The sequence below is a fragment of the Miscanthus floridulus genome, chromosome 17 (genome assembly GCF_019320115.1).
Source record: "Miscanthus floridulus cultivar M001 chromosome 17, ASM1932011v1, whole genome shotgun sequence".
Classification (NCBI taxonomy): Eukaryota; Viridiplantae; Streptophyta; class Magnoliopsida; order Poales; family Poaceae; genus Miscanthus; species Miscanthus floridulus.
In genome coordinates this window covers 1007491-1077915 of record NC_089596.1, presented here as the reverse complement: position 1 = coordinate 1077915, position 70425 = coordinate 1007491, and the positions used below count along the sequence as shown (strand labels likewise).

Genomic DNA, 70425 nt, shown 5'->3' with positions numbered 1-70425 from the left:
AGCCGCATGGACAAATACGTATACGAAGGGTCGGGGGTCGCGCTACGCGAATTCGTGAAAGGCCGCGCGGGATGCTCGGATGGATAGACATACAGACCTTCGATGTTCTGCACCTGAGGACACAGGACGCGAATTTTCCTATGGCTATGGGCCTTGCATGGGCTGAGCGCAGGGTGGTCCGTGGACCAACGGGACCACCCTGTAGCTCCGCCACTGGTGTAGCGTAGGAGCTAAACGACTAAGAGAAATTTTGCCTATGGTTAGACGGCTTGCCAGTTTTGCTTCGAGGGTATAAAATCCTCAATTAGGTCTTTGTTTTTGCTTGTACTTTGGCTCTTTTCTCTCCTCAATTAATATATTTTCCTGGCAAAAATCCTACTAGCAATTTTTTTAAAGAAAAACTACAAAAAAAGCCTCTATTTTCAGATCTTTACTGATTCCTTATTAGGCCAACTTACAAAAAAGTTTATAACAGTATAAGGCAGAGAAAGACTTGAAGCCAGCTGTATAATAGCCAAGACAATTTCATGAGCAAAACGACAACAAAAATAGGTATACGACATGAATTTATTCACTTTCTTCTCTAATACAATAAAGCGCAACTCTCCTGTGTTTTCAAAAAAAAAAAATTGAATTTATTCACTTCACTTACAATGTTCATCTATTCTACTTGCTTTTATGGTTATACGTATATATGAATATATAATGTATATAAGCAAAAGATGGGAACAACAAATACGACAACAGGCTTGATCATCATGGATCATGCGGCCGGCCGGCCAGTACGTTCCGCATGCATGTTCACAAAATGGACATGCATGTACTGGATCGAGTTGGATTACATGTATAACAGGTGGGTGTGCAGGATCCTAGCTACTACTAGCTGCCACCACGGCAAGCTGAGCTCCGGCTTCATTCGGATCAAGATCCGTAGGGCTCAGCCAGCATGCAGTACTCACTTCATCAAACAAAAAAAAAGAGTGACGCGATTTGGACAAAAACCTGCCACGATTTTATTTCATATATATAATAGGTGTGTTACGTTCTCTCCTTTTGATTTCTCCACTCCCATCTATCTAAAGTATTCAAGTAAACACGACGATCATCTTATCACAAATATATATAAGTTTATATATTCTGATTTGCATTGTTTGACCGACACATAAGTACTCCGATCCTAGCATGATACTACCTAAGATTTTCTGAGTGTCTTTTCTTGCCCCAGTTGGCTGACTAAGAGTTATTTTCCTCCTTCGTTATTTTTTTTTCCACGAATGGCGAAACATAGTTGTCTTTTTTTTTGTTTTAAAAACACGGTATAAATGCAGACACTCCTATGCACGTGCGTACGCACGCTAGTGAAAAATAAAGATTGTTCTCTAATAAGGGTGAAAAATTAAATTAACAACAACGTAGCTAGTAATGTGTAGCTAGTAGTAAATATATAGCAGCTGGCGGTGTGTTTTGCCATTAAAACAACTAATGAATGAAGCCATGCTCAAAACATACAGACATGCTACAGTAGTATATATACGCTGATTTAGTTTGGTTTGATCATCGATATGATGCTAGCTAGGTAGCTAGACGATAACATATATTTGCTGTAATATAATATTTTCTTAAGGAGGACGATGAACATGCATGCATGATACGTTAGCTGACGCTAAATTAAAGGCTCATAGAAAGATTGCCCTACTGACCAAAATATATACGGTTGTTGACACGCGAACCACGCCTTGCATTGTTTATCCATTCTACTAGTATATACAGTATATATATATATACATGCAACCATGGTTTGGTTTAGATTTGGGATGCGCGACGAGAAGTAAAAAAGAATACTGCCTCCGTTAAAGAACACAAGGCATGTTTTATTTTGGCATGACCTTTTCCATGCAAGAGCAATGATCGATAGACTATGACTAATGATTAATCAAGTTACTCAAGTTTTGAATCTTTTTCCCTAGAACAAAATATACTCCTACCTTGCTTATTTTTTAAACAAATGGAAGAAAATTGGTACTACAAAAACATCACTTTAAAATCCTTAATATTCAATAACCACTACTAGAAACTACTTTATTCCCGTGTGTCATTTATTTTCCTGACGGGTCTTGAAAGGCTCACAGAGAAAATTTAATTACTCTGTCGGGTCGTCTTCCTCACAGAAAAATACAGATTTTCCTGTCGGTATATAGTCCTCTCAGGATAATAAAGAATTTTTTCTGTGTGCTGACACATTATTCTGTCGGTGCACCCACAGGTTAATTGTTTGGCGCGCAAGATTTTCAGTTGCCGCGCAAGATTTTCAGTTGGCGCATAATAACCGCGCATACCACAATCCTGACCCCTAAAAAAACAAATTAAAAATAAATCCCCAACCCCATTCACACGAGTCCACGTACCCAGCATACTGAAACGGTCTCCAAGACTCTGTCCCTGCTCTGCTCTCGGTCTCCTCCCTTTCCCTCCGGCCACTCACCCAAGAAGTTAGTTCATTTATCCCTCTCCAAGAAGCTAGTTCATTTATTTATCCCTCTCCAAGAAGCTAGTTCGTTTATCCCTCTCCCTCTCCAAGAAGCTAGTTCGTTTATCCGTCTCCAAGATCCATGGGGCTGCAGCACCAGCCACCACTTCCTCTATCTGGATCTGGAGGCGCCGCCTCTAGCGCCCTCTACTGAGCTGAAGCCGCTGCGGAGGCCCCCGGCGTCGGCCGCTGCTGACGCGAAGGCGGCCAAGGTAGTGGAGGACAGCACAGCGCCTCTGCGACAACCATCTGCATCTCGTATTGAACTACAGCTTCCAGGTTCTGTGGTAAGTCTCTATTCCTCCTAACCCTCATCTTGACCAATCCCTTTTCCACAAAACTAGATCTATGTTGTGGTAGATTTGATTTTCCTACAGGGAGATTTGTTGTTTCTTAAAATAAAAAACTCGATCTATGCTGTGATATGGAAAGCCAGGTGCTGGCCTATGTATTTTGTTGAAATACTCCCATGTGTTGAGAATGAGGGGCGCACCCACCCTGTAGCAAGCTATGGCAGGCGCCCTAGCTATCAGCAGTAGCACACCAGTAACCTTGTTAGTTTATAGAGAAAAAATATAGATCTGTTTTTTTTTGTTTCATTCAGAGCACACATGATTAATGCGTGGAGTAACTCAGTGGTTCTTGGAGTAAAGGGATAGCAATGGTTCTGGAAGGGCAGAGAGAGCAGTGGTGCCATCTCGGGGCTTGTTTCATTGGTAGATTAGGGGGTTTGTAGTTTGATTCATTCATACATTGGGCTGGTTTGACGTGGATATATGTTGAGCGGCAAATTGAAGGCATCTAACAAATGCACTACTAATTTGACATATAGCTAAATAGCTGTTATTAGAATTGGTGCTTCACTATTGTCTTGATTAAGATAAGTGTTACTTTATTTTTTTATCAATAACATGATAAGTTGTTCATCAGTATTGCTTTTATATTGTATATGCTGTTCATCAGTACAACTTATGCATAGTGCACTATTTTTATTTGTTTGACACAGGTTAAAATAAGCTTCTGCGATTTGTGTAGCAGTCAAAAAATACTTCATCATCACTACAACCCATAACAAAGTGGTGTGAATTGGCTTTCTGGTTAAAGGTAAAGTTCTTACTTTTTGTTGTGTTTATGAATGTGCTCTGCTATGTTGTGATGCTCATTCTCTTTTATTACACACTGCTGTCATCGTCTTGTGATTGCCATCGGTTATCACTAGTTAATATGATTGGTATGCTTTTATTGCACACTGCTGCTATCTTGTGATTGCCACCAGTGTACATTTGTTAATTTGGTTGGTATACACGTCTTTTGTTATGGAATGATAGATATGCCACATTCCTAGATATGTTGTATGCCTATATGCATGGTCTAAAAGAGTCTGTTACGTACAGCTGGAATTGCGTATGCAGAAATTTGACTCTTGTTCCTGAACCCCAAAAGTAAATGCCTCGGTTAGGTGGGGTACTATTCTCTGATCGCGGAACTTCGTAGTTAGCTAGTTCTATTATTAACCGGGACTGGACGGGAACATCGTCTAACATCGTTCTAGAAGATTATATTTGGAACCATGTTTAAGCAGACAACTGATATGTTTTGATGTCAGAATGACAACACGCAGTGCAGCAGTGAGGGAGTGGCCTCATGTTGATGGTTACCGTAGTTTCCAACTTTCCATCTTAGTTTTTACCTCATGGTAAGCTGTACTTCTAGCTGTACTGAAACTGTGCTTCATGTATGGTGCTGGTGTAAAAGGAAATCATGTATAAGACAATTAATTAATGTTTATTAGTCCTAAAATCCAATTGATATTTACATGGTATTATCATTTTGCAGCTGCCCACTAGTTCATCCCATGTTGGTGAGGACTTGGATGGTGAGGACATGGATGGAGAGGACGAAGAGGACATGGATGGCAGCTACATGGAAGGAGAGGACACTGAGGAGGACATGAATAAAGAGGACATGTATGAAGAGGACGAAGGGGACGAAGAGGACGAAGAGGACAGGGATGAAGAGGACATTGACGACAACAATGGGGGCAGCAATGCTGGATCATACATCGATGACTTCTGTGATTTGGGATATATATGGTAAGGTTGCTATTGGCAGAAATAGCACATGGGTTGTCAAAGTGACTATTGTCTATTGAACAACATAAGCTGGTGGCTGGTGGCTGTCTTTTGTCTTTTGAACATGTATGGCCGTGGATGATTAACTTAGTAGTAATTGAATGTTAGATGGACTCGGCTAAAACTAGGATGTCGTGGTAGGTGACATGGTTGTACATGTATAAATTAGGAGCAGCAAATGCTGGTGGTAGTAGTAGAATGTTAGATGTAATTTGTGAGGGTAGAACCTTTGGTATGTTGGCCCGTGTTGAATGCTTTGTAAGCTCTTATGGAACTTCTAATATATATGCTTTAATATTGTGATATGCATATAACGTGTTGTTTGGTGAATCAGTAACAGATGTAATTGTAATATTTTTGTGCCACCTACTAATTTCTCTGGTGGTAATTTGAGAAAAAATTGTGATTTCCTTGACGGGAAGCCATCAGGAAAATTAGGTTGAACTGACAGAAATATGTTTACTTCCTTGAGGGTTGACTGACAGAAAAATTACTATAGCCCACAAAGAAATTAGCAATATCCCTGACGGTGACCCTACAGGGAAATCAGTTAACCTGACGGTTCCTGGCGCCGCACTAAACCTCCGGACGTTACAATATTTTTGTCGGACATCCGTCAAAAAATTACCGTCAGAAAAAAAAATTTCTGTCGGTAAGCTCACAGACAAATCTGATTTCCTTGTCAGCCTATCCTTGACGGTATATGCCTGTCGGGCTCCCGACAGAATTATTTTTTCTGACGGCTTTTCACGTTTTCTTGACGGTTTTTTGGCACACAGGAATAATGTAGTTTCCAGTAGTGAACTAACTTTGTTCTTCTTTTTTTTCTTTTTCTTTTTTTGCGGTGGTGCTTGTTTAATTCATTAGTCATCATCCATCATACGGGCAGTGGATCGAGGCAACAAGTAGGATGTATAGGTGTAAGCAATACGGGTTCAATGTCATATTTCTATTTGGGCTTTGGTGATTGTAATGACAATCAATCAATAGGACTAACATATATGTGATAAGATGTGTTAGACCAGTATACATAGGTCCTATGAATGCCAATGCAAGGAACCAAGTTGGAAGAAGAACAAACAAGATCAGGAAAGAAACGGAGCTAAAACAGGCACCAAATCAAGTCCGCATCTATCTAATAATATGGTGAAGGAATAGAAGACCATCGGATCATACAGTGATGACTAAAGAAGTGGCAGTGAAGAAAACCCAAGTATAATATTCAGCTAAAATACATTTTGACTGAAAATTCAGCTAAAATACATTGAACCCTGTATCTAGAGTGACGACTTACATAATTCTTTGTCATGGAGCATTACTGTGATTAACAAGGATTGCTATTGGAATTGGTAAATGACTCATTTAAGGAAACATCTTTGCTAAACCTTGGAAATCCCTCGTGGCCTACATGCAAGCATATGTGGTTTGCATGGTGGTAGGATAATGGAAGTTTATTTTGAGCTACTTTATACATATAAACAATGGACAAGGTGATGAGTAATTTGGAAGCATGTATAGTGCACACTTTGAGCTACTTTTCATAATGGAAGAACGAAGTAGGAAATTTATCTACAGATTTTTTAGCTTACTTTATTTAGGGTAATTTAAATAATGGTAAATATGCAGATTTAGGTGATTAATTTAAGTTGTTATATATAATTGGAGAGACATAATTTTGAAGCAAATTAAACCCAATAATTGTTATGATCGATGATGGAGTCTGCAAACCAATGACTAGATTCTTATTTTTAATAGGATAATGTGAGGCTCTAAAAAATAGTCTCTAACTAGTACGTAGTAATAAGACTGTCCTTTTAGAGCAAAGATAAATGAATACTGTAGTATCTATAATAATACTAGTAGTACTTGTTAGTTACACATACGTCACAATTGGCTAACTGAACAATGCAACACGTGTATGCTTAGCACATCTAGCAAACATCGATCATCATCCCACGGCCAATTGTAAATACAGATACTACTACTACTATCACTATGCATGCATTACCCTGTGATGAATAGCTCAACTAGGAACAAATATTACTTCTCTAATGACCTCTTGTTGGTTTAATCTTAACAGAGTTGTGAACTTGTGATAGTAGTGATGATCATTAACAAGCCAAAAAGGAAAGAAAAAGTGTGCCTTAATTACACTGATCGATGAGAGGCAACAAATAAAACAACTCGTCGCTTGCACTTGTTCGTTCTTGCTAGATTCTGACCTAATATTCGAGAGCCCTAAACTCCAAATCATTTGCTGTCACGCGACAAGCATTCTTAGCTTGCGCGCGTGATTACAAAAACCCTAGCATATATAACCCGTCCTTTCGATGCATGTTATTGAGGGCCACATGCATAACGTCAAAGAGCGTATATATATCTGTTGGGCTAGCTAGCTGTTGTGATCGAGTTTCTCTTTTTCTTTATTTGGGTGCTCTGCGTAATGTGTCCTCATTTGATAGAAGGATGCAGTAGTTCTTCTGACGATATCATGTTAAATTCAAGGTTGAAGTAGATGACAAATTAAACTAACGCCATGATGAGTTATGCATGACACGACAGATGTTGCTAAAAAAAAGTTCTCTGTGCATGACAGATCAACATGAATGGATCGGAGCTGCTTCTAGCTGTCTGTCTGTGTTTTGTGCTGGTAATTAATCATCAAGAAGCTAATTGAGTTAATAATAATAACCATCAAGAATAATTCTCAGATGCATGGTTTTTACACTATTTTGCGTGTTGTTGTTCTTTGGATTCCTTTTAACACTAGATGCTAGCTAGGAGATTAACACTGTGGGTTGTATATATATGAAAAGGAGTACTATACTTGTGTGGGTTGTGTGTGTGTGTGTGTGTATATATATATACACACATACTAGGTAGCTAGCTAGCTAGCTGCAGTCTTTTGTTCATTGTTAGTTAATCCAAGCAGAGTAGTTGTTGATCAATCAAATGAACAGTCACTAGGAGTGGGAGACCGCATGGTATGTATCTGCCCACCATTATATATAGTTTGTGATCCTATATATGTATATATATTCAAGCACTACTACTGACGACGATGGAGCAGCAGATGAGGTAGCTAAGCTAGCTAGTTTAAGACCCAATTGGAGGCTGGCTGGCTTATTAGCTTCCGACAGATCACAGCATGTAATTGAAATAAGCGGCGGCGATGCCCCAAGGACCATGCAAGGTTACCACATTTAGTACGTAGGTACTCGCCTAGTAGGCAATACATATATATACCAAATTAGCACGCCATGCAAGCTGGCTGGTTATCCTAAGCAGCAGGCTGTCCATCTGGACATATATATGCACAATCGACGTATATACTACTAGCTCATTAATACGTACTACTGATCTCTATATATGCAAGCAGCACACCTGGTCACATCTCATGCATGCGTGTTCCACACTGGCCTCCACTTGATCGATGATGCACACTAGCTAGCCAGTAATCCACCAGATTACCCTGCTATATATTGCATTGCATGATCCAGGATTTGTCTATATTGTGCATGCATATATTTGTATATGCGTGGCTGTGTCTCTTCGATCTCTTGATGAGAGACCCTTTGGTCTTCTTTAGTCTCTACACACACACACACACACACACACACACACACCCTCCCTAGCTAGCTAGTAATGATGTACTAGCTAGCAGTATAAGTGATCGATCGAGCCATGCATGCAAGACAACAACGAATAAGACAAGGGGTACTCGAAGGATTCAGTACCAGTTGTTTAGCTTATTAGCAAGCATATGAGAGGCCTATGTTATACAAATGTATACCAGCAGCAATATAATGGAGTTTGTTTTGATGCATAGAGTTCCATCTCATCTTCTACTGGACTCTGTTGGATCTTCTTCCCCTGCTAATAATTGCAACAAGGAGAGGAAGGATGGGACAAACAAACAGATGCTGCATTGGGATGCATGACATTCATCTTATGTTAGGAGCACATGACGCGTACGTAGGGCATGCATATAGCTAGGACACTTTGTTTGCTTCTATCTTGCATTGGCCATCCATGTGCCTACCTGGCATCATGCATATATGCATGCATATCATATATCATCCCTGGCCTCCCTCTAGCTCCTCTCTTCCCTCCCTTGTAAAATAAAAACAACTAATAACTTGATGGGTACTTGGATTGTTGGAGGCACCCCTTCCCCTTGTGTGTTGCCTCCTCCATGCAGGTCTTGAGAGGGAGAGGTTGCATTGGGATTGGGTAGGTAGTGATCTCGATCGATATTGGATGAGTTTTGTTTCTTTGCGCCGCAAACTACTACACCACGATATGCATGATGCGTGTGGCCAGATGATGAGTTACCAATGCAAGCAACATGCATATATATGAGTTAGAAGAGTTACCAGCGAATCAAATAAAGACGACGATGACAAATGTGACGTGCAACCACAATCGTGGACGTGTCATCTAGCTATCGCTCATATATAATTAATATGCTTATTCCTTGCTTAGAAGCTGTGACGATTGGCGCGCGGTAGCCAATGCAATGCAAAGACCGGTACGGTCGACACCTGGTCGGCAGGCAACAAGCGTCTACTGTATTATACACTACGTCACAATACCACGTCACTGTCGGTTCAAAATACCCCATCACTGTCGGATTTTGAGCCGGCACAACCATACCAGCAGTGATGAGGGTAAGCTATCACTGTCGGTTCCTACAAAACGGCAGTGTTCTTCAACTTCACTGCCGGTTCTTTACACAACCGGCAGTGTTCATTTCAACCAACACTACCGGTTCATAAGACCACCCGGTAGAGCTCAGTTTCAACAACACTGTCGGTTTGTGTTTCAACCGACAGTGTTGTAGTAAGAATCACTGCCGGTTTGTGACAAGAACCGGCAGTGATGGCTAAGCCAACACTGCCGGTTTGTGGTTCGAGCCGGCAGTGCCATCACTACCGGTTTTGTTGCTAACCGACAGTGATGTTTACGACAACACTGTCGGTTTTCTGATAACCAGCAGTGATGTCACGTTCGTAATTTATTGTTTTATAATTGATTTTAATTTATATTTTTTATGGAATCGGGTTTCACTTTATATACGCTACGTAGACGACAGGTACATCAATATTAAACATTACAAATGTTACTGTTACAATTCAAATGTTCTTATCCACATCTCGATCCCTCAAAATAAAAAAGAAATATTCTTGGACTTCACACATGCTTCTCGGACTTCTTACAATAATCTGGCGAGCCACTCTGGGCCATACTGGTCCTTATACTTCATGGATTGTGCAATGAAAAATACTCTATCTTTTTTCAATACCTCGGCTAAGATGAATTTTGTCAGCTCCGATTGCAATGCGATGATCTCCATGTCTAACAGTCTTTCGTGGTTATATTTCTTGCGCTGTCGTTCAAAAAAGATGATATCCAAAGAGGAACAGTAAATCATTTTGTTGAATTATTAACAGACATAAATGAAATGGGGATTATACACACCAACTTATCAGCTTCTCCCGATTTTCCGCCGATGTAGCGAAGCATTGCCCACATTATATAAAACCCGCATTCATTGTTTCCCGCCGGCTGTGATAGGTACTTCCCCTCCATTTCGACAACCTTGAATGGGACCGACGTCCCACCGATATGTCTTCTTCGGACACTGAGCAACATTAAAAAGAGAAACATTAGAAAGCGGTATGTGTGATTAGAAAATAATATGTTATTAGGATCGCTTACTAATTCAGCACTGCCACCCGTGCATCCAGATGATGAAATGGTTTTCTTCGAGTCCCACACCTCGAGCAGATTTTTGATAAGATTAACACAAATAAAGACGAAATGGTTGCTGCAATCACAGAATCCTAATTATCGAATAATCTTAACAAAAAAAGAAGCATAAAATTAAAAGCCGAGAACACATACTCGCAGTTGTAGGCTAGAAGTACGTGTGTGTTTTTCTTCATCGTGAATTCGTCGAAAACAGCAATCAATCTCTGTTTAAGGATTCATCCCATCTGTGCTCAAAGCAAACCAAAGGTGCCTTACCTCTCCACCGATGTCCTTATAGAACATATTATTGACAATCCTCCAGTCATGCCCATCGGCGAGGTGCCTCATCATTGTATCTTCCTTACGCTCTTCGCCATGCCAGCGCAACAGGTTGGCTGACTTTGCACATGCAAACAGTCTATGCACCCTGGAAGCTATAGGAAAATATCAAACGACCTTTACGGGACCTCCTCTGGTCTTGGTACCCTCATCTGATGGCCCTTCCTTGTATCGTGCAGCTTCACACTTGGGGCACTTGTCCAAGTCTTTATATTTTTCTCCACGGTACAATATGCAATCATTGGAACACGCATGGATTTTTTCAACCTCGAGGCCGATGGGGCAGATCATTTGTTTGGCCAAGTATGTCTTTTCTGGTAACTTGTTTTTTTTCTGGGAGCATTTTCCTTATTATACCTAACAACTGATCGAAGCCTTTATCGCTCATTCCGTTTGTCGATTTGAACTCTAACAGCATGATGTCGGCTTTCAGATTGCTCATTGGACAATTCCTATACAATGGTGTTTTGCCATCTTTTCTCATTTTCTCTAGCTTTCTCAGCTGTCTTTTACTTAGACATCCGGTCTCTACATTACGTAGCAGCTGAGAAATGCCATCGTTATCTTCGATGTCGTCAGCTAGCGTGTTCCTAAACACATTATTAACTGTGGACATAGGTTCCATGTTGACACTGGTTTCCTCGTCAACATCGTGGATGGCTACGTCAGGCATATCCACATCATCATCATTTCCCTGCAGAACATTCACACCAACCTCGCCATGCATAGTCCATATCGTATAGTTTGGCATGAACCCCCTGGTAATCAAGTGCGATCGTATAGACTCAATTTGACAAAAGTTCCTATGATTCTTACAATCTTTGCATGGGCAGAAGACAGGGTTCCCATTCCCAGCATGGGTTTTGGCATCGGTGATAAACTGGCTGACTCCATGCATGTACCGCTTGTCCGTTCAGGACAGATGCAACCACTCTCGATCCATCTCTGTATAAAAAAATACTGAGACAGTAATTACAAAGAATTAATAAGAAATCGAGCTTCATGAACAACAATTGTAGCTCGAAAGTACCATTTTAGAAAACATTATTGTACACTAATTATTAAAAAATTGAAATTGGCAGCCCCAGCCCTGTAAATTGAAAATCGTAGTAAAAAATAATTATTGCACAATATTAAAGAACAATTATTCTACTCTACTTCTAAGAACTAATTATAGCATCACATACTAATAATAATGATCTTGACCACCATGGAATAATTAGCTAGAAATTTAAATGTGTTCATAGACACCAACCTTTTAAATGATGGATTCACCACAATTTGAGTCTTGCACAAATATCCAATTAGAAAAGTGCTCTCTAAAATGGAGAATGAACTAGAATGAGAATCAAACAATGTAGCCATCAAAACGAAGCTAATTAAGTAACAAAATTAAAGGAGTGGATGTTTGTTACTAACCTTAAAGAAAAAGATCAAGCCATTCTTTAAAATTCAAGCACTAGCTTCATGGTGAAGAGCAGCCGCAGCAATGGAGGGAAGGGTCCAAACGTGCGCCTCTGTTCTCGAGATGGAAGAGAGGAGGAATGAGAGGACGGCTGCAGTTTTTTTTGTGTTGTAGGCTTATCACCATCGGTTCTTGGCTAGAACCGACAGTGATAGTGACCAATCACTGTCTGTCGGCTCTTGGCTTAAACCCGCAGTGATGAGTGCCCGCCAAAACACTGCTGGTTCAAGTCAAAAACCGACAGTGATGTGGTCCTTCACTGCTGGTTTTAGCCCAGCACCAATTATTTTTTCATTTTTAAGCTCATAACCGGCAGTAAAGGTACATCACTGTCGGTTTCATAAATCCGGCATTGATGTGTAAATCTGGCGTAGTGATATATGATAAATATCCATCCATGGAAGAATCATCTACTAGCTATGACGACGTTACGGCATCAAAAACAACCGATCGATCGAATCAGCTGTGTAAGCAAGGGAAAATTTTCAGTGTTAAAAGGATCAGGTAGCTAGAAAACAGCATGCATTCGGGCATTCATGCGGTAACTGCAAGCATAATATCTTGCAGGTTTTCAGATGGCATCATGCATCCAAATAAACTGGCACTCGATCGGCTCATGCATGTGGTGTGTGTGTGTGTATGCACCCAGCAGCTAGCTCTACCTACCTAAGATCTGCATACCTCAACCACCTGCAAATTGCAATTTGCAAAGGTCCCGGCTGTACGGTCCTACATACGTACTGCGCTACATAATAACCTAGCCTAGCTAGCCTGAAAAGTGAAAACACAAGAAGTGCAATGAAGAAGAGTTCCTCTGTCCGTCTTTTTCTTTACTTTCCACAATGCCCTGTACACCTCGATCTCTTTGTCTCCTATGTGACCTAGACTCATGTTCGTATTTATACGAGTTAGAACAATTCATGAACGGCAACTGTATGGAAATCTGGTTCCAAGACGCGTCAAGCGACAGTATAAAGTTTGATTCCAAAATGTATTATTGAAACAAATAAAAGACAACCGTTAAGTAAAACTGCAAGCCACAGATCATCTGAGACCGCACAACAGGTTGGATATATATTTCTATTATTATAACGCCCATGCGTTATATTTGCTAGACCGGTCCGAGTCCATAGCAAGCATCATGATGATCATTTCGTTGCTCATGCTTGCACTCTCTCTATATATGCACGCTGACTCTGAATATTTCCACGAGTATGTTGAGGGTGGCATGCGGATCCACTACTACACAAACATATTCACCGCCGGTTGAAACACCCTCATCACCGCCAATTTTGTCCCTTGGTGATGAAAGTGGGCGATGTTATTACCAACGATGGTGATAATAGTTTTTCAAAACAAAAAAGTCGGTCAGTCATGATGCTAAGTCCATCGCCGTCGATAAGCTTTGATCTATATAGGGAGGAGTGCCATGCCGGGTTTCACATATGTCGAGACGCCATGCCATTGGCGGAGTGACCCCTCCACAGGAGAGAGGAAGAGAGAGGGAGGAGTAAAGGGGAAAGAAGTAGAGAGAGTACTGGCCGGTGTGGTGAGAAAAATATGCACACGGGGACGGTGGGTCCATTGATCGACCTCCCCCCACTGGCGTCAATCGCAAGGTGACACACGGTCAAGTGGGCCCTATCTCTCGGTCACCCTAAGGTAGCGTACATGGAAGAGGGAGTCACATGTGTTTACCTATGGTTTGGTGTGATAATGATTTTTACCGATTGCGAACCACCCTAAGGGCTTGTTCGTTTTGGTTTAATCCTGGTCGGAGTTGTTCCTACTGCTGCTTGCCTGTATAAAATACAGCTGTGTTCCTGGCCGGATCAATTCCTGGGCTCTATTCCATGCTATCCGAACGTGCCCTAAGGAAGCATACGTGGGGAGAGGGAGTCACATAATTTTACCGACGGTTCGGTGAAAATGATTTCTACTGATTGTAAACCGTCGGTGAAATTTTAGTTATCACACCGACGGTTTTTATAAAACCAGCAATGGAAATATTGACTGTTTATGTAGTAAGTGATCGGGATTGGTGCTGTGATGAAAAAAAATGGCAGGATATATCAAAATAGCCACACGGCATGCGTGCAGAGAAATGAAAAGGGCAAACAAACGCACGCAGCAGGTCGGCGACTGGGTTATATCTGTACGCATCATGTGTTTTGCTTAAAGTTGAAGACAACTGTAGCTAGCTAGAGGTTTTATATATATATACAGTATATATTGGCAGTGATGGATATATATGACGGTTCCTTATTTTCCGGAGAACGAGAAAGAACACATGACATTACCTACACCTACCAAGGGCTACAGGATCGGAGTAGAGAGAAAGCAGGAGCAACATGCTACCTGGATTTGTTTCAAGCACATGCTGCTGCAAAAGTTAGCACCTGCATGGATGTTTCGTTTCAAGCTCACCGTATACCTGTTGGCTGTTTTGTTTCAAGCACATGCTGCTGCAGGGATGCAAAAGTTAGCAAAAGCTGTGTATGCGTCACCTCATGTATGTAACCTAACATTTAGGCGACCGAATTTTTGTTTGGTGGAGCAATGCAAAATGCCTGCTAATTCTGTTCATCAATCTGGAATGGTATTAATTCTCTGCTTGCAGCTTGCTTGAGGAACAAATTAAAGTTATTCAAACACGAAAGATTTTCTTAAATAGTGCATTACCGATGTTAATTAGACTAGTCAAACACTTCAGTTGACACGGTATTTTCGTATTGTATTATTGATATTCTTTCTAGAAATATGTATTTATATGTTGGATCTCCCTTTGTTGCCTTACTTTTAAACAACATCATATATATTGTTTCAAACCGAACGCTTGGTTGAGAGAAATGCACATTTGGACATTTCTCACAGTATGTGCAATCAGTTGGGAATTCGGGACATGGGCCGTGTGCCGGGCTTGGGCTCATCAGTCATCCTGGCCAGGCCGGTCAATAGACTTGGGCTTTGCATGCATGTATATACATGCGTTATTCTGCATCCTAGGTATAGAATAGTTGTTATACTGAACAAAATTTAGTACTATTCAGTAGTCGTGTTTCAGTATTTTTCATTATTTCGTGGTACTAGGTGTATTACTGATTGATACTGAACGTGGTTTAGTACTACTCAGTATTTTTTTCAGGTCAGTTTTGGCTTGTGGTGTAGAATAATATTCTACACTTGTTGTAGAATAGCGCTGCCTTGTGTGTGGGGTGTGTGTGTGTGTGTGTGTGTGTGTGTGTATATATATATATATATATATATATATATATATATATAGATAGATAGATAGATAGAGAGAGAGAGAGATAGAGAGAGCTTGTTCATTCATTGCCAAAATCATTCAAATCAAAGCCCAGACTTGAGATATTCGCATACGTGATAATACCAACGTACTGTGACTGTACAATGGGCAGGCGGCAGCTATACCTAAGCTTTTCCTCCTTATACACACACAGTACTCTGCAAACTCATCCACACCATGGATGATAACCAACCATCCATGCTCTGCTACAAACCAACTCTAGTAGTTGCAGGCTTCGCAGTTTGTTATACTGTGCGGACAGCCACCTTTATTCTATAGAATTCACAAGCTCTGGAGCTCCCTGTTCCTGAAAAAAGAAACTAAAATAAAATGCCAGATTTTATATTGTCGGAACTGTCACTTTTCAGGCTGCACACAGTATATCTTGCATGCGCTTGACCACCTTTTGATTTTATATCAACATAGGTGAGCTCTTTAGCACCATATGTGACAGACACTTCATTGTAGTTACTTTGATGTCATATGTCCCCACTAAAATGCAGTCTATGTATCATACATTTTAGGAACAACAAATAAACAGGTAACTCTATTTGTACTTGGCCAGCATATTTACTGGATTGACTACAAAGCAACAGCTAAACATCATTGGTATAAGGTTGTGCATTTTTTTTTCCATACCCAGCTGCAAACAGAGACCAGAGTTGTCGCAACAAAATGTGTGGGCCAAATCCTAGTTATTATTAGCTTTGTTCATACTTTTTTTAGGGGTGTTCATACTAATTTGAAAGTCAGCAGTACAAAAAAGTTTCACTCATTTATCTATGCTGCAGAGTGTAGACTCGTACCTTTGTTTATGCACTTTATGCTTCTGGAAGTGTGATCACCCGAGATTTTGAGTCATATTCCAGCTCAGTACTGCAACTGGAAATAGAACATTGCAACGATGCTTCTTAGAAATAAGCACATCAAGAGTGTAGACACGAATCTATGATAAAGGGACATACTTTGCACATTTCACTTTGTTTGTTGTACCACCACTAGAGACTGACAGTATAGTCCCAAAGAAGGAAAGGTTCTCAGTACCACAATTTGGACATGGCCCCTAGATCCCGAGAAAAATAAAATCATCAGTTTCCTTTCTACTCCAATATATATACTCTGACATAAAGAATAATGGATAGTGCGACGGACAAATACCTTGAGGATTAGAAAGTCCTGGACTATAGCCTTAGTCAATAACTGTGCTAAGAACAATATTAGGGGCAAAGCAGCAAACCATGTGAAAATGAATCCGAAAGGCTCTGGCAGCTGCATTATTCAAGAAGAATGCAGAGTTAACAGAAGAAGGATGTGGACCTTGACCAATGACTTAAGCATGGATAATTTTTTTATCCTCGAACCGGCAGAGAGCAAAGAATGCGTATTAATAAGCAAATTGTGGCCATTCTTCAAAACTATAATTTCATACGTACAGCTTTATTATATAAAAAAATATAAATACCAAGAAATATTTATTCTTTCAACATTTCTTGGACTAAGTAGTGGAGCTTTAGAGTGGGGGTGTGTCAGAGGGGCAATGGTCAGGATGTATCGCATATTTGGTCATAGCTTAGTAAGGAATTGGATAAGAAATAAGGTACTTGAATCAGGTGGACACTGACCTGGAACACATTGATCTCAAAACCAGTCAATTCATCAATGAAAAAGAACCTAAATGTAAGGAAAGTAATGTTAGATATTCATCAAGAGGGTGAACAAACACAACAAATTAGAGCCTACTAGCTTAAGTAAGTAAAAGAATAACTGGAACAGTCATAGATATATAATAAAATAAGATTTAAGTATAAGGATGAAAGATCCAAGAATGAGGATGAACTCACAGTCCCAGAGCTACAGTGGTGGCTGGAACATTTAGCAGGAACATCTTTAGGTAGTCAACATTCAAGTCACTGTACACCTGTACCATATAGGATGCATATCAGAATACTTACTTGCACAGAGTAAAAGGTAATCAACCATTGGAATACATAACTCCAATTCTAATAGATTTTAAAACAATTATTTACCTTATGACTCCTTAGACTGCACCTGGGACCCTCCATCACAATGACACTGCCGTCTGTCTAACGAAGGTGATCGAACAGCATAGCAGAGAACTTGATCAGAGAACATGGACATGAAGTGTGTGTGTGTGTGTCCTTGCAAGTACACAGGAAGGAAGGAGAGGCCAAACCTTTAATTTGAGTTTCAGTTCGTCGAATTCAGCATCAGACATGATGGGGCTGCCAGCGGCATAGGCCACGGAAGCTTCCAAAAGCTTTTGCTCATCTTCGCCTGGAAACAGCACACAGGAAAGTAGTAATTTGTATCGACGCCACACCTATTTTTTGCGCAAAGACTTGAGCACAGGCTGTTAGTAGTGGAGCAAATAAACATATATGCTTACTTAGCATGACGACGCTGCTCCCCTCCCACATGAGCTCCTCCTTGAGGTTGTCAAACTCCTCGTTGGACATGATGGCCTTCTGGTCAAAGTAAAAGGCCTGGTTCGTTGGAGGGAACGCTCAATGATGAGACGTCAAGCGAAATTATATCAAAGAATTATGTATGTATGTATGTATGTATGTATGTGTAGGGTAAATTAAACCTGACAGGCTTGCAGGAACTCCTGCTCCATCTCTCCGAGCGTCTTCTTCTGCTTCCTGTCGATGTTGCAGTAGGGGAGGATGTTGCTGTCCACCACCTCGTCCTCTTGTTCCTGAACCTGGCCTGTCGAATCAAAGCGACAGCCACAGCAAGCAAACCAGTTATAAATGAGTGTGTATTATTATATATATACTTTGCTAGAGTAGATGGATATATAACCGAACTTGTGCGTGATTAAGTCGAACAGGTGGACTGCACCTGTTGAAGGATACCTTGCTGCTCGGTGGCGCGAAGACAGCGGCGGCGGCGGCGGACGCGCAGCACAGGCAGGGCGCCGCGAGCAGGGCGGGGGCAGGAAGAGAACAAAGAGGCGGTTGTGGTGGCAGCTGGCTTGGAGCGGAAGCGAGGTGGTGCGTTGGAGAGGGATGGGAGGCGAGACGCCGGCGATAGCCACACCTCGGACGCCATGCCAAGGGCGTTGCGATCGAGGCGGTGACTGGCAAGCAAGCGACAGTGATCAGTACTAGGCGAGCGAGCTGGAGGGGAGAGAGAGAGAGAGAGAGAGAGAGAGAGAGACTGTGTGGTGAGAGGTGTGGAGCAGCTGGGATAATAATGGAGTTATGATTGGTGGGAAGGAGCTCCCCCACTCCTGCCTGGGCCTGGGAAGTAGGAATGGGGATGTGTGGAGGAGGAGGGAAGAAGAAGAAAGCAGAGCATCCATCCGTTGTCCATTCCTCCTGCTCCTGCTCCTGCTCCTGCATGCGCGGCTTCGTTAGATTTCTCGACGCTTGTCGTGTGGTGGGAGCTCACTGCTGATCCTATGGATTTTTCCTTCTCTGTAGCTTTGGCCATCCGACGCTGACGTTTACATTTGTGCCACGTGAGCGGCTAGCTGCCAAGATGTAGTGTAGCTGACGTAATATTTCTCTACCTAGTTTTAGTCACGAATGATACGACGGGTTATGTTGGATTTATTATGGGCTAGGCCTATTTATATATTTAATAAATTAATAACTCTATGGCTGGTAACTGTGGGTATTATTATTTGTATCGGATTGGAAGTTAAAAGGACGTTGACCTAACTTAAATGATTGGAATTAATCCGTTTAATTTGAGAAGTTGAGAAACAGACAAAGGCGTGCCACGCGCGCGCGCGCCGCCGCCGCCGGCCGGGCCGGGCTCGGGGCGTGGCGAGGCAGGCAGCATTCCAGAAGATTGATTTCAGTTGCTTGATGGCTTTACTCATCTCGTAACTCTACGCGCACGGAGGAGCGAGAGGGCAGGTGCCTCTGAAGCCCTTGTCGTTCGAGACCTTGCACGGGGATCGGCAATTAGGTTTTTGGGGAGCGTCTACGCGACTGCCCGAAGAGCTGCCGTCACCATACGTCGTCTTCTTCCCGATCGCTGACGGAGGGAACACCTTCTTCTCCTACGGCATGTCGAGGGAAGTTGTTGGAACTTCGGAATTGCGGATGGGAGGGTATGATCGTTTCATCTTCTCTCTGTTTTACGTTCTACATGTTTCAGTAGTTCATCAGTTTGTTTCATATGTTCAGTCATGTCAGTTCATAAGATATCTTATGTCTGTTCCTGCTAGATATATGCTCTACGTATGTGTTTCCCGTTTACAGTCCTGTTGTTTCGTATGTAGCTTTATGCTTGTTGCAGATATGAAATATATATCATTCCATGTGTTTCTCTTTGTTATGTTTCATGATCTTCATATGTTTCACATGATATATGATCTAGCATGTAGTTTTATCATGGATATAATCGATATCATGATTTCAATGATTAATAATTCTTTATATGTCATCATCATGCTGTTAATTTATGAAATTAAAATGACATGGAAATTACCTATTATCCTAACAATCTAAAAACCTAATTTTAGGCATTTTTCTGTCAGAGGTTTTGCTACTGTGTTAAAGCCTGATCCTTTTGATGGTAAAAACTTCTTGATTTGGAGAGCTAAGATAGAATTGTGGCTCACTGCAATGTCATGTTATCATATCTCTGAGGGCAAACCTGCTAACTTGCCTCCTGAGGATGAGGCTAAGTTTAAGGCTGATGACAACCTCTTTCGAGGTGCAGTGATTAGCGCACTTGATCCAAAATTCCAGAAAAGCTATATCATCCTTTCCTACAGGGAAAGAGCTGTGGGATGCACTTGTGGGAAAGTTTGGAGTTACCGATGCTGGTAGCGAGCTATACCTCATGGAGCAGCTGTATGACTACAAGATGGTTGAGAAACCGATCTGTAGTGGAACAGGCTCATGAGATTCAGGCACTAGCTAAGGAACTTGAGCTCTTTCCATGTGTCTTACCTGACAAGTTTGTGGCTGGCGGTATAATCGCCAAGTTACCACCTTCTTGGAAGGACTTTGCTACCTCACTCAAACATAAGAGACAGGAGTTCAATGTTGAAGAGCTCATTGGTACTCTTGATGTTGAGGAGAGAGCGAGAGCAAAAGACAATGGAAAGAGTGTTGAGACCTCTACTGCTAATGTGGTACAGAAGAGAAACTCTGGATTCTGCAAGTATAAAAAGAAGAAAAACCAGAACAAGCAAGAGAACACAACTAAGCCTGTTCAAACAGCACCATTTAAAAAGAAGAACAACAACAAGAGAGATGGAGGCTGCTTTGTTTGTGGCAGTGAACAGCACTGGGCAAGTGAGTGCCCTGAGCGCAAGTTCAAGCAGGAAAAGAAATCAGCAAATGTTGTCACTACTGATACTAGAGAAGGAGCATCTGGGTATGGTAATTCTTTACCATTTGTTCTTTTAGTATGTAATTCACCTGAGTGGTGGATGGATAGTGGTGCAAATATTCATGTGTGTACTGATGTTTCTCTGTTTTCTTCCTACCAGGTCGAGAGGTCTGGCGTCTTGTTGATGGGAAATAGGTCGTGTGCTCATGTTCTTGGTGTTGGTACGGTCATTCTGAAGTTTACTTCGGGAAAGACGGTGCCATTGAAGAGCGTGCAGCATGTGCCCTTCATCAAGAAGAATCTTGTTAGTGCGTCTATGCTATGTCGAGATGGCTACAAAATTGTTCTAGAGTCGAATAAATGTGTTGTGTCGAAACATGGTTCTTTTGTTGGTAAAGGATGTGATTGCGGAGGCTTGTTCCGCTTATCACTGCATGATGTGTGTAATAAAATGGTGAATTATGTTAATATTTCTGATGAGTCGGATTTATGGCATTCACGTTTCTGTCATGCAAGTTTTGGTTGTCTTATGCGGTTAGCAAATCTAAATTTAATTCCTAAATTCAATTTGGTCAAAAAGTCTAAGTGCCATGTATGTGTTGAATCAAAACAACCCCGCAAGCCTCACAAGGCTGCTGAGGCGAGGAATTTAGCACCTCTAGAACTTGTCCATTCTGATTTGTGCGAAATGAATGGAATTTTGACTAAAGGCAGTAAAAGATACTTCCTCACGTTTATAGATGACTCCACCAGGTTTTGCTATGTGTATCTTTTAAAAACAAAAGATGAAGCGTTTAATTATTTTAAGACCTATAAAGCTAAAGTTGAGAACCAACTTGAGAGGAAAATAAAGCAGTTAAGGTCTAATCGAGGTGGAAAATATTTCTCTAATGTTTTCGATGAGTTCTGTGTGGAACATGGTATTGTTCATGAGAGGACACCGCTATTCTCACCACAATCCAATGGGATTGCTGAAAGGAAAAACCGCACTCTAACAGAGTTAGTGAATGCCATGTTGAGTACAGCGGGATTATCCAAGGAATGGTGGGGTGAGGCGATTTTGACAGCATGTCATGTCCTGAACAGAGTTCCAACAAAGAACAAAGAGATCACACCATTTGAGGAATGGGAAAAGAGAAGATTAAATCTCTCGTATTTGCGCACTTGGGGTTGCTTGGCTAAAGTAAATGTGCCAATCAACAAAAAGCGTAAACTTAGGCCCAAAACTATTGATTGTATTTTCCTTGGCTATGCCTTTCACAGCATTGGGTATAGGTTCTTAATTATAAAATCTGAAGTTCCTGATATGTATGTTGATACAATCATAGAATCTAGAGACGCTACATTCTTTGAGAATGAATTCCCAATGAAGAATACACCTAGTGAAACAAGTCATGAGACTATAATTCCCCATGAACATGAACTGTCTATTCCAATAGATCATGCTGAAGAATCTCATGTACACATCCCTGAGGAGGATGACACTATAGTCACTCGAAAGAGCAAGAGACAGAGGGTTGCAAAATTCTTTGGTGATAACTATTTAGTGTACCTTGTGGAAGACAAACCAACCACCATTAGAGAGGCATATTCTTCTCCTGATGCTGACTTGTGGAAGGAAGCAGTAAGGAGTGAGATGGATTCTATTATGTCTAATGGAACTTGGGAGGTCGTTGACCGTCCTTATGGGTGTCAACCTATAGGTTGCAAATGGATTTTCAAGAAAAAGCTTAGGTCTGATGGTACAATTGAGAGGTACAAGGCAAGGCTTGTGGCCAAAGGATATACCCAAAAAGAGGGTGAAGATTTCTTTGACACCTATTCACCTAGTTGCTCGATTGACTACAATTCGCACCTTAATTGCCGTGGCTGCCTCTTATGGTCTTATCATTCATCAGATGGATGTTAAGACAGCTTTCCTAAATGGAGAGTTAGAAGAGGAGATCTATATGGATCAGCCAGAAGGGTTCATTGCGGATGGTCAAGAGAACAAGGTGTGCAGGTTGTTAAAATCATTATATGGCCTAAAACAAACACCTAAGCAATGGCATGAAAGGTTTGATAATACTTTAACATCTAACGATTTCTCTGTGAATGAAGCTGACACGTGTGTGTATTATCGATATGGTGGGGGTGAAGCTGTTATGCTATGCCTATATGTTGATGACATCCTGATCTTTGGATCAAATCTCAATGTGATTAAGGAAGTAAAGAAACTTTTGTCGAGCAATTTTGAAATGAAAGATTTGGGAGAAGTTAATGTTATTTTAAACATCAAGCTTATTAGAGAAGGTGATGGTGGGGTAACTCTGTTACAATCCCACTATGTGGAAAAGGTATTAAGTCACTTTGGTTTTAGTGACTGTGATCCTGCTCCCACGCCTTATGATCCTAGCGTGCTATTAAGGAAAAATCGAAGAATAGCAAGGGATCAACTGACATACTCCCAGATCATTGGCTCACTCATGTACCTTGCGAGTGCGACAAGGCCTGACATCTCATATGCTGTGAGCAAGCTGAGCCGGTTTGTGTCAAACCCGGGAGATGATCACTGGCGTGCTCTTGAGAGAGTGTTACGTTATCTGAAAGGTACTATGACTTATGGTATTCATTATACTAGACATCCAAAAGTGCTGGAAGGCTATTGTGATGCCAACTAGATTTCTGATGCTGATGAGCTTTATGCCATGAGCGGATATGTATTTCTGCTTGGAGGTGGCGCTGTTTCCTGAAAGTCTTGTAAGCAGACTATCTTAACGAAGTCTACAATGGAAGCAGAACTCGCTGCATTGGACACTGCTGGAGCTGAGGTCGAGTGGCTTCATGATTTCCTGTTGGATTTACCGGTAGTTGAAAAACCGATACCGACTATTTCAATGAACTGTGACAACCAGACTGTGATCACAAAGGTCAACAGTTCTAGGAATAACATGAAGTCCACAAGGCATGTTAAAAGAAGATTAAAGACTGTCAGAAAGTTGAAAACCTCCAGAGTTATAACGTTGGACTATGTTCACACGTTGAATAATCCGGCAGATCAATTCACTAAGGGACTGTCACGAAATGTGATAGAAAATGCATCGAGAGAGATGGGTATGAGACCCACGTGAAAGTCTACTGTAGTAGTAACCTGCTCTATGTGATCGGAGATCCCGTGAAGTAGAGTGGTGAAACAAGCTATAAGTAGGTTGAGAGGAAAGTTCCCTACGAACCTATCTCTGATGCATATCTTTCTTTCTATAAGGCAGGATGGTATTTACCTTAATGTATTTCGAGAGTCTTATAAAGATGAGATGTTGTCCTACAGAACATCTTTTGAGAAGTACACCTATATGAGTCAGACTGCTGGTCACAGTTTATGGGACCTGGGTAATTCCTAAACACTCATGAAAGGCATAGAAGTGTGACTTATATGCTTCAAACAGCAGGGATGCTTGTTGCAACCTAGTACCAGTGAAGGATTTGAGTGAATCTCATCTCACACAAAACTATCAATTCAAGGCATAGTCCATTGTTCAGTTGTGACTGAGTGAAACTCTTATTCTAGGTGGATGTTCAACTTAACAGTCTCCATCGAAACACTAGTATATCAAAGAATTATGATTCTGGAACTATACAGTTACAAACCCTAGAGTTTGGTGGGGATTGTTGGATTTATTATGGGCTAGGCCCATTTATATATTTAATAAATCAATAACTCTATGGCTTGTAATTGTGGGTATTATTATTTGTACCGGATTGGAAGTTAAAAGGACGTTGACTCAACTTAAATGATTGGAATTAATCCGTTTAATTTGAGAAGTTGAGAAATGGACAAAGGCGTGCCACACGCGCGCGCGCGTCGCCGCCGCCGCCGGCTAGGCCAGGCTCGAGCTCGGGCTCGGGGCGTGGCGTGGCGAGGCAGGCAGGCGTGCGTGGCGTGTTAACTTTTTAGCACCCACTAACCACGAGAGTTTTCAACAATAAGCCGGCCTGACTCCTGATCTCCCGGGGTCTCTCTGTCTTCCCTGCGCATGCCTCTCCGTTTTCCCTGCGAGTCTTCCAACTCCAGTTAAAGAGAGAACACACGCATTCTAGAAGATTGATTTCAGTTGCTTGATGGCTTTCCTCATCTCGTAACTCTGCGCGCACGGAGGAGCGAGAGGGCAGGTGCCTCCGAAGCCCTTGTCGTTCGAGACCTTGCACGGGGGATCGGCAATTAGGTTTTTGGGGAGCGTCTACGCGACTACCCGAAGAGCTGCCGTCACCATACGTCGTCTTCTTCCCGATCACTGACGGAGGGAACACCTTCTTCTCCTACGGCATGTCGAGGGAAGTTGCTGGAACTTCGGAATTGCGGATGGGAGGGTATGATCGTTTCATCTTCTCTCTGTTTTACGTTCTACATGTTTTAGTAGTTCATCAGTTTGTTTCATATGTTTAGTCATGTCAGTTCATAAGATATCTTATGTCTGTTCCTGCTAGATATATGCTCTACATATGTGTTTCCCGTTTACAGTCCTGTTGTTTCGTATGTAGCTTTATGCTTGTTGCAGATATGAAATATATATCATTCCATGTGTTTCTCTTTGTTATGTTTCATGATCTTCATATGTTTCACATGATATATGATCTAGCATGTAGTTTTATCATGGATATAATTGATATCATGATTTCAATGATTAATAATTCTTTATATGTCATCATCATGCTATTAATTTATGGAATTAAAATGACATGGAAATTGCCTATTATCCTAACAGGTTATTGGATTCTCTGTGCCCCTCGAATATCCAGGTTATAAATTTTCTGGTGGTTCATGTGACTATTTTTATGGTTTTTTTGTTGTTGTTGTTGCTGCTGCTGCTGTTGTTGTTTCGACACATGTAGCGTGGCTTTCTTGGTGGTCTGCGACCTTGTATAATTTCAGTGGCCTCTGATGCTGATTTTTACGTACCCCGCCCCACCCACCCAAACCTCCAAAGGCCCCTAGAATGCCTTGAGAGTCATACCAAACGTGTTGGAACAACCAGAAGGTGTAGGCACAACATTTGAATCATTCGACTCCCGATGCCCTAGTAACCCCCAAAAACACCTGAGAACATATCATTCGTGACCACCAAGGTGCAACGAAACACATTCCTCTAGTGACTTAAACTTCACACATGGACTCTTAACAAAGTGGCCAACCAAGGCATTCGGTTCGGAAACACCATAAATCCATGAACCTATGTCTAGAGGCCTCGAGGGTCTATAACACCAGAGCAATGCATCATCTGGATCTCGAAACTGGCTCAAAAAAACATTCCATGGGTCACTAGACATCTAGGATGAGTGAACGATACATCCAAGCTACCCGGTAGTCGTCAGTACCCAAAATTGTTAGAAATTCATGAGCTATAGCACACGAAATGTGGCAGAAATGTGAAATTGACCCAAGAAGCAACACAAGCCTCAAAAAAGCCTCAAAACTCCTTCAGGTCACAGAGTGATTAGAAATTTGTGTCATACTTGCTTGAGTGACTAGAAGGCATGGAAGTATATCCTTCATATCCTAGGTCTTCCTGATGCCCTGTTATGCCAAAAACACCTATGCCCCGTTTGGACGTAGATATTCGAGCCTAGACATTGGAATTGGAAACATATTTCCTCAATGTTGTTGTTTGGATGCACATGGAATTGAGATTTGGCATTGGAAATCCAATTCCTTGGTATTGAACTATAACTGGAAGGGGCATGTCCCAATACAGAGCTGCACCCCTCCGTATTTAGTGGAATTGGGGCCTCTTCTCCGTGACTAGCCACGCGAGCGCTAGCGCCCTCTTCATCGCATTCGTCAGTCAACCTCCCTCTCCTTCTTCCCCAGGTCCGGCCTCCTCGCCTTCTTCCCCAGGTCCAACCTCCCTCGCCTTCTTCCCTAGGTCCGGCCTCCCTAGCCTTCTTCCTTAGGTCCAACCTCCCTCGCCTTCTTCCCTAGGTCTGGCATGCGTGGGGGAGGGCTCAATCCATGCAGATTAGAGCTTGGTCGCGCGGACATGGCAGAGGGGAGCAGAGACCGGAGGGGGGCTCGGTCTGCGAGGCGCGGGGGACGCGGAAGGGGGCTCGGTCAGCCGACTTGGTCTCATGGCGGGCTCGGTCGCTCAGCCACGGTGGATTGGGATGGGGAGGTGACTGCGGCGCAAGGTCGTGCCACTTCGACTCTGGCAACGCCCCTTCCCCTTCGACTCCGGCAGCGCCCCACTCTCCATCGGCATGCCACGCCGCCCCCATCCCCCGTCCTTCCTCCACCAATGAGGCGCGCCAGCCCCCGTCCTCCTCCACCGGCCACCATCCTCCCTCCGTGGCCACCATCCTCCCTCTGGCGGTGAGTTGTGCCGCTCCCCTCCTCCCTCCGCCGGCGTGCCATGCAGCTCCCACGCCTCGCGCCGCTCCAGTGCCCATTCGGCGAGGCGCGGGCGGCGTGGGGGAGCTCCTCCCGTGACCGACGAGTCGTGGGTGGCGCAAGAAAGCGCCGCCGCTAGTGTGGTCCGGTGTGGAGAGGAGGAGAAGATGGTCAATTCTCAAATGCCATGGTATGAACATCCAAACACGAATCGGTATTCACTAGCTCCTTACGATTCCATCTAGCAATTTCATCTGCATCCAAACAATGGTTTTGGTATTGTAACCCAATACCAATACTACTATGATTTGGTATCGAAGCCAATTCAATGCGAATGCCTCCAATACCGACATCCAAACGGAGCCCTAGAGAACATGTCATTCGCGGTCAGCAAAGGGAAAGAAACAAATGTCACTAGCCACTTGACCTCTGGAGCACTTGAATGCAGCCTCTAGGCTGCCTAACAGTCGACCAGTCTGGGGTCTGTGCATGACACCTTGATCTTCAAGATGCCTAGGGACTCTAGAATAATACTATTGGAGCTATTTGTAGCGAGATTTTTCATATCAATTTCTCCTGATATCTATGATTAATTTGTATGCTATATGCCACTGACCAACCCCAGGAAACTAACATTTTTTGCAAGGTACTTCTATTTTATCCGTGTTGCAAAATAAGGTATATATATATGGTGTAAAGATGCACTTTGCAAAGATCCAGAAGATCAAACAAGATTTAGAATGCCGTGGGCCTACGAGGGCCCAACATTCGCTAGAATGGGCCACACGTCATCCAACGCCATCTTCAAGAAGCTTTCTAATCAACCCGTTACGCTGAAGTAATCTCGATTTGGCGCGCAGTAGATGGCACTGCAGATTTTGGACACCGTAGCAACCAGAGGGGCGTGAGGAAACCCGAGGGATCTGCCGATGCCACCCTAGGCGGGTGCCAAGGCCGCGGAGGTGCTGCTCCCGTCGAGGCGCCCAGCATCCTCTCCCAACGTTATGGCGCCATCCCAGAGCCTGATGCCGAGCGTGCCGCCGTGGCCCTCGAGGCCGAGGCTCTCGAGGCCGTCTCCAAGTCTGTCGCCGCCGAGTCCCCGGCCTCCGCCGAGGAGGGGGCTACCGTAGTTTCCAGGTAGGTCGTGGCCGCCGGTTAAGTGTTTTGGATGTTTTTAGACATGTTATGAGTCTATATTTAAGTTGTTTTAGATGTATATTTCAAGTAGTATGCTGCAAGCAGTTTCTTCCCAATGTTTTCATCTGTTTTTTCAGTCGTATGTTGTAAGTGTTTTTTTATCTGGATATTGCATATATTTACACATATACTGTTGCAAGTGTTTTATCTGTATATTACGAATGTTTGCAATGGTTTTCAAGTATTTTTCAGATGCTTTTACAAGTGTCGTATGTTTCAAGTGTTTTATCTGTTTTTTTTTGTATTCTGTAAGTGTTATATCTGGATGTTTTAAAAGTAGATTGGGTGTTGTATATGGGATGCGCGTGGAGGTGCGCGACCGGTCCTCGCGCGCGGTCTGGCAGCACGGGCAATGTCCGGCACGAGTCTGCTCTGGGGCGCTCGCTTGCAGGTCCAACGCTGCTGCTGGGCACTCGCTAGCTCGCTGCGTGGGCACCTTCCGACGCTAGCATCCCGGTTTGAACTTACGGGTGCTAAGCAACGCTTCATATATGCATGAGGATTCATCTTACCGGTCGACCTCCCAGCGTAGTCAATCGTATGGGGTTCCAAGGAAGTTATATTATGAGATCGTATGGGGTACGTGCATGTACAAAGCTCTAACCAAAAGCAAAAGCAAGAAGAAAAATGTGAAAGCAAATCTCTTTCGAAAGAAATTCAACTGCACTGTACTGGAGTACGTAGTAGTTTCTCACGCAGCAAGCAGTTATATATTATAGGCGGGATACTTAGCAAGCAATACTTACTGTAGTAATAAGTAAGCAATGCGATTGCAATGTCTTGTGGTTTCGAAGACGACAACTACTTCACCTCATCATCTCTTTCCCTCGATCGCCTCACCTCGACGACTTATACTACAAATAAATAAATTATCCGCGCGCGATAGACACGAGCAGGCATTGCACCCTCCGCCCTTGCGCTGTACTACATCTCGCCTCGCTCGATCGGTGCCGGCCGGCAGAGACGACGATCGACGATGGGGCTCGTCTCCGGGATGGTGACGGGGCTGCTGCTGGGCGTGGCGCTCATGGCCGCCTGGAGCAGGATGATGCGCCGCCGCACCACCAAGCGCGTCGCCAAGGTACCTACTGTTTATTTGTTGGCAATCTATCTGGGAATTGAAGTAGTATTCATTCATTTGATTTCATACCCAACCCACTAGCATATCTGTACACATGCTTCAAAACGGTTATTTGCTCTTTGGGTGCCCTTCGTTGTCAATCCAAATTTTATGTCGCGCTAATTTCATGCTGCTTTGAATTTTTTTTTTTTGAAACAATGATAGGAGCTCTGCCTTTCAATTAAGACGAATGAAGTTTATATACAAGCAAAGGTAACCAAACGTGGTGCCAAACACCGTGAAAGGTTAGCCCACCCACACAACGCGGTAGGGTACACACTACCATGATTCATCGTTGCCAAGCGTGGTTGCAAAGCAGCCAGGAGCTCCGACTTCCCATAGCAAAACATCGACGACCCATCCTAAAATGTCAGACCAACGGGCCCGAAGCAGGAGGCTGCGACAGGTCATCGTTGCCGAGCTCAACGGCTCCGCGAAGAGCAGCTCCGACTTCCTGCCTTGATCCCACGCCCCGCCCGCGACGATTGCCGAGCCTCTAAAGCTGAACCCCAGTCGTCGGAGAAGGAGGGTTCGACCCGTGTCATCGTTGTCGAGCTACATCCCCTGATGCAGCAGCTCCGACTTCCCGATGCAGAACTCGCCGTCTCGCGACAACCGGGCGCCGAAGAGGCAGAGGACATCCGCCGGAGGAGACATCACGGCCGAGACGAATTTCCACAGCGACGCCTTCAGGAAGGGTACGACGCAGATAGCGCCGCCGTCGCTTGTCTAGGAATGGACCGGGTTTCCACCTGTGGAAGACATGGCTGGGGGCACAAAGAACACGACGCCCCCAACAAGGAAAACGGCGCCCACAGGCGTCGTCGTCGCCAAGGCTTTCGCCCGAGGTGCCCCTAGCACAAACGTCGAGCCAAGATGTCGTACCGTAGCCTGTCGCCACCATCGTCGTCACCGCCATCCCGCAGAAGCCCCACCAGAGGGGCATCGACGCGCCGGCTGCACACAGCAGCCGCACAACTGCGTCGGCCGCCACCCCCTCCGACCGGGCAACATGCAGAGGTGGACTTATCCTGCCACGCGCGTCACCCTGCCGCACGCCGAAGCCGTCGACGCTGCCGACCTCCCCCAGCCACCGACAGGTGCATGCCCCACCTCGGGCGCCGCCCCCTGCCCTAGGGGCACCGGATCTGGCCATCAGGGCGCCAGACCCAGTGACCTCGGCTGGCGCCGCCGCCTCTACGCCAAGGCCGAGGAGGAAAGGGGGAAGCGGAGGAGGAAGAAAGGGCCCCCGCCACCGCCCGGCGCCTGCACGGGCACTGGTCAGCGCCACAGCCGCAGTAGGCGGCCCCGCCGAGCTCCACGCGGCTCGCGCGAGGGCACGCCCCACATAGTGCTTTGAAAATTTAGCAATATATAACCCGGTATATGTTCACATGTCTCCTCAACAGGCAGCTGACATCAAGATCCTTGGCTCACTCTCAAGAGACGATCTGAAAAAACTATGTGGTGACAATTTTCCTGAATGGGTGTCATTTCAACAGTTTGAGCAGGTGACAAGCAACTGCACCTATCTTCTTTCTTATGAAAAAAATATTTAATAAACTTATGTCCTGAGATTAAAAAAAATAAGAAGAGTTTGCTTCAATCCTTTGCATCCTTGATGGTGGCTACTTTATTATATATTTTTTTAAGTACGCCTTTGGTTGATCTATCTGTCATGGATCCATCCATTGAAACTGTTTGACTTTGTTGCTATTTTCATGTTGATTCATCAAAGAGGTTTGTCTGTAGAGTGTGGACAAAATTTTGTGGGGCTAATGCAATTCTCTTTGAAGTAAAACAGTTTTAAAAATCTTGTCTTCTGCTATAACTGCAATTATAAACCTTCTTTTTTCGAAAGATGGCAAAAGCTTTGCCGGATTTTTATTAGACGAGGAAAAAAGGAAAAAAAAAGGGAGATTACACAATTACAAGAACAAGACTACACTCGCCACTACTCTGGCACACAGGCCAGCCCCCCAACTCTGTACAGCACCTGCAGCACGAAAAACAAATTATAAACCTTCTGTTCATATGCGCAAAGGTCAAAGCCTGAAATAATATGTGTTACTACATATGTTTCATAACTTATTGGACATGAATTTTGTTGCTCTACAGGTAAAGTGGCTGAACAAACACCTAAGCAAACTCTGGCCTTTTATAGCACAGGTATAAAAAAAGGAACTCGGTACAAAATAATTTCATTCATTTTATTTACATCGATTCACCAAGCGGCCAAATTTCCAATTCATTTCGCACTTGGGACTGTTGAACCTAGCTTTATGACAATTTATCTCTTCTACTTCGTAGTTGTCAAGGAATCTGTTGAACCACTACTCGATGATTACCGCCCTCCGGGAATAAAATCACTCAAGTTTAGCAGATTTTTCCTTGGAAATGTGCCACCAAAGATAGAAGGTTGCTCTGTAACCTAAACATATGAAGCAATTCATAGCATTCTCATCATGCTCATCTTGTCTACATAGATTAGGTCAATAATTCAAAATGACATTCATTTGTTACAAGATGTTTACATATGCAGGATCCTTTCTTGAATCTTGAACCTATGTAAGTGCAATCAAGTAACTAAACAACTATAACTTACTGAGAGAAAAATATGATTAGAGCATTGCCTTAATGTCATTAGATTACTGGTTTGAGCACAGCTCCTATCCTCCCATCATGTTAAGAAATCGACTAGATCCAAATACATAGGGATATTACCTATCATGCCATCCGGGAAATGCGACACAATAATCAATTTCGGATAAGGAGAATGTTTTTTGTTTTCCTCAAATACAGATAAGCACAGTGTTGTGTAGCACTCTACTTTGTGATGCAATATAGAATTGGAGGAGTTTAAATTTACTTTTATCTTTTATTTATGAAGGTATTCGTATCCAAAACCTCCAGCCAGGCCAGATCATCATGGACATTGATTTTCGGTGGGGTGGAGATCCAAGCATAATCCTGGCTGTTGATTCCATTTTTGCTTCATTGCCCATTCAGGTTTCACATGATACTAGTTTGTTCAGCCATACATTGTTTGGAGCACCGCGACCGTTCCGATGTACTATTGAGTAATGTTAACTTTTACATGAACCTACATATTTTCAGCTCAAGGATCTCCAGGTATTCACGGTCGTACGTACTATAGTTCAGCTTTCTGAAGAGGTCCCCTGCATCTCTGTCGTTGTGGTGGCTCTCCTTGCAGAGGCATGTAATCCTTGTGGATTCCTGGAATTTTTACCCTATGGCATCATCATCTTATGGTCTCTGTTGTATTCATTTTGTGCCCTTTATATTGCTTCAGCCAAAGCCGAAAATAGAGTACACCCTCAAGGCTGCGGGAGGAAGCCTTACTGCCCTTTATAAGATTTAAAGATTTTTATTGGTTGGTGTTGTGAATTTACCATGACAACTTTTCTATCTCCAAATCCAGGATACTGTGAATTCAATTGTTGCTGACATGCTTCAGTGGCCACACAGGCTTGTGGTTCCACTTGGAGTCAATGTTGATACAAGGTTAGTTTGTAACCCTGGGTTTACTGAGCTAAGGATCTGATAACATACAAGTAGCAATGAAAAAAAAATTAGAGCCAGCGGGTGGCACTATTGGATTCGGATCTGAGTGAAGTATTTGTTTGCATTTTTCTTCAGTGAGATGGAGCTGAAACCTCAGGGCAGACTTGCAGTGACAGTAGTAAAAGCAACTTGTATATCCGTCCCATGTTGAAGGTGAAAACGAAGGTCGTCGATCATAACCTTAATCCTGAATGGAACGAGACATTTCATCTGATTGTTGAAGACAAGGAAACATAGGAGGTTATATTTGAGGTCTTCATCTTCTACCTTTTGCTTCAACTTCAAGAGTTTGTGACTTTGTAGTATTTGTTAAGCAGCAAAACAAAACAGAAACAAAAGAATGTCCTGACGCCGGTGGTGAGTTTTTTTTTTCAGATTTACGATGAGGACACTCTTCAGCAAGACAAGAAAATGGGTGTGGCTAAACTGGCAGTGAACAGCCTTGAACCTGAGAGCCCAACGGAGATCACCCTGAATGTGCTGCAGTCACTAGATTCACTCAAAGTGAAGGACAACAAGGGTAGAGGGACACTGCATCTCAAGGTTGGTCAGCTGTTGGTGTCTCCTGACATAACAAGCTGCGTCTGATTCTGATCCAAACCTGCTCTGCTCATCACTTCATCAGGTCGTGTACCACCCGTTGACGAGAGAGGAGCAGGTGCAGGCCATGGAGATGGAGAAAAAAGCCATGGAGGAGAGGAAGCGGCTCAAGGAGGCCGGGCTGATCGGCAGCACCATGGACGCGCTGGGCGACGCCGCCTCGCTGGTGGGCTCCAGCGTGGGCCTCGTGGGCTCCGGAATCGGCGCCGGAGTGGGCCTCGTGGGCACGAGGATCGGCGCCGGAGTGGGCCTGGTGGGCTCCAGAATCGGCGCCGTGGGAAGTGGGCTTGGCAAAGCGGGAAAGTTCATGGGCCGAACCGTCACCGAGAGCTTCAGTATGCATCGGAAGCGCGACCAGCAGCAGGTCATGTCACGCTCACATTCACAGACAACCTGAAGCTGAAGCTAATTGACGGACTCAGGCAATGTCTTCCAAACCTTTTTCATTTTTCCCCTGAGCTTGCATACTCCCCTGTCCCCTCGGAAAACAAGAGAGAGAGAGAGAGAGAGAGAGAGAGAGAGGAGAGAGAGAGAGAGAGAGAGAGAGAGAGAGAGAGAACAAGCTTTCAGACACGCCCGAACCAACTCCAACTTTAGGCAGTCAGCCAAATTTAAAAAGTTTATCAAGACTGTCGACTGCCGTCTCTGTTCCTTTACAGGGTAGAGTATACTAGTAACTAGTCAGACAATTGGACTTAAAAAAAATCTTGTATTTATATACCATCTGCCTGATACTGAGAATAAGTCTTCTAGCGGCATCACATCACATGCCTGTGTGTTGGTATAAAACTATGTTATATGCACAAAGTCCTCTGGGTTTCTTCTTCATCTCACCTGTTTTTCATACGAACAAGATACATGTTTCCGATGTGCATGCTCCTTTCAAATAGAAATGAAGCAAAATACCAAAATGATTTGCAGCCACCATGGTTTAGGGGTTCGAGAGTGTGCATGTCCTATCACCCCACAAAAAGAAAAGCGCAAATAAATGTGATGCTAAATTTGATTGACCATAGAATAAAGCTTAACAGACTGCTCTAAAAGTAACTGCTTTAACTAGAACATGGCTACACTCGACTCACATGCAGAGTGTTCTCGAAAGCAGTACATCAGAGACGAGGCAAGGACCCCCATTCTCGCAGCAAATTCAGAAAGACAAGCTACAATGGTCCGAAACTTCCTACAGCTTTGCCGCCACCTATCAAAAGGTGTCTCCGGTACACTGAGGACAGAGTACTCGGTTCCTCATATTCAAATTAAAGCTCAAGACCTAATAATTTCTCGATTATTCCAATTCTAACCATTTGATTGGCTTTGTAATCTTGTTTTACACCATTTTACCAGGCCATTCCAGTCCCCTCAGCTAATATCGCTCTAGAAGTAATGCCACTCTTATCTAATCCAGCACTCAACTTCAATGATACAGTTCCCAATTCAGTTCCATGAACTATATTATTTTCCAGAGCATAATGATTATCATGGTATCATTACCAAGAACTAAAGGAAGACAAAAAGTCTAAGACAATGATGGTTCTGAGTTGTGATGATGAAGATATTGCACTGAGCTAGCTGTGTAAGTCTATAACAATTTGATTTGATACAATAATAATTATAAGAATGTGTTCTCAATGAATCGTCCAAATAGGGAATTAATTGACTAGAGGTGGGAGCAAAAGTTCCGGAGCTTCTATCTTATTTTCTGAAGAAAGAAGTAGATAGAGAACTAGAGTTGGGATGTACCATAATTTAAATAGGATTGAGCCAACATATGTCCAAGCTGGACTTGAGCTTGGGTGCTTAGATGCAGATGGCCGTCTTGCAACGGCAACCCCATTGCATCAACGAATCTGACGTTGCGAAGTTTAATCCCTTTCTGAGCATCCCGTACGACTTGAGTATAGTGTCCTAGGCCTGATGCTAACCCTACCTGAAACATGTGGAGAACACAGGGGAAAAAAGGAATTAGTGCTGTGCGGGGATGCTGTTTCTGTTCATAATTAGTCGTTGGGTCTACCAAAACCACGGTTGGTTGGTTGGTAGAGCATTCAGTTCTAGTGCAAGGTTCAGAAAGCGTGGTAGGTTAAGGTATTGGAGCAAAATGGTTAATTCCAGTACAGAAACAAGGTGGTGTGAAGTGTGAACGCGGGCATGTGCTTCTTTGTCAAATGATGAACACCCAACAATACTCGAGGCTAATGATGACGGTGACGAAAGATGTCGGAATGCTGCATTTGTAGGCTAACAACAACCTTTTTGTAAGCTTCGTGGTGTATACTTGCAATAATGCAGCAACCAGGTACAGTGGCTTGGTCCAGTACGTGGCTTTGTGTAGGTAGGTGCTGTACGCTTGATGCTGAATGTCGTTGAGGTGCTGTGTGGTCGGTGGTCCGGTGATGGAATGGAATGTGAAGTCACCGGCTCCGGCGGGTACTTGCTTTGCTTGTGAGAACGGGAATGAGATCGATAGAGTAGCATGTACCAACCGTGCTTGTAGTCAGTGGTGGGGTGCTGAGACGAATCCAATTGTGTTGTTGCAATCGTCACCAACCATAACCAAATGACTGAGAGCAGAGCAGGTAGGCAAATACCAGAGTAGGTAGTGGCAGCAGCAAGCTGCTAGCAATCTACCTAGGTACTCCTACCATCCGAGGCAAATTAAGCCATGGATGGATCATGGATCACATATATTACTGTACTAATAACTGATGCAATGGAATGCAAGTTTATTTATTTATTACCTGGATGACGAGGAGGTGCGGGATGCCGAGGTCGGCGCGGAGGTCGCGGACGAGCATGCCCATCCGCCGCCCGTGCTCGGTGGCGTCGGACCACCTGACGGTGTCGCTCTCCCCTTGGTACCACAGCAGCGCCCCGATGCGTCCCCCGGTCTCGACGGCGACCCTGGCCCGGCGCAGCATCTCGGCGTAGAGCTCGGTGCCCTTGCCCCACTCGGCCATCCGCGTGCCCCCCACGGCGCAGGGGACGAGCCCCACCACGGGGCTCCCCGCGTGGCCCGACCGCAGCAGCGCGTTGGCGAACGCCATCCCGGGGCCGACCCCGACGGCGTGGTGGTCGGCGTCGATGCCGGCGTGCAGCGGCTCGTGGGCCTCCTCCCACCGCAGGTCGGGCGAGAGGCGGAGCACCGCGGGGGACGGCGCGCAGTCCCCCGGCACCACGCCGTCCCAGCGGTCCGCCACCACCCCGCCGCGCCCGGCCATGTTGGACTGCCCCGCCAGGATGAAGATCAGCTTGTTGGACGGCGGCACGTCCGTGCCGGCGACGACGACGCCCTCCTGGGATAGGGAGGAGGAGGCGACGGCGACAAGCAGCAGGAGGAGGAGCAGCATTGTCTCGGTTTGGGTTGGTGATCTTCTACCCCGAATGCCGACACAGATTTTGAATCCTCTTCTCTCTCTTGAGGCGCCTTGTTTGCGTTGACCGAGGTTTGCGAGCGACCGAGGTCCCACCCACTGACTGACATTCTCACAGGGATGGGGATGCCCCTGCCCCTGTCCGGAAAAAAAATCGATTCATGCCTCCGCACGTGCTCCTTCCGCCGATTCAGACTTTTTTAAGCAAAGATCCTCCATGTGAACACGTCCTTCGTTCCATTACTGTAATCAATCGCCAAGTGCCTTCATCTACCCCCTCTATAATATATATATATATATATATATATATATATATATATATATATATATATATATATATTGCAATTCTCGATTCGCGAATCAATCAGTAATTAAATCTATACAAAAAAAAAAGAAAGTACGAGTAAAATATAAGATTCCAAAATTATATAAAATATTTAGAGATCAAGAAGCTGTCTTTGAAGGCTTTCAAGAATAAGAAAAAAAAATCCCAAAAAGAATCTATTTGATGTCAAGATAAATTTGAAAATTTTCATGTAACACAAACATGATAGAATATTTGATCAAGAGTAAGATCAATGCCTCGCAAAAACAACATGATATCCAACCAGCATACTCTTAAACTTATGTTGCATGTTTGCTGATTGCATATCATATTTTTTTTTGCGAGGCATTGATCTTACTCTTGACCATACAGTGTTGTTATCAGAGAAAGAGCACTGCACACATGGAACATTATGTAGCTTTCCATCAGTTGACATTTGAGTGATTGCACCGCTACAACCAGTTTGGATATTGGGTAACTAGCTTCTCATACCCTCAAAGGATGTTTACCCTATCTATGATCACATCCTTTATGAAAAGTTGTGCTCAAGCCACTTTTGTAGAGAACTGTTTTTCAAACCTTGGGAACAAATATAGCACCGTTGCAAGGAATATCCGTCAACAGGCTGCGGTCTAGTGCAAAGTCCATATGGTCTGTGCTATATCCACTTGGGAAGTAGGTGCTGCAAGTATTTAATCTATGTTTGTATCGCTCTTCGTACATCAAGGACAAAGTACGTAGGACATTGCTATCTTGGATTCCTCCCAAAGTAACAATACTTCATGAAGGCCAACGAAGGAAATTCTTCAGACAAAACTTACTACAAAGGACAAGTATCAAAAAGTGTCTTGACCAAATTAGCCTCTCTTATGCTTGAAGCTATGTAGCCTAAAGCTATCGCTGATATTAGAAACTGGTAGCATGTCTCTCTTCCATAAAAGTCTTTCGTCCTGAATCTCGGGACGTGATTCTTTTAAGGGGGGAGGGCTGTAACACCCCAGGTGTTTGCCACCAGTTAAGCAATGGGTTTGAGCTCAAACATGGCATGTTAAGTGATGATGAAGATGGCAAGGTCAAACCTATGGAAATGAGCCCCAACCTAAACTTGGATATTGCACCTTTGCTCACCTATAGACCCCTTTTCAAGATATATGCTTGGGTGGTGTGATTGGGATATATTCATATGTCTCACATCAATACCCATCTATATTGGGCACTCGAAAAGTTTCATGAAGTTTGGAATCAAGAAGTCACATGAAATGACGAGTTATGTCCTTGCTTGAATTATTTTATAAAGTGAATGGAATTCTCGATCGTCAACCAAATCTTGCAACCATGCCCAAATGACTCTAGGTAAACTCTACAACAAAAGTCATGAAAGGTTCATGTTGGGCAAATGCCAAGAAAATGCTCCAATGGATCAAAAAGGATAATTTAAGCTTCATCGTGATCCTACTTTGGTCAAAGTAGAACAGCAGGATCTATACCAGTTTTGAGATTGGACATTAAATGAAAGTTGTAGTCCATATCATGTAGAACAAACTTTGTTTTTGGACTAAGAGCTAGATCAGCTTGGAAGTAAGTCAAATCGAGGTCACAAGATCGAATTTGCTGTTGTTTTCAGCACTTAGAATTATTCCAAGTCTGGAATTCATTGTCATTAGGTTGGCATTCCGCGTTCTCAAGTTTTTATTAAGCATCATGCTTTGACCCAAAAATAGAAGTTGGAGATATTTCATTAGAGAAGAGCATGTAAAAAGTTGGGTCAAGTTTGATCATGTTTTGACCAACAAATTGGAGTCCTAACCGAGCAAGGCTTAATCCTTATTAAGTTGTTGACAGTGTTAACTTTGGACTTGATTAACCACTAATCTACAACTCTAATGACTGTACACTTTAAATAGAAAATGTAGAGCAGTTCGCGGGCTTCAAACTTCGTTTTGGGCCCGAGGTCTAAATCGGCCCAGATCTGGCCCAATTTGGCGCCCACCTTGCCCTCACCGACGCTCGCCACGTGCTCGACGTTTTGCCTGCGTGGCCGCCATGCACCAGAGCTCGCCCCCATGGCCGACGCGCGCCCGAACTCCACGCCACGCGCCGCCCTGCTCCCTGCGCCTCCAAATACGAACGCCCGAGCATCACCACACATCCCGCACTCGCTCTCGCCCTTCCTAGAGCTCTCCCTCTGCGCACGCACGCCAGAACGGAGCCACCATGGCCGCGTCCGCCATGGCCGAGCTGGCCGCCGTCGCGTCCCCACCGTTTCGGGCTTCCCCGCGTCCTATCGTGTGCGCCACCACATTCTCCGTCGTGCGCCGCCCCTCCTGCGCCCCTTTTCCAGTCACTTCGACCGCCGTGACGCCATCGCCATCGAGCAGTCGCCGGTGCTCTGCCTGCTCGCGTGGCCAGCAGGCCACAGGCCACCTCCGTCCATGTCGCGGCCACCTGGAGGCTCACCTGGATCCTCCTCTGCCGGAGCCTGCAGCTGCACATCGTCGGCGCCGCCTCAGCCGGTCGGAGCCGCGAGTCCGGCCATCCTCTGCTCTGTTTTCCGACCAGGGACCTCGCGCAAGAATTCGACAAAGGGAAGGGGTCCAACTAAAAAGTCTGTGACTTAAATGAATAGTGCCGATAAGGACCTATTAGCAGTAAATTTGCTGAATCTTTAGAAATTCATAGTAATTCATAGGAAATTCGTAAAATAGCAAATGAGGACTTTTTGGAATCCTTGTGAAATTCTCTATGCATTAGATCTATAATATGGCATGTTCTAGTTTAAATATTTTGCGGTAAAAATAGATTTGTGCAGTAAGGTTGTAATGCTAGTTGAATTTGTTATTTTCCATAACTATAGATCTAGGGCTCCAAATGAAGTGAAATTTTTGTGGCATGCTACTCATGTGATGTTTGATGTGTGATAAAAATTTCATGGTCATTGGTTGCTGCATGAGTGAGTTATTGGTTTATCTTGCTCTCACATGATTTCTTGCTTTATCAACTTGTCCTTTTCATAGAGGTTGCTATACATATTCAAATGGAGTAAAATTTGTACATTAGACTATTGAGAATATATGTGAGCCACTGTAATTTTTGTAAAAGTTATTGTGCACTTTTGGTATATGTTCATTAAGTCACCTTGTTATCTAAAATAAATTAAGAAATGCATTAAAAGAATTTATTTGGTCATGGACACTAGGTTTTCTGGTGTTCTTTAATCATGTGTGACATTTTAATAAAGTTGGTTTTGCCCGATTATGTGTTTGCAACATAAGTTAATAATTATTTTCTTGCAAATGTGGTTTATGGACAGATTTAGGAACTTAACAAAGTTCTTCATGATAATGTGCTTTGTTGTGAAACTTGTTTATACAAAAGTTGTAGATAATTTATGTATCTAGCTGCTGTTAAAATTTGGTATCATTTGGCTAAGTAGTGTTTGAGTTACAACTGTTTAAAGTTAGAATATAGGATTTGTTGCTCTCTGTTTTGTATGAACCAGTTTCTGTAAAGGTATAATTTCGACCTACTTAACTTGGGAATCATGCTGTGATGGTTATAGATGAAATGTAGATAATTTCATAAGCTTTCCAAAATGTCTTCTTGCAAGTCATTTAGATTTGTGTAACTCCAGTTATAGCTAAATCTTGTAGCTATTGTTTGCATATCCAGAAATTGGCAGATTCCAATTATAGTGTTTGCTTGTATATTGTTAAGTGTGACTTATGCCTTGAATGATGACTGAGTTAGAGCACCTGAGATCTTGGGAAACTTGTGCCATGCTTGATGTGCTTGCTCTCTATAGTTAGTGGTGTGAGGTTAGTTAAATAGCTATTGGTGTCTATGTCTTGCATAATCTTGTGTTTGTCTTGAATGCTTATGTGATGCATCTTGTGTTACAATTCATCACATTCATACACATGCATCTTGCATCTCATTTAGGTATGCTAGATGAACCATGTGAAGAATGGGATGTTGGAGCCGAACCCGGAGACGGTGCTAGCTAACTAAACTGACTTGTGTCGGATCCCAGGCAAGCCCGGGAGCATTCTAAGTCTCCTACTTTATAAAAGCAATTCTTTCTATATATGAGTTATATATATTGTTGCATTAAGTTGTAGGAGTTGATTGAAACCGTTGATGCATTTATTACTATCCTTGCCTGCCTTATTACCTTATTACCCTATTAGGTCGGGATCGAATAACTGCTTAGCCTTGGTTAGACCGGTAGCGATCGGTGATATCCGGTCACCTACATTATAGGTGGTTACTGGAAGAATTTAGCTATGGAAAGAATGATATCCTAGAATTAACCATGTGTGATGGATAATTGGAGACCGGACGGAAAAAGTTGGAGGCAACCAAACAGGGTTCTCGGGTGCTGTTAGTTTCTGTCTGTGTCGATTAAGGACCGACCGTTGTTGGGCCTCGAGTCATGTTGAATGCATGCCTTACATTTAGCTGGCCAAATAAAGTACCTTTCAACCGCAAAGCTGGGAGATTATTCGGGCCAAGTAGATTGCCCGCAGCGCACTGTGCCGGAGCAGGTGTGGTAGGACACGGGGACGCGAAGATAAGACCAAAGAGCAGTCGGTTGGCCCCCGAGTACATGTGGTTCCTGACAAACTCGAGATTCCTGGATAGTTGACTCGGTGACCGATACCTCACTTTAGCGGGTGAGTGAGGTTTGTGTAAGGAATAAATCACCAGCTGGTTAGGAATCGATTCGAATCGCCATCGCTCCTGGATAGTGAGCACTTGACTCGAGTTACGGCATCGTAGTAATTATTATGGAACAATGATGGTTATCTGGATGGTATGAGATATGCTAAATCTAAATTTGTAACTGGATGTTATTGGTTAATCAAGTGATTGGTATAGTACAGGTGCTTACCTAGATGGATAGGTCATAATAAAGATGATGCAAAGTACTTAAAATGGTTTCTTCATGATAGCTTATGCTTTTTGCAAACAAGTCAGCTAGCCCACTAAAGAAAGCCTTGCATAATCCTTGGTGTCGCTTTATTTTGGTTTAAGACGGGTAAGTCTGGCTGAGTATATTCGAGTACTCAGGGTTTATCCCACCTTGTTGCAGGTGATGTTCTCGACCTGTTGATGATGGTGGCTAACCACCTGTGGGCTCGGTAATTCTATACTTACTTCTCACCTATATGCTTTTGTCGGATGATGTCACTATGCTAGCAATATATTTGGAACTTATATTAATGTAATCATTTGAAAGCTATGTTGTTTTCACTAAGCGGTTTTGAAACCCAAACTTGTACTATTATTTGTTAACCCCTTTATAATATTATTTCCGCTACAACTCGATGTATGTGATATGTATTTGCTTAATCACGCGATCTTGGTTGTGATGTTGATTTACCGAGGTCTTTCGGGACACTCGGCAGACTACCGGGTTTATATGAGTGAAAGTATGGGTGTGTCAACGTGTTAGCAGGGACAACCGTACTTGATCTTGTATAAATTGGGCGATTCTGTTACAGCTGGTATCAGAGCAAGATTAAGCATAATACTATCATGTACTTAGTTTTCAAAACAAAATTTTGTTTTAAAAAGTCTATTTTGAACTATAACTTTAGCTACAGGCAAATTTGTCAAAACTAAATTGCAAAACTATGCTAGCGGCATCCTCCTTTATGCCCAGTTAAGGACTATTAGGTGGCTATCTAAGTACTAACTCTGGGGATGTACTTTATTGCAATTTTTCTTTCGTCGTCCATACGACGTGCTATTGTATGGATGCCATTCGCTTGAATGGTAATGTATGGATCAATTGCCTCTACACCCAGGTAAGTGTGAGTTGTGAGAGCATGACCATCCAACTAGCAGTCTAGGGGAGAGTTAGTTGTGGTTACTGGAATATTTACATGTTACACACATGTATATATGAAGGTACTTAATTATGGGTATATCTACCGGGTAGCTATGGATATCGAAGTATATACATCTGGGGATGTATATATGGAGAATATCTTAGTTTACTGCTTTCATTGTGTGCTTATTTATCTCTTTGTTGGGATGGGCTGCAATGAATTTGCCTACAGGTACACCAACCACAAATGCGTAGATTGAATGTAGCTGACGACTAGCTATATATCGAGAGAGTACGTGTTATGCCACCGACATAGAACGTGATTGCCACCTTAGGCTGGCAATTTCATGAGGATGAATAGGACGAGCATGCATCATGATTGTGCTTGTGCATCAATATGCTTCCCTTCCTTTGTTCTAGTACTAAGTAACTTGTGATCGATGTGTTGCACTATCTTCCTTGTGTGGAGTTAAACAAGAATGCCTTGTTCCATGTTGCTTGAATAGGAAGTGCTTGAGAAAAGTGTGTGCTTAGCCTTGCTAGAAATAATTATGGTTACATGCTTAACCTATAATGTCCTCTAGTTTAGCCAAGTGGTGGGTATGTATGCTTGTTATCTAATTAGTGCCATAGTTATCACCCCTTTTATCCTCGGTAAGCATACGAGTGTTGAGGAGCGCTATCCTAGGACCATGTCTAAGTTTTGGTAATCTCATGGTTGTCATTTTCAATTAAGTTCTCTCTTAGGAGCCTGAGCCTATACATGTGGTTGCTAGCCCTTGAACGTTGCGCTACAAAGACCTTTATCCCTGCCTTTGCTTGACCTTCGACCCAAGCTTAGCCTCCTTCTTTGCTCGCATGTTTTGTGGTTGTCCCGCTCCTGTGTGGGAGGACCTTGCTCAAAAATCCTTGTTAGATCTCATTGCTCCTTCTTCTACTGATGATCTGGTGCAACGCTAATCGCTATCTACCCTGCTTTGGAACCTTTTCCTCGTAGATCATGTCGTTGCCTTATCAACTGAATCCTTAGTCAGTGCCTGTCCCTTGAATCTTGTTTATTTTGTCTCCAACCTTCCCACGTCTTGGGATGTCTATCAGTCTTGGTCTCATGTTGTTGCTCAACATGACCAGATCTTATGATAATCTTTCATCTGGTAATCACCTTGGTAGATGCGAGGCGTACATGGAATTTAAACAAGAATCTCATACTTAGTTGTCTTTGGCAATTAAGCTATGTTCTCTTGCGCTGTGTTTTGATCTTCAGATCGCCTCCTTATTGATTCCTAACCTTGTGACTATCCTTGTTTGTTATCCTTCTTTTGCACAATGCTTGTTCTTACAATCTAATTGGTGCCACTGGAAATTTCACTTTGGTTGTCAGTTCAGTAATGGTGTTACGATTAACATTCTATGGTGCCGCGACGAAATCGAGAGCCTCCTGTGGGCGTGCACACAAGGTTGTGCTGCTCAGCACGCGCTGGTATCGAGGTTCCTAGTCATGATCCATTGCCGAACTGCACCGATGTGTTATTTTCACGTGAGCTCTTCCTTGGTTATCTCTCCTTATTATGTCAAGCGATCTATATGTCGAACTAGATGCAATAGGACTCCCTTGTGAAGTCATCCAACGGTTAACCTTTGAAGAACAGGTCACTAACAGGAACATAAACAGACTGCAAGAGGGTAGACAAGTAACTCTACTCGACATGACTATCCCTGTAATGACGCCGGTCATCCAGTGAGCAACTTATGTCATTTTTGTTGGATCAGAAAGGTGCACCACACTTAAGGTTAAACAAGTTATCAGTCAAATGATAATTGGACTGAGATATTATGTGCATGCGGATCGCATAGTCGAGATCAACCATCCCTAGTGTGACCCCTTGCCTACTGACTTCGATGGCGACCATCTGTTATGCGTCAATCACAACTATTGTTGGCAAGAGTGCAGATTTAGAACTTTTAGTGTTGAGAAACAACTGATTTGTTACCAGTAGGAAAGTTAGTCTTCAGTTAGGTAACGACTATTTGGTAACTATGAAGGCCAGATCTCACAGAACAATGTTGATCAAGGAAACAGCAAACTTGGCCCCGCAATGCAAGTGCTACTTCTTCTCCAAATGTGCTATCAAGTCAATTCCATCTTGGACAATCACGTATATAGTACAAGACGTTGTATCGGCTAGGTAGGAGCTAGCGAAAGCACGTCCCTAGTTTTAGTCAGCATCTTTATGCCCCAAGGTGCCACTAACACATGTGTCCGGACTCTATTGGATGAAGTGCCAAAGGATATATAGGAATGGTTCCTTCTCAATGTAGAAATGACCTACATGTGGAATAATGTTTTGTGCCCTGCGAAAACAGCCCATAAGTCCAATGCTTGTGTATAGTCAAGTTGGTGTCTAGAACGATGGTTGAAGTGTTACCAGAGAAGCATGTGAGGAAAACTCTAGCCTCCATCCTCAGCTAGAGAAAGACTGCTGCTGCTATGAGAAAGGTTAGAGAGTGCCAAACACACACCTCAACGTGTGGAGCAAAAAAAAAGGGAGGACACGAAATCTATCCGGATTTTATGGCACTAAACCGGTTATCTTCAAGCCGGCGGTTAGTGACTCAAACGAAGTTGGATTGACCCCAAACTTGGTGATCTCATTCCTTGCTTAGGGCCCTTCAATGTCTTAAGTTGGTTTGAGTATTGGTTGAGTAAAACATCAGATTTGAGAGATATCTTGTCGGCTCGGTTTGCTGCCATTTCAGAACACAACAGTTTTGGTAGATGAATTGTTTGGATGGTCAACGGTGTCCGGTTGAGTTGATTTTTGGTTAGTATTTAGAAGACCCATGGATCTACATGCCCACCAAATTTTGTGCATATTGGAGCAGTAGTTTGTGAGATATTAATAGAAAACAAAAGGGTACAGAATCTGTAATTTCATTGTGACTGCGATCATCATTTGCATTAGACGGTTGTGTTTGTCATTCCTGCCAAGAAATTACAACTTGTAGGTGTATTATTGTTAGACAACCCTCCATACCCTTGAGAAGACTAATTGCACCCCTATGTGCCTTGCCTTTGCCCTCTTAGATCAGCAATGCGTGAGCAGTCAAGGTGTTCTACAAGTCAAAATTATGCCCTTGCAATTCGAAAGCAATTGGAAAGGTGTCAAACCGCTGATTTTTGGATTATGGTTTTTGAGATATTGATTGGCCTAAGAATGGAAGCCTTGATGTCAAATATAGTTTAAGAAAGCTGGTTTCGCTACAATGCAAGTCAACCCAACTTGCTGTGCAACTGCACCACGAAGGCAAATTGTATTCAACCTGCTTGGTAGTGAACTAGTCCCTAGTTTTGTGATTACTTGCAACTTGTGTTGTCCTCCAAGCCTCGCTAACATCCTTCCGTGTCAATGGTTCTCCAATGCTGACATGCCTTTGGTACCTTATATGTGTTTTTACCCAAGAGGTTGCATCAGATTCAACCCAGATCACTATTGCAACTTGGATCCAAAGGCTCTCTAAGGAATGATCATCGAGAATGTTGAGCCGACAGAGTCAGCTATTACGTTACCACTCACTCAGCAGACTCAGACCATACAGTGTTGTTATCAGAGAAAGAGCACTGCACACATGGAACATTATGTAGCTTTCCATCAGTTGACATTTGAGTGATTGCACCGCTACAACCAGTTTGGATATTGGGTAACTAGCTTCTCATACCCTCAAAGGATGTTTACCCTATCTATGATCACATCCTTTATGAAAAATTATGCTCAAGCCACTTTTGTAGAGAATTGCTTTTCAAACCTTGGGAACAAATATAGCACCGTTGTAAGGAATATTCGTCAACAGGCTGCGGTCTAGTACAAAGTCCATATGGTCTGTGCTATATCCACTTGGGAAGTAGGTGCTATAAGTATTTAGTCTATGTTTGTATCGCTCTTCGTACATCAAAGATGAAGTACGTAGGACATTGCTATCTTGGATTCCTCCCAAAGTAAGAATACTTCATGAAGGCCAACGAAGGAAATTCTTTAGACAAAACTTACTACAAAGGACAAGTATCAAAAAGTGTCTTGACCAAATTAGCCTCCCTTATGCTTGAAGCTATGTAGCCTAAAGCTATCGCTGATATTGGAAACTGGTAGCATGTCTCTCTTCCATAAAAGTCTTTTGTCCTGAATCTCGAGACGCGATTCTTTTAAGGGGGAGGGCTGTAACACCCCAGGTGTTTGCCACCAGTTAAGCAATGGGTTTGAGCTCAAACATGGCATGTTAAGTGATGATGAAGATGGCAAGGTCAAACCTATGGAAATGAGTCCCAACCTAAACTTGGATATTGCACCTTTGCTCGCCTATAGACCCCTTTTCAAGATATATGCTTGGGTGGTGTGATTGGGATATCTTCATATGTCTCACATCAATACCCATCTATATTGGGCACTCGAAAAGTTTCATGAAGTTTGGAATCAAGAAGTCACATGAAATGGCGAGTTATGTCCTTGCTTGAATTATTTTATAAAGTGAATGGAATTCTCGATCGTCAACCAAATCTTGCAACCATGCCCAAATGACTCTAGGTGAACTCTACAACAAAAGTCATAAAAGGTTCATATTGGGCAAATGTCAAGAAAATGCTCCAATGGATCAAAAAGGATAATTTAAGTTTCATCGTGATCCTACTTTGGTCAAAGTAGAACAACAGGATCTATACCAGTTTTGAGGTTGGACATTAAATGAAAGTTGTAGTCCATATCATGTAGAACAAACTTTGTTTTTGGACTAAGAGCTAGACCAGCTTGGAAGTAAGTCAAATCGAGGTCACAAGATCTAATTTGCTGTTGTTTTTAGCACTTAGAATTATTCCAAGTCTAGAATTCATTGTCATTAGGTTGGCATTCCGCGTTCTCAAGTTTTTATTAAGCATCATGCTTTGATCCTAAAAATAGAAGTTGGAGATATTTCATTAGAGAAGAGCATGTAAAAAGTTGGGTCAAGTTTGATCATGTTTTGACCAACAAATTAGAGTCCTGGCCGAGCAAGGCTTAATCCTTATTAAGTTGTTGATAGTGTCAACTTTGGACTTGATTAACCGCTAATCTACAACTCTAATGACTGTACACTTTAAATAGAAAATGTAGAGCAGTTCGCGGGCTTCAAACTTCGTTTTGGGCCCGAGGTCTAAATCGGCCCAGATCTGGCCCAATTTAGCGCCCACCTTGACCTCACCGACGCTCGCCACGTGCTCGACGTTTTGCCTGCGTGGCCGCCATGCACCAGAGCTCGCCCCCCATGGCCGACGCGCGTCCAAACTCCATGCCACGCGTCGCCCCGCTCCCTGCGCCTCCAAATACGAACGCCCGAGCATCACCACGCATCCCGTACTCGCTCTCACCCTTCCTAGAGCTCTCCCTCTGCGCACGCACGCTAGAACGGAGCTGGCCGCCGTCGCGTCCCCACCGTTTCGGGCTTCCCCGCGTCCTACCGTGTGCGCCACCACATTCTCCGTCGTGCGCCGCCCCTCCTGCGCCCCTTTTCTAGTCACTTCGACCGCCGTGACGCCGTCGCCATCGAGCAGTCGCTGGTGCTCTACCTGCTCGCGCGGCCAGCAGGCCACATGCCGCCTCCGTCCATGTCGCGGCCACCTAGAGGCTCACCTGCATCCTCCTCTGCCGGAGCCTGCAGCTGCACGTCGTCGGCGCCGCCTCAGCTGGTCAGAGCCGCGAGTCCGGCCATCCTCTGCTCTGTTTTCCGACCAGGGACCTCGCGCAAGAATTCGACAAAGGGAAGGGGTCCAACTAAAAAGTCTGACTTAAATGAATAGTGCCGATAAGGACCTATTTGCAGTAAATTTGCTGAATCTTTGGAAATTCATAGTAATTCATAGGAAATTCGTAAAATAGCAAATGAGGACTTTTTGGAATCCTTGTGAAATTATCTATGCATTAGATCTATAATATGGCATGTTCTAGTTTAAATATTTTGCGGTAAAAATAGATTTATGCAGTAAGGTTGTAATGCTAGTTGAATTTGTTATTTTCCATAACTACAGATCTAGGGCTCCAAATGAAGTGAAATTTTTGTGGCATGCTACTCATGTGATGTTTGATGTGTGATAAAAATTTCATGGTCATTGGTTGCTGCATGAGTGAGTTATTGGTTTATCTTGCTCTCACATGATTTCTTGCTTTATCAACTTGTCCTTTTCATAGAGGTTGCTATACATATTCAAATGGAGTAAAATTTGTACATTAGACTATTGAGAATATATGTGAGCCACTGTAATTTTTGTAAAAGTTATTGTGCACTTTTGGTATATGTTCATTAAGTCACCTTGTTATCTAAAATAAATTAAGAAATGCATTAAAAGAATTTATTTGGTCATGGACACTAGGTTTTCTGGTGTTCTTTAATCATGTGTGACATTTTAATAAAGTTGGTTTTGCCCGATTATGTGTTTGCAACATAAGTTAATAATTATTTTCTTGCAAATGTGGTTTATGGACAGATTTAGGAACTTAGCAAAGTTCTTCATGATAATGTGCTTTGTTGTGAAACTTGTTTATACAAAAGTTGTAGATAATTTATGTATCTAGCTGCTGTTAAAATTTGGTATCATTTGGCTAAGTAGTGTTTGAGTTACAACTGTTTAAAGTTAGAATATAGGATTTGTTGCTCTCTGTTTTGTATGAACCAGTTTCTGTAAAGGTATAATTTTGACCTACTTAACTTGGGAATCATGCTGTGATGGTTATAGATGAAATGTAGATAATTTCATAAGCTTTCCAAAATGTCTTCTTGCAAGTCATTTAGATTTGTGTAACTCCAGTTATAGCTAAATCTTGTAGCTATTGTTTGCATATCCAGAAATTGGCAGATTCCAATTATAGTGTTTGCTTGTATATTGTTAAGTGTGACTTATGCCTTGAATGATGACTGAGTTAGAGCACCTGAGATCTTGGGAAACTTGTGCCATGCTTAATGTGCTTGCTCTCTATAGTTAGTGGTGTGAGGTTAGTTAAATAGCTATTGGTGTCTATGTCTTGCATAATCTTGTGTTTGTCTTGAATGCTTATGTGATGCATCTTGTGTTATAATTCATCACATTCATACACATGCATCTTGCATCTCATTTAGGTACGCTAGATGAACCACGTGAAGGACGGGATGTTGGAGCCGAACCCGGAGACGGTGCAAGCTAACTGAACTGACTTGTGTCGGATCCCAGGCAAGCCCCGGAGCATTCTAAGTATCCTACTTTATAAAAGCAATTCTTTCTATATATGAGTTATATATATTGTTGCATTAAGTTGTAGGAGTTGATTGAAACCGTTGATCCATTTATTACTATCCTTACCTACCTTATTACCTTATTACCCTGTTAGGTCGGGATCGAATAACTGCTTAGCCTTGCTTAGACCGGTAGCTGGCCGAATAAAGTACCTTTCGACCACGAAGCTGGGAGATTATTCGGGCCGAGTAGATTGCCCGCAGCGCACTGTGCCGGAGCAGGTGTGGTAGGATACGGGGGCGCGAAGATAAGACCAAAGAGCAGTCGGTCGGCCCCCGGGTACATGTGGTTCCTGGCAAACTCGAGATTCCTGGATAGTTGACTCGGTGACCGATACCTCACTTTAGCGGGTGAGTGAGGTTTGTGTAAGGAATAAATCACCAGCTGGTTAGGAATCGATTCGAATCGCGATCGCTCCTGGATAGTGAGCACTTGACTCGAGTTACGGCATCGTAGTAATTATTATGAAACAATGATGGTTATCTGGATAGTATGAGATATGCTAAATCTAAATTTGTAACTGGATGTTATTGGTTAATCAAGTGATTGCTATAGTACAGGTGCTTACCTAGATGGATAGGTCATAATAAAGATGATGCAAAGTACTTAAAATAGTTTCTTCATGATAGCTTATGCTTTTCGCAAACAAGTCAGCTAGTCCACTAAAGAAAGTCTTGCATAATCCTTGGTGTCGCTTTATTTTGGTTTAAGACGGGTAAGTCTGGCTGAGTACATTCGAGTACTCAGGGTTTATCCCACCTTGTTGCAGGTGATGTTCTCGACCTGTTGATGATGGTGGCTAACCGCCGGTGGGCTCGGTGATTCTATACTTACTTCTCACCTATATGCTTTTGTCGGATGATGTCACTATGCTAGCAATATATTTGGAACTTATATTAATGTAATCATTTGAAAGCTATGTTGTTTTCACTAAGCGGTTTTGAAACCCAAACTTGTACTATTATTTGTTAACCCCTTTGTAATATTATTTCCGCTGCAACTCGATGTATGTGATGTGTATTTGCTTAATCACGCGATCTTGGTTGTGATGTTGATTTACCAAGGTCTTTCGGGACACTCGGCGGACTACCGGGTTTATATGAGTGAAAGTATGAGCGTGTCAACATGTTAGCGGGGACAACCGTATTTGATCTTGTATAAATTTGGCGGTTCTGTCACATCGGCTTTCCACATAAGCGAGAATCGGTGGAAATAAGCAAAGCGTTTGGCGAGATTCTCGCTTATTTCCACCGATAAGCCGCTTATAAGCTGAAACAAACAGGGCCTGGCTTTGTAGAATCGGCTCGCTTCTAGCAATTACTATCACTACTGTGGTCTGAGTCCGATGACCTAGATGGATGGGTCGTGGATGTGAATCTGGAAAGGGCAAGAAGGTTTAGTTCCAACACCTGACAAAATGTTTATATATGACAGAAAAAATGGTGGACGAACTGCATGTAACTCAACCGGTTTCCTATCTATTCATCTGGGTTTAAGCAAAGCCCCTCTAAACTTAAAGTTGAGAGACGACAAACCAAACCAAGGAGATCCATGCACTGGATGCGTGGGAATGCATGCGGTGCGATGCGCGCGTGAGCGACCAGTGACCGTGACCAGGGCGAACCTGGTGGCGATATATGGCAGAGACAAAGGATATCCGTGACCCACGCACGTTGCCGGTGCTGCCGTGGCGCCCCACTGCATACTGAATTCCATGGCTGCTTGATGGCCTATGCTGCAATGGCAATGCAAGAGGATGACTGGATGAGGTGAAATAATTAATTCAGCCTGTACTATGCTGTAGCGTCGGCGCCTCCTTTCCCTACCACCGCCACCGCGACCGGTTGCCCTTCCTTCCTGTCCTTCCCTACTTAGAGAGCGAGCGAGCACCGACTGGTACGTCCCTTCACGTGAGTGGAGCGAGAGTGACAGCGCCAATGGCCCGTGTGCTCGTGCTGCTGCCGCCTTTCATCTCCCTCTTCCTCCTCCTGGCCGCACCAGGTGCAGAGACCGCCACCGCCTCCAGCCCGACGCTGGTGTTCCTCCTGGCGGGGCAGTCCAACATGGGCGGGCGCGGCGGCGCCACCAACGGCACCTGGGACGGCGTGGTGCCGCCCGACTGCGCGCCCTCCCCGCGCATCCTCCGCCTTTCCCCGCTGCTGCGCTGGGAGGAGGCCCGGGAGCCGCTGCACGCCGGCATCGACCTGCACAACGTGCTCGGGGTCGGCCCCGGGATGCCCTTCGCGCACGCGCTCCTGCGCTCCGGCCGCCGCCGCCGCCCCGCCGGCGTCCCGCCGCACGCTGTCCTCGGGCTCGTCCCCTGCGCGCAGGGCGCCACGCCCATCGCCAACTGGTCCCGCGGCACGCCGCTGTACGACCGCATGCTCGCGCGCGCAAGGGCCGCCGTCGCCAATGGATCCAGCAGGCTCGCCGCGCTGCTCTGGTACCAGGGCGAGGCCGACACCATCAGGCGCCAGGACGCCGACGTCTACACGTCCCGCATGGAGGCCTTCGTCCGCGACGTCCGCCGGGACCTCGGCATGCCGGACCTGCTCGTCATCCAGGTCGGGCTGGCCACGGGGCAGGGCAAGTTCGTCGACATCGTCAGGGAGGCGCAGAGGAGGGTCAGCCTCCCCAACGTCAAGTACGTGGAAGCCAAGGGCCTGCCCGTCGCCAGCGACTACACGCATCTCACTACGCCGGCGCAGGTGCAGCTGGGGAAGATGCTCGCCGCCTCCTACCTGGCAGCCACCCTCTGAGTCTCACTCCTGCTTCTTCATTCTCATTGCCATTCCATTTCCTTCCTTGTTGTATTAGATTACAATTGCTACCAAATTACACCCATCAGGCTCAGGCACACCGCTTCCTGATGGTGAAAATTTGAAAATGAAATGGTCATTCCTGGGGTTGCCGTAACAGAAATGTTATGTTACAGCACCCATTAACCGCATTGTACTGTGTACGGGATTATTAATCAAGTCAGTATTAACTGCTCATTTCTGGCCAACCAATCGATGCTCGCAGTTCATGCTCTTCATTCACAGTACTAGCACCAGGTTAAACTTGTACGGAACACGCCACGCTGTTCAGCTACCAAGTAATTGCCCACTAACTGCTCTGAGAGGCAATTCAGTTTTAACAGCATGTTTCAGGTCCAAAGAGAGAGCTCTACAAAAGCCGGCGACTTCAAAATTGTGACTCTGAACCCAACATTCGGAGTATCTGTTAGCCTGTGATGTTACTACCTGACACGGCAACATCATACATCAGTTGTAGTTTACATGTAAACCTAGCTACTGAATAGTTTTTTTTTTAGAAACGAATGCTGGAGCTGCCGATTATATTAAAAAAAAGGTCCGGATCAAAAACAACAAAGTTACAAAAAAAAAAGAAGCCCCAACGGTCAAGAATACTCCTACTTTCATATCTGCGCCTCAGAATGTCTGGGAGATTGCTCAGAATATGCCTACTTGCCAGTTGCCTCAAAAGAAGCTGGGCTGCAACTTTCAGGCAACTGATGACTTCTTTTCATAACGCTAGTGGAGGACTGTCCTGCTTGGTGTCAATATGTACTGTACTATCTCTTGTGTGCTACTGCTATAGTTTCCTTGTCAGCTTTCACTTTCAGTAAACTAGCACCGTTCAACTTTGTTGGACTTCTGAAACTGACATTCCTAAATGAATTGGAAAGGGGAAAGTTTCAGTAGGCAACATCTGTATTAGTATATTCTCTACCTACATATCAGTTTAGGGAGAAGGTAAGTCAGCTCACTGAAGCTGGTAAATCGTTGTGGAGCAAGGAAACAGCTTTCCTAACAACCAATACTATGGAGTACCTCCAAAGTCTGTCCAAGCCAAGCATCTGAAAATACCCCAAGTCGGGAAAAAAAAAACATGCTGCCCTATTGTCAATGCCAGCAATGCCATTCATATAAAGGTAGCAATGCACTTACTGAAAGAAAGGAAGTTTTTTTTCCCCTTCACCAACGCCACATGAGAGACAGGGCTTAGCTGAACCGTTCCCTAGCTAGTAATGTTCACTGCTAAAGCTAATTTAGAAGCTATAAGGAAACAGGGGGTTCAATGATATCAGACAGCAAGGTTATGATGTTTGTGCATACCATAATCATTTTTCATCGCACAGCTACGGAGGCACAAATGGAGCGTGCCTGATGAGCTCATTATGCATCATTTCATTGCTATGGATTATGGAGCGTGCTTGATGAGCTCATTATGCATCATTTCATTGCTAGGGCTTAGTGGCACGCTGTTTGAGCATATTTGACTACACTCAGACCACCACGTGACCATGAAGGGAAGAAATTTGCAACCTAAATCACAAGCGCTGGCACTCTGCCAACAATTTGTAAGATAAGAGGGTTTATAAAAAAATTAGGTCCGCTAATGCAAGTTGAACAGATTTGGGGCATCTGGAGGTTCATGTACTCATGAAAATTGGATGCTTCCTCTTGACCCAGAGTAAGTAAGCAGTATACAAGAGCACAGATTTGCTGTGTGGGCAAAACATGCCATGTTGATGATGCGTGAATTCAGGATTCAGAAATGGCATGCCATCTGTATTCTCCTATATATGCTCTGAATGAAACCAACCAGGTTTCTTACTTAAGGCATGGCATATATATATGTGCACACAAGAGCAGATGGTAATGACGCTAGATACCACCAAGTCGGCAAGTCCCAAATCAAACAGATGGATTCGATTCCATCGAAATTTATGGTTAATTAGATTATATTAGATGGATGAATTCAAGGCAACCACGGGTTATTTTGCAACTTTATTTATTGTACATATAGATGGTTTAATTTGATGGCTGCAGCAGCTGCTCTCCAGATCTCCTCCTCTACAGACTACGGAGGATGAGGATGGGAGGGGAGGCAAGAGCAAACCGTAGATGAGATTAAGATGAGGCCTGTGGTGAGTGTGGAAGTGGAACCAAAAGCAAAGTGTAAGGGGAGGGAGGGAGGGTTGCTAGCTAGTCTTGGGCGTCGTCGTAGGAACGGTGCAGGTCTGTGGTGCATCCGGGAGCGTCGGGGTCCTCGGCGCCGCAGCAGTCGTAGAACTTGGCGGCGTAGGGAGGGTCGCCGTCGCGGAGCTCGTAATACCTGTACTACCTAGATGAATCAGATCATAGGAGGGCAGAGTGTAGGGCAGCGTAGAGTAGGGTAAGCAGGCACCTCTTCTGGTCGTCGTGTCGGCGGCAGACGAAGAAGGAAGGGTGGAACCTGCAGGAGAGGCGCGTGTTGGCCGAGGGGTCGTAGCTCGCCTTGCACCGCCGGCACAGCTTGTCTTTGGCCGCGGGCGCGGCGGCCGGGGCAGGGGCAGGGGCAGGCACGCCGGAATCCATGGCCGTGGCCGTGCGAATGCGAATTCGGGAACGGAGGAGGCCTCGGCGGAGATGGAGGAGGAATTGGAATCGAATCTGGTCAGGTTTGTTCTCTGCTGGTGGGCCGGGCCGTTGAAACTTGCCTCAAGCTGTTGGTTGGCCTTGGCCCACCGCGCCGCGGCTTTGTCTCCCCGCTCGCTCCCTCCCTGTGGGCTGTCGTCCTGTCTAAACGCAAATGGAATCGCAATAAATGAACTGCTGTTTTTATGAGAGTTGTTGTTACTGTATCAAAAAAACTTCTACCCTTCACACACACAAAAAAAAAACTTCTACTAGAAGGTGGAGGTGGAGTCATCGAGCTTAAAGCAACACGACATGGCATTCAAGATCATGCACTCTTTTTTTTAGAACAGAAGGATCATTCAGCTAACAGCACATGCCATTCGAGATCATTCACTTTTTTTTTCAGAACAGAAGGATCACTCAGTTAGCAGCACATGTCATTCAAGATCATTCAGTTAGCAGCACATGTCATTCAAGATCATTCAGTTAGCAGCACATGTCATTCAAGATCATTCAGTTAACAGCAAGAGCCCTGCAGCCTTCCCAGATTGTCCAGGCGCCAAACAAGCAAAACACGACGAGCCTAGAATACATGTATGATGATATGGTACTTCACATAAAGCACAGGTGCAGTGATATCCCAGAAACATAACAGCTGGAACAAGGTTCTTCGGTTCATGCCGCCATACCAGGGCAGTCCTACCAACTACATTATTACACACAAATGGCCAGGGAGCTCTCCGCTGCCTCGTAGGCTGGCAGGTGTGCAGTAACATACCAGAATCATATGCTCCTGGCATAAGGCTCATCAGCAGCTGAGTCCCCATACCCATCAAGGCAGCCCTACAAACTACTTACACAAAATGTCTTAAGAGTTCTCCACTTACTGAACACAGATGCAGTGACATCCCAGAATCATAACGAGCATAAGTTTCGCCAGTTTCGGCAAAGTACACCAAAAGGCAGCCCTAGTTAGCACTAAGCATGTGCACTGCACGGCCGACTGGTTCACCACACCGCAGGTGGTGCGCCTCACCACGGGGATGCGGTGGCGCTGCTGAAGTACTGATCGAGCTTACTAACTTCTGCTTTCAGCCTCGAGATCTCCGAGGCATCACTTATCTCCTGTGAAAGAGCAGACTGCATCATGCGGCGGAAGAGACAAGCCTGCAGTTCAAGCTGACGGACAGTCATATTTAGCACACCCATCTGTGCGCGCCTCTGAGTCTCTTCGTGAGAAAACTTCAGCTCCAGATCTTTAATTGCGCCCTGCAGTTTGGCACGCCCCTTCTTTATGCGCAGCAATGTTTCCAGGCGTGATCGCAGGTGCTCCACGTCGAACCCATCAGCTTCCAGCAGAGAAACGCCCTTCATCTTCTCTTCGAACACTGCATCGTCATCCTCAATGCATAGCCTCTTTACGCTCTCTGCCAGGTTGGCGAAAGAGAGCATCAGACCCAATGCCATTCCTTCACGGAGCTCTGGAACGTGCTGCTGCCACTTATGAAAGTTTGGTCGTTGCAACACCTTACGGAAAACTTCCATTGCCTCGATCTGTGCCCACAACGGGGAGGTCTTCACGAATGGAATTTCCTCAACATCCGAGGATCCTGAAGGCTGTTCAGCTACGATGCTCTCCTGGACATCACGAGATCCCTGCAGCAAGGAGTGGCTAGAGCCGTGTGTTCTGCTTGGAACAAACTTGGACATTGGCGTACCCTCAGAACCTTTTGGTGCAATCAATGTATCACCAGGTTGCGCTTCAGTAGAGTTGCTCGTACCAATAGAAGACAACTGTGTTATTTCTGAATTCTCGGTGGACTGGCCACCTTCAGCTGCATACCTCACCATGTCACCTTTTGGTGCAATCAATGTATCATCAGGTTGTGCTTCAGTAGAGTTGCTTGTACCAACAGAAGTCAACTGTGTCATTTCTGAATTCTCGATGGATTTGCTACCTTCAGCTGCATACCTCACCATGGCACCTTTTGGTGCAATCAATGTATCATCAGGTCGTGCTTCAGTAGAGTTGCTCGTACTAATAGAAAACAATTGTACTATTTCTGAATTCTCGATGGATTGGATACCTTCAGCTGCATACCTTACCATGGCTGAAGTATGATCCTGTTTCGGCGTTCCATGTTCCTCATGAGCTGCAACATTCTTGAATGCAGAAAATGGCCCAAAATTAGTGCTCTGGTTAACGCCAGCCATACCATCACAACATCCATCAGTTGATTGCTTTTCCTGATAAGCTAGTGCTTTGTTTGATCCTACAACGCTGCCAAATTCTATGGTATGTGATGGTATTATAAAAGATGGGGTCAGTGGGAGAGGAAGAGGCCTTAATGTCCCAAATGATCCAAACAACGAAGCTTGCAGCTGTCCAGTCTGTGGAGCAGAGGGCTTGGCCACCATCTGAGAAGAGGATCGTTCAAGTTGATCACTTAGAGAAAGTTTAGGATCATATTTGAAATTGCCAAACCCTGTCGCTGATGATTGTGAAGGAAGTGCCAAGTGGGACTCGAATGACAACATTGTACCTTGTTGCTTCACCACTTTTTCAGGATAACTGCTTGTCTTACGCTTGGTAGGCAAGTGGGACTTAAATGACAATATTGTACCTTGTTGCTTCACCACTTTTTCTGGACAAGTGCTTGCCTTATGCTTGGTAGGATCATTTTCATTGGACACCAAGTCAGGCCAAAATGGTTCCGATACTACATCTTTATTTACCTTTTCCATAAGATGTGAGCCAGATTCATAGCTGATGCTGTCATTGTCAACACATGGTGCCATGCTAGCAATATCAACACTATCGTTACATGATGCCATTGCCAAGACAGCAGAAGCTGGCCTTTTTCGAGATGTTGATTCAGGCCCCCTGTTAACAGGTTTCTGAAATGGGAAAGGCAACACATCATTATGGTGATAAATTATAATCTTGATCAAAATGTTGATAAGCATAGCTTTTGGAATCAGAACGTCCATAATATTTTATATATGTTGGTTTGACTAGAATTTATAAATGAATGAAGAAAATAATAAAGTACAATAACCATGACTCAAAGAATAAAATAATCTAACAATTGAGTTAAAGAGGTCTTTTTTATTCTTGTAACCATGAAAACCTGGAATGCTAATATCATGTTCATTGCTAAACTGAACCAATTAATGAGAATAATCAATATGAATTGGTCATGTCCAAAACAGTGCACGAAGATGAACAAATTTTGAGCAAACAATAACGTTCCAAGGAATCTAATATTGAGATAGATTTTTTTTAGGGAACAATATTGAGATAGTCACATAGTGAAAGTACAGACTTTGGCAAAACTAACCACATTCAACAACAAACCCTTTTTTTTTAGAAAGGACGGCAAAAGCTTTGTCGCTGTTTTATTAGACGATAAAAAGTAAAACAGAACTGTACAAGAAATTACAAGAGAGCAGTCATGCAAAAGCCTGCCTGACCTCTCCACCCCCGAGCAACTAACAACAGAGGAACCACTGAACTGACACCGAGTACAGTGAAAACAAAAAAACTACCACCTGACTGGGAAAACCTAAAACTAGGCACGACAACAACTGAGGGAGAACTACTTAAGGTCCCTAGGTCTTCAATTACAAACCCTTTTTTTGTGAAGGAAAATAATGTCATTACAAACATTCCAGTAGTTAAATAAAGAAAGGACACCATACATGTGCAAAAGAATTTAAACCAGAGCTTATGAACACCCAAAAAACAGAAAATTTAAATTTTGTGTACCTCTGACATGCTGCGCACCCATTTTCCATGGTACCAGTCATACCGCGGCCTCAGTTGTGTATGGTCAACAGTCAACAAATCAGTACATTTGGCATCATCCTTGTCTGCCTCGTGGCTCTTGATTTTCACGACATACTTCTTGGTTGATTCAATATCCAAAACCTCCAAAATAACACCAGGCCACCAGCTACCTTCACGAAAGACTTCTGCGGGAGAAGATGGGGAAAATCTATACTTTGAGTCCATGCGAACCATGTCTCTTGTTGGCCGGATATATTGAGAATCTAGAATCTCAGTAACAAGTTCACCATCCTCTTTGACATCTCTGTATTGTACCAAGAAACTCGACGCACCAATTAGTTTGAGAACAGTAGCTGGACTCCAGTATTTGCCGAACGTTTTCGTGGAGCGACTCACTTCAACTTGGCTTCCCTCTCTGAATAGTGGTGTTCCATTCTTCTGCACAAAGCAAGAGCATTAGAATGCACAGTTCATAGTTACTTGAACTTGCAATCTATGATTATAACCCACTATCCATTAATTTTAATTCATCTCTTTGATGCATCCATTTCAAGCATTCAATTAACAAGTCCATTCCATATAGGCTCAAATGGTTCAGTATAACATCAAACAATTGTAAAGAAGTGGCATTTTTATTCTCTGGAGTGCATTATGAAATTTACATCTAGTAGCACTTATAAATACAACCCATGCTCATATACAAAATACTGAGAAAATGCATGTCCACTTCCAGGACCCCCAAATTTTAACCACTTCGGCGGGCTGAAACTTGGCTGAAAAACACGGTTCCGGCTGGTTTGTTGCGAGAGGAAACACTGTTCGGCTGGTTTAGTAAACAGTAACTTAAGAGGGGATGCAGACGGCTGGCTGGTCTGAACCAGACCAGCGAACGGCACCTTTATTTAAGTATAAAATAACATTAAAAATATAATCTTTGCGTAAAAGTTTTGACATTTATAGTCGTTGTCGTTCCAAAAATTAAAATATGGGATCAGTGAAAAAAATAATTAGTATTTAGCACTCCAATCCAACCCAAACATGCACGGATCGAATAGGCAGATCGCTTACCGCCTTTGCAGCAGCAGCAGGGACCCAGCAGTCATCCAGGAACACGCGGCTCGGCCGCAGCGCCGTCTCCTCGAAGTCCAGCTGCTCCCGCGACGTCGGGAAGCAGACCTTGTACACCCTGCGTGGCCGCTGCGCGGTGTCCACCTCCGGTGGCGGCACCGGCACGGCACTGACGACGACGCCGGCCCACCAGCCGCCGTTGTGGAACGCGTCGACCATGTCGTGCATGGCGAACCCCCGCCGCGGCGGCGGCCTGTGGGGCGGGCGCGGGCGCACGTTGGTGGTGGCGGCGACCTCCCGCAGCGGCGAGTCCCCGCCGTCCCTGCGGCTGAGCGAGGAGTAGGCCACCACGTAGCTGAGGTCGCTGTGCTGGTACCCCTCGACGGTGGCCTCGTAGTAGGAGCCGACGAAGCCGGGGTCGTCGCTGCGCACCTCCACCTCCGCGCCAACGGGGAAGAGGGCTGGGTCGTCGTCGCCCCCCTCCCTCGCTGCCTCGTCGTCCCCGCGGGACCGCAGTCGCTTCCTGGGCCGGCCGCGCCCCATGGATCGGATCCTGGACGCGCTCCTTCCGCTGTGTTTTCTTGGGTGGGCAGCAGAGGAGAGCGATGGAATGGTCGTCCGGGATTGAGAGGGGGTGATGGCGGAGGCAACGATGGAGGAGGGGTCTCGTCTTGGGCTCGGGGTTTTGCTGGTGCAGTGCTGCAACTGAAGTGGGAGTGCGGTGGTGGTGGGAAGGGGCGCGGCTCCCGAGGCGGTGGCGGGAGCGGACGGCCCGGATGGGAGGCTGAGGCCTGAGGGGCACGCGGCGAGAGCCTGATGCTGATCGATCGCGGGATACCCGTCGTCCTGGTTGGCGGTTGCTGGGAGCAGGGAGCAGCGAGGAGAGGAGGGTCAAAGCACAAGAATGGGTGCGTGGGGTTAGGGTGGGGGAGCGGGGTGGCGATGTGACGGCGGAACGCAGTGGCGAGCGGCGACGGGACGACAGCTAGCTGGTGGCGTACGTGGACAGGATGCAGGGTGCCACGACGGCACGCGTTCCTTCTCGCATGCCAGTCACCGCAACAAGAGGGTTAACTCACCGGCACATCGGGAAACGGGGAAGAAAGCAGTGCCCAGTGCACCACCTTGGGCATCAGCAACACGGGGACAACCAGCCAGAAGCATTAATGCATCCTAGACCAACCATCAACACCCTAAACTAAAATTAGAGTAGTTTTAGAGTAAGGCTATTAATACATTCTGCTGTTGGGCGTATGAATCTTTACCGTCCACCTCTTAACCTACTTCACAATTGATACATGACCGATTTGTCTCTCTTATAAAATTTCTTGACTTCTATGTCTAAGCTGACTGTAAGCTTAGGACACCGTAATGATTAAAGTTGGTTACTAACTCTAACCCAATTTATTCAATAGTACTAACTTTATCATATAGCTTTTAGCACGAATAACCACGTATAACATTCTCATATCATCTTGAAATATGTGCAAAGAGTGCGCTTAGCTCTTAATTAAAAACTAGATTTTCTCTCTCTTCTATTAAAAATATGAGAAAAATATTTAGAACTAGCTTAAAAGCCAATTGTTAGAGCTGTCCTTATAGCCCCTTTCCCATTTCTCTCTACCTCAGTATACAGCTCACTTTCTGCCCCCTTACTATACTTGCGCTTAGTACATAGTTTTATCTCACAGATGATAATATTGTCACATTAGCTTTACATGTTTGAAATGATGCAGGAAGCGGTCTCTCTCGATGTATAGTTTTATCACACGGTTTCATAGACTAACCATATCATTAAAGTGTTGTGTAGTTGGTGTTATGATCAAATATACCATGTGAATTATGTAGCCACTTCAAAATATTAGCTTGATCCTTGAGCATACAAGCTCAGTGGCGGAGCTTGCATGAATGTATAGGGAGCCCAATTCAAAGCTATACTGCTACAGTATTACCAATAGTAGTATAGATAATTGGAATTCTGTGGAAAATTTTTGTTTTTTTAAGTTCTATCTATATAGACTGTAATGAACAATTAAAATTCTGTCAAAGAAGAATGAATAATGTGTGGATTTACATACTTGTAAGTTGTGATCCACTCATCAGCAATAACAAGCATGGTACGAAAGGCAGAAATTAATTGTATGCATGCAGCGACATACAAACCTCTATAGTGATACAGCCGGAGCAAGGAGGCCAGGACCCCAGTTTGGCCCCCACGTAGCTCCGTCCGTGCACAAGCTGACCACTACTGTTGGAAGTCTGATAACCTTAAAAATAATGTCATGGATATACATGTGTTTACAAAGAAATTACGTAGATCAAACACCGCTTAGTACCCTCGCTAGCTCATTGGGTTCTAACTCTGAACTCGACCACAATGATCACAATCGGCGATGCTCAGTACGACAGGAAGAACTGATGACAACTAGGTTTAACTATATCTCTGCCACTGTTCCAAGAAATGTGATGAGTATAAGATTGATTTATCACAATGATGCATTATAAAGCCCAAACATACAAAGTCGATAGCAGCGCTCCCTATTCTAAGAATATGTTTCTCTTCTTTCCCGACCCTGTGCTAACAAATTCGTGATCTCGGATGTTATTCCGTACCTAAAATGCAAAGATCTATAACACATCATGGATTTGGGGAGTGGATTCCTGTAGGGGAAATCCAAGCCGCTACTACCTCCAGAATCCATATCCCGATCAACATTGTTCTTGGCAGTGCGGCATCGCTGATCATGGACCTCTTAGCAAAGACAACCGCAGGACTTTGGAATCACCCTTCTTTTGTCAATCATCCATGGACCTCGGAGTTGCGCCCCTCGGGAACTCCCTCGTTGCATCAAGTCATCGTCGCCGGCTCGCTGTCGTGATTGGAAGGGAGGCGCCATCTTTTTGCCGAAGGTGGGGAGGGAGCAGATAGCCAGATGCGACTGAACTCCGGACAAGATTGCCTCACCTACCTAAGAGCAAGTATAATAGCAGGCTGTAAGCCGACTAAATGCTGAGGTGGAGGAGAGAAGGAAGGAGATAGAGGAGAAGCGGGTTGTAAGCTTACAGCCGGCTTGGGCACAAGAACTAAGAAAGTCTGTGAGAGAGACAAGTGGGCCATGTATTAACTGTAAAGAGCTAACTACTATATGCGTGGGCTGAGAGAAGGCTACAAGAAACCTTACAGCCAGCAAGCCGGCTGTATTATTAGCCTTGCTATAAGGATGAAATGAATGTCCCTCGGAGCAATGCTAGTAAATAGTAATACAGGCACCTAGCTGCAAGAATTCTTAAAGCCTATCTCTCGGTCAATATGTATAGTAGTTAGCTCTTCAGCATTAATATATGGTCCACTTATCTCTTTCATAGAGTTTCGGTTGTAAGCTTACGGCCGGTTTCTTCTCTCTCTCATCTCATCTCTCCTTCACCTTAGCATTCAGTCTACTTATAGCTTATTATTATACTTGCTCTGAGTGTGGTGTCGTTCCATTTCTGATGTTGGTAACGGAGCCATACTCATTTCATCCTGATGAAAAAATTTCTTCTTTTTCTTGGTAAATAGGGTGTCACATCATCAGTTTTGCCTATATTACACCTCATTGACAATGAAACTATAGAGACTGGACTTAAAATTTCAGTTAAATAACATAAGTTTAATAGGTCTATGTTCAAGCCCTTGAATGGTTCTCAAATCATACTTTTTTTATTGTGGTCCCTATCGAGCGGTTAGCTATTTTTTTTCTTTAACGTTTGCTCTTCTCTTTCCGACGAGTCTCGTTTTTATGCCGTGGGCAACCCTTGTTATCGTCATGTTTGTTCAATCTTCTCTTTTTCTTCCTTCCTTGTCGTGCCCTCGACAAGGACGCCCCTCCCTATATACTCCACCCAAAAGAAAATGACTCTGTTTGAAGCTTTTTATTGATTTATATGCCATATATTAATTTTGATTAAGAGCATGTTTGGTTCACTGACTAGAAAGCTTGTCCGGCTTACAGGTATAGGGATGGACAAAGGTGCCTGAACGGTGGTAGTCCCAGACTCCCAGGCGAGGATGCCAAACAAAGAACAATTTTGTAAAAAAAATGTATCAATATTTTATAATTATAAGTAGCATTGTATTCTAAGATAAATTAAGCATAAAAGTAAATTCTTTTAGAGACGAATAGAGTAAGAAATTAAATAACTCTACCGAACCTCCTTTTAACTATTGCATTTGTCTACTTCACTTGGTCTTTTCTACCACCAACGAGTGATTCGATGTATCACACGGAATGGATCAAAGGGGTAGCATACGGGACACAGATTATACTGGCTCAGATGGGGATGACCTATGTACAATGTATATGAGAGTTTGTATTGCTTGTGCTATGTATGCTAGGATAATGTAGGGGCGTGTCCAGGTACTGATTAGGGCACTCCTTGCCTCTTCTTGTATAATCTGGGGACAGAGTTATAGATAAAATCTCTGTCTAATCAGTTTATATATTGGTTTTTAATTTTATAATTGTCTATAGGAGTTTCGATCTAGTTGGTTTTTAAATAATCTTCTTAAGCCTTGTATGCCATGCGCCAAATCATAGGATACCCCTAGATTCGATACACCTTAGGGTCCATCTGGTTTAGGCTCCGTTCGTTTGGGGCGATTCGACGCCAGGAACGAATCCGGCCCTAGAAAGCTAATATAAATAAAAGAAACAATCCGGCCCGGAATTCTTCCTGGGGCCATTCCCCAGGAAGCGAACGGGCCTTACTAGGATTGGATTCCGGAATAATTCCAGCCAGCTTATCAAGATTCAGTGAATCGTTTCAATTTCAACCGTAAACTATTCCAAAGCCATCGAACCCAACGGGCCCTTAACTAGTCGACTTGGCCCACCCGTGTGTAGTGGATCTGTTCGGAATCCAACCAGTTTATTTTTGCTAGGAAGAAAACCAAATATATTATTTAAAACTATCTAAATAACCACGGGCCGTATTACCGTATACCGTAAGGGCAAGAAGTCGCGAAGAGGAGGTCGATGGCAGCGGCGGTGAAGGTGCTTCGCGGTGGTCGTTCAGGTTTTTCATCCTGGCTGCTGGGATCCTCTACGGGTACGGCGCACAAGCTGGTAAGTGTAACACCCTCGGTGCTACCGCTTAAACAACTTGCTAAATTATGTCATGAGCCTCATGTTTATGTGTCAATGCATATGATAAAGTGTGTAGATCAATTTCTGTAACTTAAAACGATCAACAGAAATGCTAAACGAAAGTTGATTCAATAGTCATGTTATATCACTTAGGGTTTAAAACCAATTTTTATTAAGCAAAAATACTATTGAACATGTATGTGACACTTAAATAAAGTTGGAAGTACAAACTTGGTAGATGACAATGCAACTTTAGCTTTTAGAAAATAGATGTTGTTAACTAGTGTTTTGGGAGCTCAAAAATCAAATCTGACGTTAAGAACTTAAGATAAGCTCTTTTCGTTAAGTCGGCAACATTTGAATTTATGTTTAAAGTACCATTTTTGGCGAATTATTTTGAGCAAAATAGTTAAATGGTGCTTAAATATTTTGCTCATACGGGTTAGTATGAGGTATGAACTATTGCATGAAGTATTGTTGGTTAAAGTTAACAAAGTTTAGACCTTTTAAAAATTAAGGCGAAAGTGATAGGGAATGTTAGTTCTAACTGAACCATTGAATTCCCTAAGTCTAAAATGATAATAGACAATGCCATGTTGGCATTTAAATTCCAACAAAAATGATTAAGCCCTAGATCCATGTTCTTGCACAATTGGTTGCGTCAAAGTGTGTATTTGAGCATGGTGAAGGTTATAGCCATGTTGGGTGTCACGTTGTGCTCATAAAAATTGCCCAAAACTCCTTAGAACGCGCGGTGGATCACGTTTCGGTGCTCTGTTCATGGACTAGCGTCGGCATGACGAGCTCATGTTGGCATGCTTTTATCCCCCTCTCTAGTCGCTCTCGGGACATGAGATTTACTTCGCTAGCTAGTGGATAGTGTCGGCTTCGGGTTAGAGTAATTGGTTGAACTTTAGTCGAGTTAATCGATAGTTTGGATTCGCTTTAAAACTCATGCACTTCACCACTTACTCTTGTTCGACATGTGCCGCGGTCACGGTCCGCATGTGAGCACTGCTAGTGCTGAGCTTCGATGATGGTCGGGCCACTACCGCTTGTCAGCTCGAGCGTCAGTCGGTGCTTTGCGGCGTCCGTGTCCCGGCGTTGGCCAGTTTCGGCTGGCCACGACCTAACTCCTGCTGCCGCTGGGCTGGGTCAAGGCAGCGACGACGTCACTAGGCTAACGTGGTGCTCCTCCCACCCTCCATTTGACCTACCGAGTCAAGCTCCAGGACATGCACCACGGTCGCCGCATTATGGTCATAGTGGCGATGGCGACGCCTCTCTACTGCGTTTGCCCCCGCTAGCCGATGTCAGCGAGCCCGCTCGAGCCTTGCCACTCCAATCCAAGCACGTTGCGCCAAGCGCCTATGTCTCGTCGCCTAGGTGCATGTGCTTGGCGTGCCACTAGCGCTCGGAGCCGCCGTCTTAAGCTGCTCGAGTTCACTCGCGTACCCCCCCACGAAATAACCTAGCTAGAGTGTCGCACCACCGCCCATCGATTCACCTAGCTCAGGGCGTTTATAGCTTGGGTCTTTGCACCTGTAAGTGGCATAGGAAATCAATTAGGTGCTCCATCTTCCTCATCCCTGACCAAGCACTACGGATGGTTAATTTGGCGTCTTGATCATCGTCGGTCGAGATGCCACCGTGAACTTGAACTAGGAAGAGAGGTAGGATTAGAGCGATAGAAGTTCGATTGTTTGAGACCATAAACTCGCATTGACCCCCTCCACTTGGTGCTCATGTTGTTTTGTCCAAGAGGCTCACCATCGGCGCGGTGACGCGCTGATGCCCCGCTTGGCACGCCACCGTGAGGTGCGGGCGCACATGGCCAGCGCTGCGGGGGCCATCTCTGACTTAACCATCACCTCGATCATGTTCATTGTAAACTGCTGATGCTCAATCACCGCCCTTTTAGTCTGTTAGTGGCTCTAGCTCGCCAGAACGCTCGCGCCACCGTGGTGGTTGGTCTGTCGCCATGTGCAGTGCGATAGAAGTCACTATTAGGCTCCCAAATGTCACCTAGGAATGTGCGCTTAGCGGTAGGCAGAGGTTGGCTCCTTTATCCCCGTCGTAGCGAGCTTCGTGTGCTCAGCGCATCCACCCATGTCGTTGGTCGCCGTGCCAGTGAACGCGGGGTAGAGCAGGGGTCTCCCTGTGGTGAAGGCGGCATTTTCTAGGGTCCTTAGTGAAAAGCTCTTCTCTGGTGTAATAGTGTTTCGTAATGTCGCGCGATAGTCTGTGAAGTTGGGGGTTCTTCTGTAAATGTGCGGGTGCGCACGTGGGTTTCCCATCGCGGGCCGCTTGTTGGGCCGGCCTGCTACATGCATGGCCATTTTCGTGCGAGCCGCCTGGGTTGTTGGACTAAATCGGTTGTCGCCGGCCCTTTTCAATTTCTAATGTATTTTCTAATTTAGTTTCTAAGGTGAACATGTAAATTCAATATAAAATTTGGTAGATAACCAAAAATTATGAAACCAATTTTGTTAAGTTTTTAAAATCGTGATCTATCTACTAGTATATTTTGTTTACATAGTTTTAGAATATTTTTAGGAGTTATCTAATTAAATTAAGAAGCTTAATATTGTAAGATATAAACTTGTAGGAATTTTTGTGATAAATTGGTAGTAGTGTTGGCTCTAAAATTTTTACAGTAGATTCCTAACATTATTAGGTGCTCACTGTAATTTTTGTAGCTCCATAATAATTAGTTTGCTAAGGTAGATAAATGAGCCCTAGTTCAAAAATATGTGTTTAAATCAATAAAATGCTAAAACACCTTGAGATTTTAGAGTTAAACATTGTTCTAGAGACAAAGCCTTACTTGACGATGTGGATACGTAGACCAGCACGTTAGTCATTAAAGCTAGCTCGTTAGCTTATGGAGCGTAATTGTATATTTAAGAGTTGCGATTATCGTTGATTAATTGCGTCTTTACGTTGCATCCACGTATACCAAAATAGGAACGACGATGGATCATGGAGTCAACTGAGGTAGCAGAAAAGATGGTGCCTTGATGATCGTGTCACCTTGATGGAATGCTAACTTTTGGTTATATCTTACCCAGGCAAGCTCCGGTGCATAACCCCTATTATTCTGCACTTTATCTTATACTTATGCATTAAGTTTTAAGGAGTTGAATGAAAACCACTTGCATATATATCCTTATCCTATGAGTCTTACTAGTATGACAGGATCGTGTAGATTGTTATGCTGTAGGACTCCAGTAGAAGTCGAGTGATTGTCTGTCACTGTGGGGGTATGGCCCCCAAGACATGGGCCGCACCATCGGAGGTGGCCCAGCCCACAAGATCAAGGCGTGTACGGCGCTGCTCGGCGTGCACCGCAAGACATTGTATAGTACCAAATATGATACTTTACTTGTAACCCTGTCCCTCTAGACTATATAAGGAGAGGCAGGGGTCCCCTAGCGGATAGGCTACATCAAGCTACTTCTTGGTCGTCCAGATCAATACAATACACCAAAGACACAGGACGTAGGGTATTACGTTGATCAGACGGCCCAAACCTGTCTAAATCGCTGTCTCTACGCCTTGTGTCACCATCCGGTTCCTAATTATGTGCACCCCCACCGACAAATCTACCATCGCGGGATACCCCTCAGTGGACTGCCGAACATATTCTGTTGACAGTTGGCGCGCTAGGTAGGGGTGTGCGCTTGATCCATGGCGAGCCAGATGGACCTCAAATCAACAACGCATTCTCGTCGTCAATCTCGTGGAGATCCATGCCGGTCCACGACGACGATTCATCGCTGCTACACCAGCCCCTACGACAGCAGATCCGATCTCGGAACCACCTCTGAGGTCGTCTTCACCAATAACTCACCACCCGCCAGGTGCTCGCCGTCAACGTCGACCAGACAATGCCATACACCGCCGACCAGATGCTCTGTCTAAAGCTAAGTCACGTTTTAATATTCTTCTAAATATTCTCCAATCTCCGTATATCGTCATAATGTTTCTCCAAACTATTTTCTCCATATTTGCTCTCCAAACGATTTTTCGAACCCTCGAACAGTCGCGTTGATGCTCGGACGCCTCTAGAGACGGCCCTGTCTCCGGCTCCTCCCTACACGTGCTACAGGCTCCGCGCTCTGCGTTATGGGTGGTCGGCTGAAAGGTCCTTGTTTGGTTTTGGTAATTGAGTGATAACTTAGGTAGACTAATTGTGTTTATGTGAGATACATAGGTGATTAGTCCACAGGTACATGTGTGTGAGCAACATATGCCATGAAGGTGAAAATGGCTTGGAAATGTTGCAAAGCTCACACATGTGATGATGAAGGAGCTTAAATGCATATGAGACATGACATTGAGTCATGTGATCAAGGTGGAGAAGATCAAGACGAGACTTGGCTTGATGGACCGGTTGCAAGCGTGAAGGGCAAGTCGAAGGCTTTGGAGTGATGGATCACGTGGCGGTGAAGCTTGAGCAAGACTTGGCGCCGATGGACGATGGCAACGGTGAAGAGCAAGTGAAGTC

At 44.2% G+C, this 70425-nt stretch overlaps 5 protein-coding genes, 1 long non-coding RNA gene and 1 pseudogene across 10 annotated transcripts; 3 read left to right on the top strand and 4 right to left on the bottom strand.

Moving 5' to 3' along the window:
- The first annotated feature begins 2586 nt into the window (after positions 1-2586).
- LOC136516571 (uncharacterized) lies at positions 2587-4168 on the top strand. Its single transcript, XR_010774087.1, has 3 exons — positions 2587-2814; positions 3534-3631; positions 4134-4168. It is a non-coding gene; the product is annotated as an uncharacterized lncRNA (long non-coding RNA).
- An 11359-nt stretch (positions 4169-15527) lies between these two features.
- On the bottom strand, positions 15528-18807 carry LOC136517042 (PGR5-like protein 1B, chloroplastic). Of its 2 annotated transcripts, none has more exons than XM_066510554.1 (11): positions 18404-18807; positions 18133-18254; positions 17932-18028; positions 17719-17819; positions 17552-17608; positions 17366-17442; positions 17147-17195; positions 16683-16793; positions 16490-16587; positions 16331-16406; positions 15528-15844 (listed from the first exon to the last, which is right to left on the bottom strand). In XM_066510554.1, the coding sequence occupies exons 1-10, from the start codon at positions 18597-18599 to the stop codon at positions 16346-16348; spliced, it is 969 nt and encodes a 322-aa protein (XP_066366651.1). In that variant the 5' UTR covers positions 18600-18807; the 3' UTR covers positions 15528-15844; positions 16331-16345. The 2 variants fall into 2 exon arrangements, with proteins under 2 accessions (XP_066366651.1, XP_066366650.1); XM_066510553.1 differs by having other exon boundaries at positions 15528-15831; positions 18404-18805.
- Positions 18808-29377: 10570 nt separating this feature from the next.
- On the top strand, positions 29378-34133 carry LOC136518016 (calcium-dependent lipid-binding protein-like; annotated as a pseudogene).
- Positions 31366-37134, bottom strand: LOC136518017 (probable carbohydrate esterase At4g34215). Of its 3 annotated transcripts, XM_066511666.1 has the most exons (4): positions 36445-37134; positions 35447-35633; positions 34541-34662; positions 31436-31517 (listed from the first exon to the last, which is right to left on the bottom strand). In XM_066511666.1, the coding sequence occupies exons 1-3, from the start codon at positions 37051-37053 to the stop codon at positions 34589-34591; spliced, it is 870 nt and encodes a 289-aa protein (XP_066367763.1). In that variant the 5' UTR covers positions 37054-37134; the 3' UTR covers positions 31436-31517; positions 34541-34588. The 3 variants fall into 3 exon arrangements, with proteins under 3 accessions (XP_066367765.1, XP_066367764.1, XP_066367763.1); XM_066511667.1 differs by lacking the exon at positions 34541-34662 and having other exon boundaries at positions 31373-31517; XM_066511668.1 differs by lacking the exons at positions 34541-34662; positions 35447-35633 and having other exon boundaries at positions 31366-31517.
- Positions 37135-52373: 15239 nt separating this feature from the next.
- LOC136517015 (probable carbohydrate esterase At4g34215) lies at positions 52374-53515 on the top strand. The gene has a single exon (XM_066510528.1). It carries the CDS (start codon positions 52461-52463, stop codon positions 53280-53282), a length of 822 nt encoding a protein of 273 aa, XP_066366625.1. The 5' UTR covers positions 52374-52460; the 3' UTR covers positions 53283-53515.
- Positions 53516-53940: 425 nt separating this feature from the next.
- On the bottom strand, positions 53941-56030 carry LOC136517016 (cysteine and histidine-rich domain-containing protein RAR1-like). The gene is made up of 3 exons (XM_066510529.1): positions 55720-56030; positions 54296-55647; positions 53941-54197 (listed from the first exon to the last, which is right to left on the bottom strand). Exons 1-2 carry the CDS (start codon positions 55887-55889, stop codon positions 55518-55520), a joined length of 300 nt encoding a protein of 99 aa, XP_066366626.1. The 5' UTR covers positions 55890-56030; the 3' UTR covers positions 53941-54197; positions 54296-55517.
- A 467-nt stretch (positions 56031-56497) lies between these two features.
- Positions 56498-61441, bottom strand: LOC136518671 (DUF724 domain-containing protein 3-like). Of its 2 annotated transcripts, none has more exons than XM_066512347.1 (3): positions 60790-61441; positions 59701-60159; positions 56498-58829 (listed from the first exon to the last, which is right to left on the bottom strand). In XM_066512347.1, exons 1-3 carry the CDS (start codon positions 61330-61332, stop codon positions 56964-56966), a joined length of 2868 nt encoding a protein of 955 aa, XP_066368444.1. In that variant the 5' UTR covers positions 61333-61441; the 3' UTR covers positions 56498-56963. The 2 variants fall into 2 exon arrangements, with proteins under 2 accessions (XP_066368444.1, XP_066368446.1); XM_066512349.1 differs by having other exon boundaries at positions 59701-60156.
- Positions 61442-70425: the final 8984 nt, after the last annotated feature.

Bases quoted from the DNA above. Each gene is read 5' to 3' on its own strand.
- LOC136517016 (XM_066510529.1), bottom strand. From the start codon at position 55,889: ATGGATTCCGGCGTGCCTGCCCCTGCCCCTGCCCCGGCCGCCGCGCCC. The intron at 55,648-55,719 runs GTGCCTGCTTAC...TAGGTAGTACAG, and splicing joins CGACACGACGACCAGAAGAG to GTATTACGAGCTCCGCGACG.
- LOC136518017 (XM_066511666.1), bottom strand. From the start codon at position 37,053: ATGCTGCTCCTCCTCCTGCTGCTTGTCGCCGTCGCCTCCTCCTCCCTA. The intron at 35,634-36,444 runs GTAATAAATAAA...CACATGTTTCAG, and splicing joins CGCACCTCCTCGTCATCCAG to GTAGGGTTAGCATCAGGCCT. The intron at 34,663-35,446 runs GTACATCCCAAC...GTGGGGTGATAG, and splicing joins TCAATCCTATTTAAATTATG to GACATGCACACTCTCGAACC.
- LOC136517042 (XM_066510554.1), bottom strand. From the start codon at position 18,599: ATGGCGTCCGAGGTGTGGCTATCGCCGGCGTCTCGCCTCCCATCCCTC. The intron at 17,820-17,931 runs GTAAGCATATAT...TGCTGTTTCCAG, and splicing joins GAGCAGCGTCGTCATGCTAA to GCGAAGATGAGCAAAAGCTT. The intron at 17,196-17,365 runs GTGAGTTCATCC...CCTTACATTTAG, and splicing joins ACCACTGTAGCTCTGGGACT to GTTCTTTTTCATTGATGAAT.
- LOC136518671 (XM_066512347.1), bottom strand. From the start codon at position 61,332: ATGGGGCGCGGCCGGCCCAGGAAGCGACTGCGGTCCCGCGGGGACGAC. The intron at 60,160-60,789 runs GTAAGCGATCTG...TGCTTTGTGCAG, and splicing joins CTGCTGCTGCTGCAAAGGCG to AAGAATGGAACACCACTATT. The intron at 58,830-59,700 runs GTACACAAAATT...TTCCCATTTCAG, and splicing joins GGGTGCGCAGCATGTCAGAG to AAACCTGTTAACAGGGGGCC.
- LOC136517015 (XM_066510528.1), top strand. From the start codon at position 52,461: ATGGCCCGTGTGCTCGTGCTGCTGCCGCCTTTCATCTCCCTCTTCCTC.